Genomic DNA, 70,287 nt, shown 5'->3' on the forward strand with positions numbered 1-70,287 from the left:
TACACCATTGTTTCCAATTGGGTACAAGCATCGTGAGTAGAGCCACAAACTCTCTCTTTGCTTGTTGCTTGGGCATGTCACCTAGCGTTTTCCAAGCTGCCTCCTTCCCTGAGAGATCGGGATCGTCATAAGTGGATTCATTCAGTTGCAGAGAAGGGTATGGGCCCTGTAGGACTTGGGCTTTGTAGGCGAAGAGGAGGGATTTGGGTTTTTTAGAGAGGAATTGGAGGGAGGCAGATGGGCCTTTGGCTACAAAATGAATTGCCTTTTGCCATTCTTCTTCTATGTCTGTAACTTCTATGCTCCTGCTCCTGCTTTCATGGCCACCAGCTGCCATTTTCTTTCTCTTTTTTTTTCTTTTCTCCCTAAATTTCTTAGCAAAAGGATAACAGCAAGAAGATAAAGCCTTAGCTCTTGCACCATGTGGCCAATATTTATCGGATTGTTATTTGTGAATTGTGATACCTCTTAGATATCCTTTTATTTTTTATTTTTCTTTAGGGAAAATCGCTAAAAACCTTCTAAAACATTTTTTTTTTTTTAGACACGCTATCCTCATCCTAAACTTAAATTTTATTTTAAAAAAAATTTATTTTTTATAATTAATACCCCTAACTCAAAGAGTTATATATATATATATATATATATATATATATATATATATATATATATATATATATATATATATATATATATATATATATATATATTTGACGAAAATATCCTCCTTTCATATGACAAATCATTTTCAAATCTCAATAAAAAAAACACTGGACCGCATTTGTACAACGTCGGACTACTCGCGTACTTCAAAACGCCAGAATGCTCTTACAAAATTCCGGACTGCCATATCAAAACACCGAACTACCCCTTCAAAATGTCAAACCACAACTTCAAAATGCCGGACTACTCGCGTAATTCAAAACTCCGGAGTGCCTCTACAAAAATTTCAAACTGCCATATCAAAACATTGAACTACCCCTTCAAAATGCCGGACCGCAACTTCAAAATGCTAGACCGTAACTTCCAAATGCTGGACGGCCTATTCCAACCAAAAAAAATTAATCGTCGAACCGCTCATTCCAGCAAAAAAAAAATAGCCTAACCGCTTGTTCAAAATAATTTGTTATATGAGGGAAAGGTATTTTCGTTCAAATGAATTTTTTGTGTAGGGGTATCAGCTAGAAAACATCATTTTGGGGGGGGGGGGGGGGGGGGGGGGGGGGGGGGGGGGGGGGGGGGGGGAAATGCTAGGAAAAGTTGGGTGGAATGTAAACAGGGTAAAAAGTCTATCTCATGGGGTTTTAGCAATTTTCCCTTTTTTTTTTTTTTTTTTTGTGAAAAAATAGGGACTATTAAAATGGACCATTTATCCTTTGTACTACAAGGTTACAATCATTCCCACTATATCTTTTGTACAATCATTCCCACTCATTAGACATGAAGTTAGATTGCTAACAGACAAACATGATTTTGACCTTTATGCATAAAAGATAAATGTTTTTCGGCAATAAATGGTCTCATTGTATATATTTTCATATGTGCATTAAGTAAGGTTATATTAGGGTATAGACCATTTACTTTTGTTATAAGGTGGTCATAATTATTTTTTATTATTGGATATGAAATTAAGTGACTGCATTTATTTCATTGACCAAACTCAAAGTTCAAAAAAAATTTTATCAACCTTTGTGGTACACCCAAGCCAAATTAGTAATTGTGACCTCTATGTACCAAAACTAAAATGGTATCATTGTACACAATCCCAATTTTTAAGATAATATTTTTGGACACTTGATTCTCTTACTCTAGCATATAGTACCTTTTCATCTCGGGATAGGGCTACTATCAAGCCGGATTTGGGCCGACCCCAGCCCGGGCCCAGAAAAGCTCGAAACCACTTTTGGCCTGGCCTGAACTAGACCAAAAGTCATGGTCGCAGGGCCTGAACCAGGCTGCGCCAGTCCCAAAAGTATCTTTTAGGCTGGACCTGAGCCAACCAAAATAAAAGCTTAGTTGGGTTTAATTAGAAGCTTCTTTTTCTTTTTTTTTTAATATATCTCTCTTCAAATTTTTCTTGTTCGTAGTAAGTAAAAAAAACTCTATAATAAATTAGAAAAGTTGTTTCATGCAGTGGAACTGCATTTCTACATTTGCGATCCGCGAGATATAAAATACCTATATTAAGATGGATGCAAATAGGTGGTCTATCTAAAAACACTTGAAAATGCCCACAAGTTTTCTTAATATAATTATTATTTTTAATTTTCAAAATTTATTTATTTATTCATATTCATGATCTCCATGTTAAATATTAAATGTCCTTAAAAATTAGTTCCAAAAATCTATCTCAAAATAAGATTTTTAAGAGGTGACTCACTCATAGAAACCATATTTAATAAATTATAGAAAAAGTATACAATAAGATCATTTACCTTTAGTACAAGGTGGTTACAACTAATATTGACTATTGGATGTAAAATTAAGTGGATGCATTTATTCTATTGATCAAGCTCAAACTTCAAATGAACTTTTTCAGAATTTTGTGATACACCCAAACTATCAAATTTCACATGTGATAGTTATAAGTAATCGTGGCCTTCGTATATTAAAAATAAAAAAAAAATTTATATAGAACCTAAGCTCTAAACAATCAAATTAGAACCTACCTCAAAACTTTCATTAGAAGAGGTTGTTTTAATGCTCAGATATCATCAAATAAATCATCTCAACATCAAGATGCATGGACATGAGAAAAAAATGGATTTCAAGTTTTGAAAATAGTGCATCTTATAGCTAATTTTTTGACCGTTAATTTTCAAGATTTTTAAGTTTTCATAGATATGCCCGATCTACATTATTTTTAAAGCTTTAAATTTTATAACTAAAGATGATAATATAATTTAAAGCTATCACAAAACATTCCCGTATATTTCTTGACATTATTTTAAAGTGGACTCTAATTCGATTGTTTAGAGCTTCATCCCTATATAAACCACACACTAAAGACAAATAATGGTTTCATTGTATATAATCCTTAAACTATTTTAAAAAAAATTAAAACGCCTTAAAAGATAGTAGAAAATAAAAAACTATTGAGAAGAAAGATAAGTATACGTGGCGATTCACCAATCTCATTCCGTGCGTGCGGCGCTCTCTCTAAAAACCAACAGGCTCTCCCTCTTTAAAGACCTGTGTTCTCCTCTTTCTTTTTCTTTTTCTTTTTTTCTCTAAAAACTCTCTAAAATCTCATATTCTATAACTTTTATCTCTCCAAAACTCTTTTTCACTCTCTAGTTTTCTTGCGACAAAATGAGAATGGACGACTCTCCCCATCCTCCCATCACCCATTACTGATATTTCTTGCACTCTCAGCCCTTGCCAATTTGAAGGAGAAGAAGAAAGCATTTCAAAGTCACCCATTGTTTGTTCACCTGAAATTGATCGTTTGAGAAGTCCAGGAGGTCATCTATGTGAAACGAATCAGGTGAGGGAAGACCATACAAAAATGGGGCTTTCATTTCCATGCAAAATATTGGCTTTCTCTTGAGAGAGAGTGAGTTAGAGAGAGATAAAAGTCTTATAGAAAGAGTTGCCGCTGAAATTCACCGAGATGTCAGATAGAGAGAGACAGACGACTGTGTGTTCAGTAGTAGAGACTAGAGAGATGTTTTTAGTAGTAAGAAATGGCGGATGGGAGAGAAAGAGAGAGAGAGAGAAAGAAGGCTTTCGGGCTGGCGTATAGTCGGGCCAAGAGGGGTTTTGAGCTTTTTGGCCGGAAGCTTACTTCTCATTTTTAAAACAAAACTTCTTTTTGGTACAGCTTTAAAACAAATAAGTATTTATTGGATGAAAGACATCATCCGCATCTAGTGACTAGTCTAGTGACTAGTGATTGTTTCATAAGTCATTAGTTTCTTATGTGAATATCTATCATACCCTTGCTAAGAACAAAAAATACTCTTATTTAAATAAAATTGTATTACAAACAAAAAAAACTCTTAAAAATGCTTATATGCGAAATTAAATAGTGTTTCGCCTCGCCAGAGACATGCTATGTCCATTACCATTTTGTCTTAAAAACCACCACAAATCTAGGAGAGCCGTGGCAGTTTCATATACTTTTTTGAGTAAAAAAATACCGCAACAGGCATACTATGACATAGTAGATCCGTTGCGGTCTTTTAATTCACGCCATCCAAAAAAATTGAACAGCGCCGAGCCTATGGGCAAAAACACTGTTCATTTTTCCCCATAAGCGTTGCGTAGTGGCTTCCATTACAAACAAGGAGCAATGAGTATCCCAAAATACTAATATGTATGAGTACCCTAACATAACCCTTATTCTATTCGAGGAGTGATTTTATGGGACGATTGTATAGTAATATAATGTAAAAAATATTAAAAAATCATGTTAAGATCATTTGTTTGATTCAAATTTTAAAATACACACTCTTTTCATTCTAATGAACAATCACAAAAAATAAAATTTAGAAAAAACAACCTAAAAGTATGTTTTTAGCCCAATTAACATAGGTCATCTATTTTGGTGAGATGATTAGATCTAGGCCTTAGAATGATCTTTTTTGTTTTCAAATTTTTTAGATAACTTTATTATCATTAGGTTAACAATATTAAAAAATAAAAAAATGATTTGAATATATAAAAGCTTAGATCATGAAATTCATCAAATGGACGGTCTAGATTCATTGTTAGAGGGGATTCATTTTAACCAAGAGTGCAAATTAGTTTTTTTTTTTTAGATTGTGTGTGTGTGTAAAATTTTGGATCATACAAATGCCACAAACATGATTTTCTAGAAGTGTAGTTGCATTATATTATGATAGAACCGTTGCATTAGATCATTTCCCTATTCTATATGCAATTATAGTTATACATGCAACGCACCAAGTCATTTGCCTCGTCCCAAAAATAAGGTGCATCAATGATTTTGGTTTATTTTAATTTCTTGAACTCGGGCTCGACTGAGGCGAGTTATTCCATCTCACACAAGTAACTCGCCTCATCCAAGGCCAAAGAGAGACGCCCATAGCCGAGTCGAGTCCCATTACCTTGGTTCATGTTATTTTGGTCCATTTTAGTTATTGATGCTTAGGGTTCTTTCTTTTCTCCTTGGCATGTTCTTTCCTTCCCACTGTAAAAAGAGAAATGCTAAAAGTAACCTGATCTTAATGTAATAAAGTGTGCACAACCACCTTTTCCTTTTAGCAAATCCTTTGCTTCAAATCTAGGCCAACCTTACAATATAAAACTAATATATGAGAATAAAATTCTATCAAAAACACATCGAAATTGGGTGTCTAACTATTAGATATGCCTGACTCCCTTTACGCTTTACCTCATTCTTTGCTTCCCAAATAAAAAAGAGAAGATGGTGATCATTGATGACCTCTGATGGAACGAAATGTGCATCGCCATCCTCATTTTAAGCACATTCTCTTCTTCCCAGACATTAAAACTGGACAAACCAAACATATAGAGCTAATAGCAGAGAGAAATCCTTCCCATTGCAAACACACACAAGTTAGGCACGAGCACTTCTCAAGGTCTGGTTTTTGAGGAACACTGCAATGGCAGAATCTGCTGTTACATTTCTCTGGGAGAAATCAAACGATTTTATCATAAAGGAAGTGCAGCTCCGTAGTGGAGTGCGTGAAGATGCCATCTGGATTAGAGATGTGCTCCAGGAAATGAAAAGGTTCCTACGGAGCGCTGATTAAAGAAACGAGACAGATGAGGGACTGAGAGGTTGGGTGGGAGATGTGATAGAGGTGGCCTATGTTGCGGATGATGCCCTCGACGAGTTCATCACTCAGATGAATAATTTAAAGCTCCACAGAGGACGAAAGTGTGAATTAAATTTAGTCAAGAAGCTCACTGTCTATAATAAGTTTGCGACTGAGGTCGAAAGAATTAGGAGGAGGGTTCAGAAAGTTAAAGATAGGAGCTCAGGGTACCATTTGGAGGTGGCAAGAGATGGAGGGGTGCCCTCAAATGATTCCTTCATACATTGGAAAGATCCACGCCTTGCTTTTTCTCCAATGGAGAAAGCTGATATCGTGGGGATCGACAATCCTGTAAGTGAATTAAGTTCTTGGTTATTCAGTATGGGGTCGAAAAGTACAGTGCTTTCATTGGTGGGAATGGGTGGGGTGGGTAAGACCAGAGTAGCAAAGAGAGTTTACAATTCCAACAGCAACAATTTTGCAAGTTGTGTACGGGTCACTGTATCACAATCCTTTAAGATTGTAGACATACTTGAATCTAACATCAATGAATTTGGCATTGCAAGAAGTCTGGAGGGGAGTTCAAATGAATCTGAGAAGGAGCTCCAATCCAAGCTATTGAACTATCTCAATGATCATGTAAGGAAGAAAAGTTTCTTAGTGGTTTTTTATGGTGTATGGCAAGGCGAGGTATGGAATCTCATAAATTCCGCATTACTAGAGTATGAAAATGGAAGTAGGATCATCATCACAATACGCGAAAAAGGAGTAGCTAACATGGTGAACATAGAGAGCTGCAATTACGATATTGAACCAATGAAAGAGAGTGAAGATTTTGATACTTCTGTAAGAAGGCATTTGTAAAAAGGCATGAAAGAACAAGTGCCAATGAGCATAGAGGTTTGGCAACACGCCTCGTGGTGAGATGCCATGGATTGTCCCTAGCAAATGTTGTCATTGGAGGCATCCTGTCAAGGAAGCCATTGACCCCTCTGGAATGGAGGAATATACTTCATGAGCGTCAATGGAAGGTCCATGAAGGTGGTAGTCAATTTTCTCGTGTTCTCTCTCATTTAGCTACAATGATCTTCCTCTACACTCCAAATCATGCTTTTCATTTTGTAGCGTACTTAATATGGCTATGGATTGTTGAAGAGAAATGACTCTCAGGAAGTCATGGGTGGACACAGCAAATGAGTACTTCAAAGAGCTTCTTGACCCAAATATGCTACTAATTGGTGTGGTAGAGGATGATGGGGATGCCGTCTCTTGCCGACTTCATGATGTTGAACTCGAGTTCGCTATCCCCATTGCCAAGGAGGAGATACTGAGTGAATTCTATGGTGGAGACTGTAATTTTCGAACCCTCATACAAAAAACCTGCCGCCTCTTTATTGCTGGCAATTATAAATAAATTTTGAAGAAAAGAGACATGCCCCGAGTTCGCTCTCTATTAATGTTTCGAGGTGGCAAATCGGATGGCTCTTTTTGAGAATCACTGAGTTGCAAATTCAGGAGGTTGAGAGTATTGCTTGTGGAAAGTAGTGAATTGTCAGAAATTCCTATTAATGTGAGGGATGTAGAAAGAAATGATCCACATAATTTGCAAGAACTTACCCCTGTGAACATAAAACATTGTATGTAACAGGAAAACGATTACTATTTCCTAAAACGAGATCGACATCGAACTAAGGCATGTAGGAGCCCGAAAATAATCTTCATGAATCCCAAAGCAATGAGCCTGGAAAAATTTGCATACCCTTTCTTGTTTATCGGTAATGGAGGTTGGTGTGGTGAAGATGAATTTTGTATGTATGTAGCTCATTGGATGATAACAATTATCATGTCACCCTCTCCAACTTGTGGCTTCATCTTCACTTTCTATCGCCTCCTTGGACTACCGTGGGTGGTTATTGGTGTGCAAGGTGTCCGGTAGGGGTGAGAATTGACTTGATCTGGATCCGAAACTCAGATTTTGGATTTTATTTAGCTGGACCCAAATTTGGATTCGAAATCCAGATCCAGATCCAAAAGTCAGGTCCGAATTGAAATTTAGATCGGATCCAAGTGTAGGTGGATTTGATTCGAATTCAACCCAGATCTAGATCCAGATCCAACCCTTTTTTTTTTTTATAGTAAATTTTTATTTTATATACATAATTTTTTTTAAAATAGTACATATAAAGAGTAATTCGATTTGAACTCGGATCCGATATATACCATTTAGATCCATATCCGGATCTGGTCGGAGGTATTATTAAAAAAAAAAATTTGACACCAAAAGTGCATATACATGTTTCGGAGGTATTATTAAAATGTTACACGTAATGCTATTTGCTGTAACTATTATGAGAGACCATAGTGAATAACAAAATATTACCATACCTCTTTCTTCATGCTATTAGACATTTATTTGGCGAAACAACTTTTTTCATGTAATATTTAATAACAGTGCATAAACATTTGATATAACAAATTCAATAATATAAAAAAGACATTGTTTTAATTATAATTAATTCAATTATGATAATATTTAGTAATGGTAAGATAAATAAATAGTAACTGTAAGATAAATAAATTAACAATACATAATTCATAGTATTACAATAATTGTGTATATAAATATAACTATTGTATTACAAATTATGACGATAATTTCGTTACGATAATATATAATCACTGAATTAGTTATTTGAGTGTAAGCGTCTAAAATAAATAATTATGATTGCAATTATTTGTAAATTAATATAATATTCATTACAATATTATAATTATAATTCTTAGCAATATTTACATTTATGATCATTATGAATATTATAATAATTCAGAATTAAAGACTTCTACTAAGAGAAATCATCTTAGTTCTCAATGACTAATAATACTATAGTTTGATGTAAAGTTATAATAGTAAAAATAATTTCATTATTTAGTAATAAAATTATAAAATTTATTTGAATAATTACAATTGATTAATCAATATTTTAGTTTGATTAAATATTAATACAGTAGAATTATCGTAATTCATATTATTGGAATTGTGAGAATTGTCATAATTCAAATTAATTATGATTTGTGCTTGCTTATTTATAATCACCAATTATAAATTTATTTTAATAAAAATAATCAACTATAATATATGTGTTTTAGGAGCAATAGAATTCTGCTATTATTATTATAATAACAATAATAATTCAGTTTTTATGATATAATGAAAAAAGCAAATATTTATTTGCCATCTAATAATTAATTAAGAATACCATATATTCATTGTAATTTGTAATTATACTTGCTCTAATAAAATAAATTATTCCTATTAATATTTATGTTTCTATAATTATGATTAGATTATAATATTCTATAGTTAATTTATTATATTATATTAATAAGACTAATAATTATCAAAGTGATATATATTTTATGTATTATAGTAACTGACTTGTTTTTTATAAATTTTAAATTTTGTTAATATAGGTAATGATAAGTAGACCAATGAGAGTATTTATTAGATTGTAACATGTCCAAAATATTTAATTATGATTCTTAGAATTAAAGACTTCTACTAATAGAAACTTTAATTCATAATCATTTTAATTCTCAATGACAAATAATAATATGATTTTAATATAAAATTATATAGGTAACATTAATTTTATTATTTAGTAATAAACTTATAAATTTTATTTAAATAATTCCATCTGATTAGTAATACAAATTAATGGAATTAAGACTATTTATGATTTATGCTTAGTTATTTAGTAAATGCAACTCTGAGAAGCCTCTTCAGCAATTCATCATCAACTCGAATCCTCGACACCACTTCTTTGCTCATGAAATATCTAAATTACCTCTCCTTTCAAAACTGTTAAAACAAAATGAAAAAAGAAAAGAACAAAAAGAAGCCTAATCAAAGTACAACAGCATCTTCTAACAGTAAAATGTTTCCAGGCCCCTTTCATTCCCACCCATGCCTTTCAACTCCACATCCTCCTTCACCAGGCATCTGACCTCATCTTAATGCATATGAATAACGACAATAAAAAAGAAACAACACCTCTAGTTTTCTCTCACTTGGACTTCTTTCCTGGCTTTTTCTTAACAACCTCGTCAAGATACAATATTCCCTTTCCCTTATACACTTCTGGGGGCTTACAACTCCGCACTGAAGCCGCAAACTGAGCAACCCTCTGCAAGTGTATACCTGTGCAACAGACAATGTTGGGTTTAAAGCAGAAGACACGAACTGCAGGTGGCACTGTCAGCTCGACCTCGTGGCTATAGCCCAACTTCAAAAACAACATTCTCCCTCCTGCCTCTGCCCTTGCCTTGAAACCCACTCCAACAATCTTCAAGAACCGAAAGTATTTCGCTTCAATAGACATATCCTCCAATCCAGAATCCTATCCTATATTATATGTTTGTGCTCAATCATTAGATAGGAAACCAAAGATGAATAGAGAAAGCACAGAATATCTCAACTTTGTAAATGGAACTTGAGAGTAAGCTTTACAAAACCATTGAGAGACTTTAGAAGAAAAGGAAATAGATTATCAGTCTATAAACAATGTATCCAACTTTTGACACCAAGAAATAATGTACTCATATTTCCTACCCAAACAAAAGAACAAATATTATCCTTTACAGATCAGTTCACTATCCCTCGTCAAATTAAACAGCAAGGAAGCAAACAAGATATTCATATTGTCCACCCATCCTGAAAAAGGACTTGCATGTTTTCTCAGAACTCAGATCACTTTGTCAAGTAAAGTGCTAAGCACTGTTAGGACAGTGCTTCATTGCTTGTTTCAACTAAAGGTAACATGACATGAAGTAGAAATTCCATGCGATGGTGAAACAAGGTCGAGCAAACAATTGTCAGATTCTTCAAGAACTTCTTCTACTTCAGAACTATGCTGAATGGATTCCTCAACAAGCAGTAGTCAGCTGCTTCAAGGACATATTTACTTCAGATTTCAGAAAGATAAGAAGGCTTAAGTTCAATGATTTTAGTAAATGGTGTGGGAATCCTATGCATAATCCTTCTTATCTCTTCCCATTCTAAGAGGATTTCAACAAGTAGATGGTGTGCGAATCAATAGGATTTTAGTAAATGCAACTCTAATAAGAGTGTTTCAATCCTCATCAATGACAAACCTTATGGTTTTTTACCATCCTAACGAGATATTTGACAAGGAGTTCCCTTAACCCTTCTGTTTGAAATAGTTGCAAAAATCTTTAGTAAAACTTCAAGCAATGTATAGAAACAGAATATACTACAAGGGTTTCAAGGAGCTCCTCGTGGGCCTATTATTTCCCACCTTCAGTATGTTGATGGTGATCCTGTGAGCTGACTATTCAAAAAGCAGATACATCATGATTGGATCTGAAATATTTTGAATTGGAAGCAGGGCTTCAAGTTAATATGCACAAAACAACATCATCCAGCAAAGGGGTAGAGATATGTGAACTTAAGACACTTCAGAGAATTTGCAGGGGTATGGTGTCCTGCCAAACAAATATCTTGAGTTGCCATTATGCATTGGCAAGCCCCAAAAATATTTATGTGACAGAGTGATCGAGAGACTAGCGGAAATTTTCAACATTGAATACCTGTCTCTTGGAGAAAGATCACAATAATTAAATCTACTCTCCAACCTCCCCGTGTACTATAAGCTGCCTTTCAAAATGCCAACGTCCATTCTTCACAAGATTGAGCAGCTTCAAAGAGAATTCCCATGAAGAGGTTCCTCCAAACATCACAAGTTCCACCTGGTGAGATGGGAATCAATGCGCAGCAAAGAAGGCAGGTAAACTCGGAATAAGAAAAATGAAAGAATTTAATATGGCCCTCCTTGGGATAGGACTGTCGAATTTCACACAGAGAACTAGTCATGGAAGTCAACTATTGAGCATAAGTATGGATCCAACAGAAATGGAAGGTATGCTAAAAATCTGCAAGATGGAAATCAACTGTTAAAAGGGCCTAAAAATGCATTAATACAGCTCATGATGCATCTGCGAAGTCTTTAGTACACTATCCGCTCTTGGAAAGATTTACAGACTGGTACAGATACTTTGGGTGATCGTTTACTGTCTTGGCTGCCATTGTGGATGACTCTAACTCCCTGTTTCCGAATGCTTCACTGCAAGCTAAAACCAGACATTGTGGTGCCCTATGTTTAGATGAAATCCGAGATCTCATCATATAGAGGAATTTTGTATGTCGATAAACCACTCACAATCAGTCTACATACCCAAAGATATGGAAGATAACCTTCTGTGGAGTCGAGATAGTAAGCATATCAAGATCCTTTTACAGAATACCATCCTGATGATCAAACAACTAGGGAAGTCTCAAGGATCTAGTCGACTAAAGACCCGCCTTGTGCTCAGCTCTTCCTATGGCTGTTGACCCCTGCAGCATAGGAATCCAAATCCCACATCAATGCATTATGTGCATTAGACAAGAAGAAATGTTAGGCAGTTACTAATGGATTGTGATAAGGCAACAGATTTTTGGTCCTTCTTCAAACCCTTTGGTTCTCTTGGACTAAGCTAGCATCAGTAGAGGCTTGCTGCTGTAGTGGTTATCCCACAAAAGCCACTAAAAGGAAAAAGGATTGATCTTATGGACACTTCTCATTTCAGCAATTCCATGGTCTTTGAGAAAGGAACAAAACAGTAGAATTTTAAAATCTAAGATATGGAAAAGTCGCAAGTATGTCTGCTTCATGGGCATTAACCAAAAACCAAACAGATATTAATATACAATGGTATAAAATTGTCTGGTGCATAACATCAAGAGATATTAGAGCACCAAAATGGCAGCCACGCACCAAAATGGCAAGCACCACAAAATGGAGTCCTAAAGATGATATCTTATGGAAGTTTAGTGGACAATCCAGGCCCTGCTCGACTTGGGGCATCTTTCGATCACAGCTGGATCATATCAACTTAAGCTAGTAGGGCCCTGCTCATCACTGTGATTCAAATAAAGAAAAGACCAAAAGGGACTACATGAACCCCATTGCTTGGTCTACAAAGGAAGCCAAAAACCATGGAGATTCATAAACACCTTCAATGAAGCATTCAAGAGATGTACTGAGAGGAATAGGCCATTTACACACACTTGGCAGGAAATGAATTTGGCTGATTCCCTTGCCAGACAAGGGTGTTCAAAGAACTTCCATTCTCAGTCGCAAACACAAATAAATAACGCTGATCTTCAGTGAATGTAGCCATTTTGTTTACTATCAAAACAAGAAAGCAATAAGAAGCAAGTTATCGATCATTACTCATGATATGTGTCTCCAGAACTAATTAGCCAAGAGAAATTTCCGCTAAGACAATGTTGTTAATGTCTCTGAATTATAAGTGTTATGAAGTTTATCAGATTTTATAGTTACCTTAGCATAAGTTGGATGTTAATCTGAAGTTAAAGCCGGACACATGCAGTAGGTCTACATCTGATATGCATTGTTCACAATTTGAATTAATGGACATTTTTTAACCATATGACTATTCTTGATGCAGTAGAAGCCACAAGGGATTGGTTCTTGCATCCTTCTACCACTCATGATGACCAATTATAAGGGAAACAAGTACAAGCATACCCTTAAGGTTTTATTTGAAGCAAACATGATAATGTAATGTATCTCACTTCAAATTCATAACAGTCCAGTGCCAAACTAATTAAAAACCACAATAAGGTAACACAAAGCTGAGGTTTTTCTGGTAATTTGCAACTGAAACTAACTCCATATTCACTTTTTTCATATTCTTCTTCATTTGAATAAGTGGGATTCAGCCCTCAGATACTAAAACAGCAGTCCTTACTCTGAAATTACTAAGTCAAGTTACCAAAGCTCAGCATTCTACCATCTTAACTTGAAGCATTACTCACTGAAACCTTTTTGGAATTATAGCTGGAAACAACTTCCATCAAATCCAATGTATATGTATTTTTCACGATAGCTGCTGTCAAATCCAATATGAAAGGCAATGTCGCAATTATAAGTAGGACACCACCTTATACTGGATTATAAGACACCAAGAGCAGAATCAGGTATTTCTTAGAGAAAAGACAAAACACAGAAAGGGAAAAGAAAGGCATCTCATTGAGATTAAGTAATAATGGCGCCTAAAGTACCCACATAATGGCACCAAAGATGTCTTCTATAGGTTACAATGGTACAAGAAACTAGAGACTCTCTCTCTCATCCCCCCTCCCTTTAGTACAAGAAACCAGACTCTCTCTCTCTCTCTCTCTCTCTCTCTCTCTCTCTCTCTCTCTCTCTCTCTCTCTCTCTCTCATGCATTTGCACCCAATCGCAGCAAGATAAAAATGACACTCAGACAACCTAGAAGATGTTCCAAGACACTACAGCAATACAGCTATTTGGAAAGCAATATTTCATGGTCATAAGAACAAATCCAACACATGACTACATCAAAACACGAACTCAACATGACATACATAGTACTTAACAAACTAAAAATCCAATATTAAAACAACAGTTGACTAACAAGAAGAAAACTAAGCAATGCCAAGATGATCCCTCCACATTTTCATTGCCATTTCATCTCGAAATTTCGCCCAATCACCCATCTCCCTCTGACTCCTCCTAAATGTCTCTGATTGAGGAAGTCTCGTCCTCATCACTTCACCATCAACTTCCATGTTGAAATTATGCAACATAAACAGCAATGACTATGCTCACTTGGGTCCTAATTGGATAATTGGTGGCAACCTTCAAGGGAACCATGCTTCGAGGACACCAAAGGCACGTTCAATGGCATTTCGAAGTGAAGCATGTGTTTTGTTGAAAAATTCCTTATTAGTCTTGAGGATTCTGACTACCATGATTGAAATCATTCCTATGGTAATGTGTATGGCGGTACGAAGAGAGAAATTCTTGAATATTTGGGTAGCCAGAATCGACTAAGTAATATTTTCCTATAAAACAATTAGCCTATGTTAATCATCTCAAGTATATGTAGCGTTGAATATATATAAAAGAGTATAATGTTTACCAGGGGGCACAGGAAGAGGGTACGCACATGTGAGTGAATATTGAAGAATAAGAATTCGATGCCGAACCTTCCTAGCCCTCAAGGACATATTGGAATTTTCCATTGAAGGAACAAACACCCATAACATTTTGTGATGTGATGCCCTTGTGATTCCGATATTTACCTTGAAGATAATGACTAATAAGAGCGGGGATGTGGGTGCCGTCAATGGCCCCAATACAGTCCTACATAGACCAAAATTTCAATCAATGACCAAATAAGAAACTAACTAACAATTGAAAATTTGGAATGAAATGAGTAGAACTTTGGAATCGCAAAGTGCAAACTACCTTGAAGTATTCTCAAAACCTCTCATCTCAACTTATTTCTGATTGTGTAGCCAATTGTGGGCAGTGGATGTAATCACGGTGGAGTCTTAGAATTGCATTCAGCACGCGATTGAAGTGTCGGCTGACAGTCTCCCCTGAGCACCCAAATTCATGACCTATCTTCCCATTCTTCAAGTTGTGACTAATTGTGTGCAAGAATGTAACCAATTGTTCATCTAGAGATAACCAATAGCATCCCTAAGTTGCAAGTAGGTAGCTCGACTCATTCTTATTTGGTTACGACAACTCACTTCATCCGTATGGATTATGGAGAAATGGAAGTTAGCGCCTAATGCTTTTCGATTGCAACCCCTGTTTCTATGAAAAGCAGTAGCTAGAACTGTGGCAACTGCACTTAAACTGGCCACATATACAGCATAAATTACCACCATCCTCTTAATTCTTTCGAGGTCAGTTGTGTCTCTCCGTTGGTTAGTCATTGTAGATATGAACTTGATGGATCTAAGTCAACGACCAAACATTGCTATAGTTGAGATTAAAGTTATGTAAAAAGTAATTTTATGTTCATTCTTGGTAATTGTATCACAAATCAGCACAAGAACAATTTAACGCTATAGGCCTATAGCTAAGGAAGACAAGAACAGACGAACGACTCTATTGTCCCACTCCATTAAACAGATATAAAGCAACTGACAACCTCTTAAACGAGAAAACTCAACCAACCTATAACACTTGTATAACAACACATGCTAGTAAAGTGGTAATATGCAAGTCAGTGGCAGCCAATCGATCACATCCTCACGTTGATAAAAGGAGCATGTGGGGTGCATGCATTAATTATGCAAATCTAGGCTATACTCTCTTTATCCTAAGCAAGCTTAAACCGTCAAAAACGTTTAAACTTTTACTCAGAGAACTTGATTATGAAGTTATGCCAAAAGAGCTATAATTAAATCAGAACTAAACCTTAAGAAATATAACTTGATAAATTTTTGCAACTTAGATATACTTGAATTGTTTAATATCTGCATTTTTATATATTTCTTCGGTACTAAGTACTGAAAAATGCACATAAATGCAAGAAATAGATCTTCCCCACCAAGAAATACTCAAAGCTAATAATGCTACCACAATTATTTCGAACCCAAACTATATGACCCTCACAAACTTAGCTTGAGGACTGAAGACAAGCAAAAGTCCCACACAAGAAACCTAAACATTGACACTATTCACCTCAGGTTCTCAATACAAATGTAATGGATAACAAATGTACCGAAATGAAGTACCATGATTTTTATGCCAAACACAAAAGTTTGGATGTTTCAGAAGTTGTAAATTGTTGGTTCATAGTGTTGTAGAAAAATCTCAACCACCACTGTGCTCTAGTAATAAAAGAAGAAAAACACAACCAAAGGAAATGGAAATGGAAATGGATGATTGAGGGTATTGTCCCTAAGTCCACATCATATTCATTTCTCTGTCGAAGCATACATGCAGATTAGGCTGGCTTCCCAATGGACGGAAATCTGACCGCAGGGCATTGCGTCATGATTGGAGTTAACTCACACGGAAGGGCAAGAAACAATTCGTGTCCCGATATCAAAGTGCCATGGCTCATGTATAGAGCAACGGCCTTAATCACAAGTAAATAGGTGTGCCTCAAGCGTGTATGGCAATAAATAGTCATCCATCTAATTTTATCTAGTCAACTTTGCCATGAATGAATAAAAATGAATTTTTATTTGTCAAGAAAAGGTAATAATGAAGGTTTTATGGAGACATTATATCAAGATTAAGTTTCAGATCAGAACATCCTATGCTCCATTTCACTGTTAACACTTACAAGTTAAAAAAGTATAAGGTATCATATTAGTTTACATAGATCTTGATGAGGGTCATGGCAAATAAGGTCTGAGGTCTTCTGGGCGTATAAAGTATAATTAATATTAAAACTGAAAACAAAATCTGTCAAGAACGCACAAGCACTACCACTATGGGAAAAAACCATGAAGGGACAAGGGACAAAAAAAAGCACTACCACTATGGGAAAAAAACATGAAGGGACAAAGGGGAAAAAAAAACCCAAAAATGTGATGTAACAAGGAGATAGAAACTAACACATTTAACATTTAGGAGGTTAAATATTTAACCTAACACTAGCAAAGAATTTAAAGAAAAAACTAGAGATATGCAAAGAGGAAAGAACACAGTATCTTTACATGTATATGCTCAAGGTTCCGTCAGGTTTGGCCAAGACCTTAGTATTGGATCCAAAATCAGCAACATCTCACTGACATTTGAACCTCAACACATAATTGCACCTTATTCATCTTAATGTATCATTTTCAGAGTGTATGTGCACTGAATTTCATAAATTTTTCTGATGAAAACAGCCCCACAATTGAAATTGGAAGTTGAAGAGAAGGGCATTACTCTAGAAATTTGAATTTGCTCTCAGAGAAATTGAAAAAACCCCAAAGAAATTGACGGTGTGATTTAGGGAGAGAATGAAGAATGATGGATAGAGTGCGTGAGAGAGGAAAATAGAGAGAGATGAATCTACCTCTATAGGAGGAGGTGTGGGCTAGCTTGGAGGGCGACCAGGAGGTTTCACACAGGGGAACTGCGAGCCTGTTGCGGACTTGTTCAAAACAACTTACCCCAAAAGTTTAAATTCCATCGTTTAAATTCCAGCTAAATTTTAACATTTCCACTTATCTAGCTTAAAAAGCATAAATGTGAATGAATCCCAATGTCAGAGTGCATCTTTTTTTTTCGTTTTTTTTTTTTAAATGTAACTCATTGAAAATCTGAATCCGGAGAACCAAAAGTAAGATTTAAGAACCCCATTGTTGGAGGAAATAAAATAGGCCAGTACAAACCCTACTGGAACAAATAAAATATAAATGGACACGGCTTCTATACGACCAACCCCGATATTATAGAAACTAGGAATATGTACGTGTGTTATACGTGATATTTAATATTAATTTTTAAAACATGTTTATCATTAAAAAATATTTTAAATAAAATATGATCTTATATATTCTTGATTTTATCTTCATAATTAAATATTTTTGTTAAATAATTATAATTTTTAAAAATTATGAAAGAAATAAATAATTTAAATATACTATTTGTGACAAAATAAGATTGCAGGTAGACTAAAAAATAAATTTATCTTTAAAATTGAATATTCTATCAAATAATTATAAATTTGATACAGTATTTTGAAAGTATTTAACTAATTCATATCCATTTGGCATAAATTAAAAAAATTAAATAATTCAAATTGCATTAATAAAAGTGATAGAGAATTAAGTTATATAAATAATAGTCGGAGAAAAATTAATATAGGGTCTTTTAAATGCCAATATCAAATATAATAGTTCTTTAAAACATAAGGTATTGCTAATATCTATATCCAATGTATTAGGCTATTAAGGCATACTTCAAAAGCATTAGCCTTGTTATAAAAAAAAAAAAAATGATATGAACCTATATACATTGGTAAATACCGAATTTCAAAAAGAAAATTTTTAAATCCTTATACTTAAAGTATTAATAATATTTAATCATCTATGTTGCGAAATATAATTCTTATTAAATATTAAATAGAATAATTTGTTTGCTAATTCTTCTATATATAATATTATGTTGCCTATTAAATAATGGGAAAAGTTTATATAAGGTTGCAACCTTAAAATGTAGAATTACATATGCACCTCAAAAATCTATCGGAAATGTTGTTTTAATGCTGGAAAACCCTCTATTTGATCATCTCGACATCGAGATGTATGAATATAAAAAAAAAAAAAAAAATTAAGTCTCAAAAATAGTGCATCTTGCAACACATTATCTAGACTGTTCATATTCAAGCTTTTCATATGTTTATAGATCTCCTTGATTTTAAGCATTTTTCGAGTTTAAAATTTTCTAATTAGATATGAAAATAGATTTTTAGATAATCTTAAGATTTTTTACAACAAAATTACATGTTATGATAAAATTTGGAGGTGAGCCTTAATTGGATTGTTTAAGGTTGCAACCTTATAGAAACCGCACCCTTAAATAATTTTTATTATTGCTTACTGATATATTCTATTTATGTTATCAAATATAATTCTTATTCAATAGTATAAAATAGGCCATTAAGAAAATGTCAATTTAAAAATTTTAAAAATGAAAGAAATAAGAAAAAATAAAAATAGTACTATGGCGTGTGCAACTTTTTTTTCCAATTTCATGGCGGATATCAGAAGTTGCAAAAAAAATATAGAAAATACAAAAAAAAATTGAAAAATAAAATGTAATATGTAATATATAACTGACAATAGATAAAAAATTATGTAAGATTGCATATATTACCCAAAATTCAATTTTCACATTAGATCCATAAATCGTGTCCATGGAATCAGTATTTGAAAATAAAAATCCTAATCTCAAAGTCAGACATGAAAATATTTAATATATAGTACTAACTCAATAATATATATTTTTATAATTACCTAAAATCATAGCTTATTTGAATAGTTTGAAAAATCTACAATGAAGGCAAAATGCACATTTACGAAGAAATTTAAAAAAGCAGCTTTAATAACTGAATTAATGCAAATGTTATATGTGTTAATGCTAATATTTAATGTATAGTACTAATTCAAGAATATAATTTTTTTTAATTACCTAATGAATACTCATATTATAATATTCTTTATTTATTAGAATTCGATTCAATTATTTCATAAAAAAGAGGTGTCTTCACATCCAATGAAATGAGAACCAAAATGATATTACGTAGAGCTCCAATCAAGAAATGCAATTAGGATTTCATTAGATCTGAGATTTATTTACAAATGAGACACATCGAAAGAAATGACTGAGAATAGATAAAAAAATCAGCAATATTGCAAATATTACTCAAATCATCTCAAACAATATGAACTACAAAGCCTCAATCAACAAATCATGTTAGGACTTCTGTAGATCACTCAAAGATCAACAAAAACAAACAAAAATAACTCAATTTCACATAATATTTAAAAAAAAATAAAAATTAATTCTACATAAAAACAAAGGAGAACATGATGAAAAAGACCGAAATGTTGGCAAAAGCAATGAAAAAATTCATAAAAATGCAAAAAAAAAACGGAATGTTATTTACCTTGTAGACCACTAAAAGAACTACAACATCAATAAAAAATAACTCAATTCTACATAATATTAAACAAAGCAAAACAAAAAACTCAACTCCACATTGAAACTAAGGATAACACAATAGAAATGAACGAAAATGTAGGCAAAAGCAATGAAAGTATGCATAAAAATATAGAGAAAATTGAATATTACTTACCTTGAAAGCTTAAAATTATATTTTCACAGTAGATCCGTTGAGAACATCTCGAAGTACTTAATTTGCAGAGCTTCAATCAATGAATCATGCTAGAGCTTCTATAGATCACTTAAAGATCTACAAAAATAAAAATCAATTCCACATAGAAACTAAGGAGAACATGATGGAAATGATCGAAAATGTAGCCAAAAACAATGAAGAAATGCATAAAAATGCAAAAATCATAAATACACAACTAAATATTTATACGAAATTAAACACTACTTTCATTAAAAAAAAATCATAAACCATAAATATACAATCCTATAGCAAGTATGAAATTCCCTAAGAATTGATTAGATAATGCTTTATAGAATTGATTAGCAAATATGAAATTCCCTAATAAAATGATGAATGAGTCTATTACTTCCTTTAATAGAGTCAATGTGGTTTGTATCTGCAGCATTTGATTTAGTCTTTGCTTGATAGATTTAAGGGAAAAAAAAAGATTTGATTATAGGGAAAAGATTTAAGGAAAGAAGAGAGGGAGATAAATATGACGTTGGGAGAGAGAGAAAGAGGATGGGGGAGAGATATTTAAGGAAATTGATTTTTAGGAAACAGGAGAGAGAAACATGAGAGGTAAATATATGCATGGGCATAAGATATAGATATTAGAGAGTTATTAATATAGTGGGACATTTGGCGCAGGAATAGGGAGGGTGTGTCTCTCGCTTAATATATAATAGATAGATATGGGTTTGGCAATAAATATATTTTTTATATGTAATTTGATCCTAATTTTTAGTTAATATATAATTTTTAACATGGAGATCATGAATATGTGAAAAAAATAAAAAATTAAAAACTAAAAATAATAATTATATTAAGAAAACATTTGGACCTTTAATTACACTTGTTTTTAGACAGACCATCTATTTGCATCTATCTTTAAGATGGATGCTTTATACCTCTAGACTGTATATTGTACAAATACGGTCCAGCCCGTATGAAACAATTTTCCCATATAAATTATATATGCCATAAAAATAAATGGTATATATGTATACTTTTCTAAAATACAAAGATTCACCTAGTTTATCTAAAGGATTACAATCATGGACAAGACAAACTGAATTTCATTATATATATATATTAAAGTTGCATCACATATTTTGGGCCATAGAATGATATTTCTAACACTCGGTAAAACCTGGTTGAGCAACTGTTGTATACCAGCTATCCTAACTGATATCACCTGTCGATTCCCCATATATACTCTATAGCTAAAGTACTATTTAGGACAAGAACCTTGAGAGCAACAGATAATTTATCTCACTGAAATGGAGAATCAACCAAAATCTTCATAGAAATTGCTTCTCTGTAATAAACTATCATATCACACTAAAAGAGTCACTCTTGTAGTGTTTCTCTCTAAAGAAAGCTCACTTCTCTCCATGTAGAGGCCTTGCCTCTCACACATAAAAGTCTCTGCCTCTTTCTCTAGAGGAATCCATCTTTCCTATATAGTTATAAAATAGGTCATACTCGGTATATCCTCTCTTATTCCCTATACATATATTTATGAATCTCACACCAAATAGAAATCCCATAGATATCACATGCCTCTCAAACTTAAGATATAACGAAGAGCCTTCAATTAGTTGGACTTCAATAGATATCCCAACTAACATAGAAAACTTATCAACATCAATGTTAGTATCAATAGCATATAACATGAAATTTCCCTTAGTGGATGATTTTAGATATGACCATATCCCACACTTGTATTTAGTAAAAAGATAATTTTACTCTCACGCAAATGTTATTATGAATGATTTTTTTTGAACCTTTTGTTTATAGGCATTTTTTCTCTCTTTTTTTTTTTTTTTTAGGAAACACCCCCCTTCCTCCCCCCCCTGTCCTGGCTTCAAACCTTGTAGAGTGACGCATTCAAGTTTCGAAAAAAAATTATTTTATCATAATTTTGGACCTTCACTGTTTGAAGTCAAAGTTATATTATAATTTCATAGTCCCAAGTCATGTCGAAATGACTTCGGGTCTTTAAGAACTGAAGAAATTTCAACAAATTCTGATTTCAGATCTTAAAAATTTGAAATAAGCACTTTTTCACAAAGAAAAAATTAAAAGTCAAGTGACTTAAGAGCTTCAAGATCTAAAGTCATTTTGACAAATTTTAACTTTGAGCCCTAAAAGTCGAAATCAACACTTTCTCAATTTTTTTTGAACTCGAGTAGCTTTGGAGATTGAATATTCGAAGTCATTATTTCGAGTCTTAACTATGATCATCAAGATCCGAGCCTATGAATTGTCTTACCATATTAGACCTTAAAGGTCCAAAGCGTGAGAATTTGGGAAAAAAGAAAGATGTATTAACATAAAAATAAAAAATTAGGGAAATTTTTACAACATGGATTGTCTACAAAGAGACTATTTATCTTTTGTATATGGAAATCACAATCATTCTTGTCTCTTAAATTTTAAAAAAGGTGATTGTAAGAGTATCATTGAATAGACACAAACTCTTGAAAACAAATTTCTTGGACTTTGTGACTCACCCCAAGCCATCCAATTGACATCTAAAGAGTAGGAATGATTGTGACATCCATGTACGCTAACATTAGATTTAGGGCACATAAGCGTAAATATCCATAGTAAAAACTTAAATTGCATTTGAAATGCTTTCAAAGAGTTTCGCCGCACCCATTTGTTCATCTACATCTTGTGTGTTCTCTTAAACTGAAATTTGGGCATTAGTTACAAATCAGGGTGAAATTCAAATTACAAGTTACAAAATTAGGGTCAGAAGATCACAAATTACATTTGAAGGTTTAATTTTAAATCTCTATTTCAATAAAGTACTTCTTAAAAAACATTAACATTATTAGATTGCCTTGTTTGGTGTTGTTGGGAAGTCCAAACAATTAAGAGTACTTTGTTAATCTGACAATATCAGTTACCATTAGCCTTTCTTAATCCCCAGGTCACCGTAAGCCCGGTGTTGTTAACTGATATTGTCATATTTTAGTACTATTTTCCTCACATTTAGGAACATTTCCCTCTAGCCACTTGTTTCATGCACATTTTATACATTGCTTGTTCTATTTTAGGAACCTTGAAATCATATTGTAGTACAAAAAACATTTCCTACATTTGGAATCCTCAATAATTTTGGGTATTATCATTTTAATATGAAGAACATGTTCCATATTTAAAGCTAGAACAATAAAGAATGTTCTTTCTATTTGTCTCAATCAACTTAAATGAGTTATCAAAACACCCCCTATTTATTTAAGGTTCCTATTCCTCAAAGGGATTCTTTGGTCATTTTTTAAATATATTTTTGGAAAATGAACTAAAACAGAATGAAACTAAAAAAGTAAAATAAAACAACTATCTTATGATGTCATTAAAGTCCTAAAAAGATCTCCTTTTTCATTGCATGTTATACTTTTTAATTTTAATTTCATAAAAGTGGCTCCTCAAACGATTTGTTCAAAATTCCCATAGTGTCTGTATCCAAGGTTTGGAATCCTAACCAATCAAGAGTATTTTAGTAATTCGATTTACTTATGTGAGGCTAAGTCACACGAATACTGTGGTTGTTTAGGGTCGGGAATACTAAAGTATTTAATGACCTAAATACTCCTAATTGTTCAAGATTAACAATATGGAACTAGGGGTTTTTATCATCATTTGGTAGTATCGTATTCTTAACTTTGACCAACTATGGTTATTTTTGTAGTTTAGCATGACAATGAAGTAGGTCAAACTACCACACCCCTAGTTCTTTAGGTTTCCAATCCCTACAAGGTTTTGAGAATTTTGAAACAAATATTTTAGGAAAGTATTTTAATTTAGAAACAAATAGTTTAGGAAAGTATTTTAATGAAATTGAATGTTAAAGACCAAATCTTGCCGTGAAAAATGGGATCTTCTAAACCTTTTAAATATATTGTAAAATAATTAAGCAAGTGATTTCCCTAGGGATGGAAATAGGCTGGGCTAGCCTTGGCCCTTCCTGGCCTGCCCTAGATTGGGCTAAAGAGGGGCTTGGGCCGAGCTGAATACAATAGAGATGAAAAAAAGAAAAAGAAAAATCATGTATAAAACATATTTAGTTTGTTATATTACGATATGCTCTACATTTTTGTAGAAATTACATGGAGACAGCCCCCACCCGACACCTTTTTTTTTGAAATCGCTTAAACATTTTCAACATCGTACATGTGGAAATTCCCTAATTTTTTAATTTTCGTTTATTCAACTTATTTTTGATATCCAAAATAACGAACAACCTTATATATTGGGTTGTTTAATGCTTACAATATTGGATAACCCTAAACTAAATTCATTGGGTGTTCGATATTAGCAATATCGAGCAGCATGAACATGTTGTTCGATGTTGCCAATGACGCACAATGCAAGTACATCTTTTTCTAGGTTTTATCTGTTGTGTTGTTCAATATTCACTACGTCGAACAGCATACGGGCTTGATTGTTTGGGATATCCGATATAGTGAATATTGAACAACCCAATAAATAGGGATATTCACTATTTTGGAGATCGAAATAGTGAATATTAAACAACCTAATAGATAGGGATGTTCGCTATTTTGGAAAGCAAACATGTATTGAATCAATGTTAAAAAAAGAAGAAGATGATTACTTCCAAATGTTCAATGCGAAGTCCCTCCTCTTGACATAATATTAGAAGAATAAGTAGAAGAACAACAGTCCAAATGCTCAACATCTTTATCTCACAAACACAAATCCACATGTTGTATCCCTCTTGCATCTCATAAAAGATAAGAAGAAAAGAATGATGATCTTTAAGTATTTTATGAGAGGCCTCACACCCACACGCACGAGCATATGGGCCCATGAGAGAGAGAGATGCCTTAGTTTTTTTTAATGTTGATATGTTTTAAAAGGATTGGCTACTATGCCACTTAATTTTTTCTACCATGCCTAAAATAAATAAAAAAATATAAAAATAATAAATTTCCATCTATCCGATGTTGAAAATGTAGTTTAAGGGGAACAATTCATAAATAAATAAATAAATAAATGAATAAATAAAAAGAAAGTTATCACTAATATACCCCATATTTTTAGAAAATTGTAAAAAAAAACCCAACTTCCTAAAACCTCACCCACACCCTTTTTCCGTGAAATTTTGGATGAAACGACCTTTTACAGTAGTCTTTGTACCGTAATAAGAATTATGGTACTAAAAACACCGCAATTTTAATTTACGGTATTATGAGTACTGTATTGTTCTTGCAATATATTATGGTACTATTAGTACCGTAATTCTTCAAAAGCTTTTTACGGTACTACGGGTACCGCAGGACACCTTATAGAAACTTTTAAAATGTATTACAGTACTCGTAGTATTATAATACTTCCCTTGTTCAGCCGTATAAACTCTAACCTAAAAGAACTAAAGATTACAGTCTTCATCCAAAACAACCCAAGATTACGATCTTCATTATGCCACTAGAATGTTGCTGCGGTGTTCTCCATATTCATCAATCTCTCCCTTGTTATTTCAGGTAAGAAATAGTTGTTGTTGAATTTATAAACCCCAATCGTACAATATTAATTTCAGAGCACGTAGAATTACAACATCTTTGTTCTCTCTTTTCATTTCAACAGATCGGTGATTTGTTCCAATATCTGTGATTTGTTCCATTATCTGTGATTTCCAATATCTGTGATTAATTTCTTGGATCGAAATGGTGTAGTATTTAGGTTTTTGATAATTTCCACCATTCTTTCAATAATTTCTTCACCCCCTAATGTTTCTTGAAGAAATTTGGTGGGTTTGAAAGATAATCGAAGTAGTTATAAAATTCATGTTTCAATTTGTTCAAAAAATAAAATATTATGGGTTGATATTCACCCAAAAGGCTGCTGCTCAAAAAACCTGTGCTCGATTCGAAAACAAAGATTTTTAAACTAAATATTGTTTCAGCTTGTGTGATGGCATCTTCTGATATTTGATTTGAAAGTAAATATTGTTCAAGATTGTGTGATGATATCTTGTATTTTGGATGAAAAATGAGTTCATTACCTTATTTGATAATCCATCCTTGCATTTTGTGCAACCTAACCTAGCATATGTCAATGACAATAAGAAGAAATAAAATTAAAAATCAATCATATATATCTTTCTTGAAATGTTTAGAAATCATTGCCGACTTATATTTGTAAGGAGTGAAAACATCAATATCTATATCTCAATGTAGTAGGGTTTCTAATATTAATTATATTTGGAGAATCAGCTCTCAACACATACCTAGGCTTTATTATCAAGAAAAGTATAACATTTGATTTGAAATTAAATATTGTTCAAGCTTTTGTGATGACATCATCTGATATTTGATTTGATACTAAATATTGTTCAAGCTTTTGTGATGGTATCATAGGCGTTGGATGAAAAATGACTTCATTCCCTTATTGGCTAATCCTTCCCCGCATTTTGTGCAACTTAAGCTAGCATATGTCAATGACACCAAGTTAGGCATTTTTTAAGTAGAATTGACATAAATGTATACCAAGTTAAGCATGTTTTTTTTAGTAGAATTTACATCATATGCTATTATGTCATTATGTTGTCATTGAAATTTGTCCATATTGTTGAGTATGTGAAATATGTAAGTTGTAGACATTAACCACTAATGCATCTTGCTGGTCATCTTTGAATAATTTGTTTCCTTTTGCTTGTGATATCAATGTACACCAAGTTAAGCTTTTTTAAGTAGAATTGGCATAAATGTACACCAAGTTAGACATGTTTTTAAATAAAATTAGCTTATGCATGTTTCGAATGGAGTGTAAGTTTCGGATATAGTGGTTTTAAATATAAATATCAAATTCATCATGGACTTAAGAAATACTTGTTAGGACATTTAAATATCATATTATTGTGTCATTTACTATGAAAATGTTTATTAATGAATAGTTTTTCCTTTTTGATTTACAAAGGTTTTTTATGTATGATTGCTTTTTGAATAGCGATCATGGCAAAAGATGCACCTTTCCCTGGACGTCCTGAGATTCCTTCATTGCTCACTAGACAAAGAGAACATATATCAAATATTAGTTAATCAATATTTTCTTTTTTTAAGTATCGAAAATGATAAATTCTATTTCAGCATCGAAAAAATACCCTCATGATTGATGAGAAGCCTAATGCAAATGTTGTATAGCCGTTAACAAACAACGACCAAATTGATTTGGTCAGGAGATCGGGATTGTATCCTCTGACTATATTATCAATGAATAGACATGACCGCGGCACATTATCTACAATCGTCGAGATGTGACGTGTTGAGATGAACACGGGGCACTTCAATGTAGACATCGAAGAGATGATGCCTACACTTGAAGATACATGGAAAGTTTTTCAGTTAAAGGTGATCGGTGTACCTGTAACCGTGAGGAGAGTGGAGAACTACGAGGAACACATAGTCCGCATGATAGGACAATTGCCACCTAATTATAGCCATTCCTTTATCCGACTGACATGGTTGAGGAACACGATTAGGCAGATACCACATAACTATAATCGTATTACTCTTCTATGATACACTCGTGCCTACCTCTTATATCTAGTCAGGTATACAATATTTACGAATTCCACAAATGGTACAGTTCCTACAATCTACTTACAACTTTTTGAGGATATCGACGTAGCTAGTCAGTATGCATGGGATGCAGCTGCGTTAGCATTTTTGTTTCGAGCCTTGTCAAAGGTTGTTCATGCTTATCATCAACACTTAAGTGGCTCAGCCACCCTTTTGCTGATAATTGTAGTATATTAGTGTTTTAATACTTTTATAAAGTTCGATAGATACATCCTGTTGTGATTCTTATTTTTTTATACATGTATTTCAGTGTTGGGCTTACGAGCATTTCAAATTGTTGGGCCCAATTCCAAAAAAAATTAGGGCAGGGCAACCTAGATCCCTCAAGTGGGCCCCTCTGATAACACTAACAAATTTGGTCTGGTGGGGCGACAGGAGTTTGATAATGCGCGGATAAATGATGTTAGGATAGTATAGTTATAATTTGTTTTGATTATTTATAATGTATTTAATTTTAGGAGATGTTAGTATAGATAAATTTGTGATGTGATAATTTGTGATGTCAGTATAGATAAATTTGTTATATTATATGGACCCCATACGACGATTTGTTATAATTTGTGATGTTTATAATTAAATTTGTTTATTTATGTCATAGATCATATGGACACCATACGACGATTATCCTGACATAGGAGAGGAAAGTGCAGATGATAGAGATTATGGGCTTTGTGTCGCACATACCTTATATGTGGACACATTTGTGAGGGGTATATGCTGGATCGTACGCTTCGGCAATTTGGACGTCACCAAGGGATAACATCATATCCCTTGCAATAGGAGAGGAGGGAGAGGAGGGGCCAGAAGTTTGACAACTGAAGAGATGAGCTTAGAGATAAAATCGATATGTGGAGGAACCGCTTAGATTATTTTTGTCAGGCAGATGAAGATATGTACAATGGGAAGCCGACACGAGAATACGTCGAATGGTACAAACTAAGGACTAGGCCCCTGATCCATAATCCATTTAGAAAACGTCCTTCCAAATATGCACAACGATGTTATAACGATGAATATAGAATGATAATAATTTATTTTCATATTTCATATAACTTAATACAATTAAGAAGTCTCAACAATCTAATTTCATATTTGATACGACTTGATGCAGCCTATGGACGTCAACCATGCAACTAAACTTCTACATGAAGGTTGCAATTCAAGAAATTGGGACTTAGCTGAGGAAGTATTACAAATACTTAAAATATATGACCCAAAAATTGCAGGGGAAGAAGTATTTGAAGAATTGTAGCTAGATGATAAAATGGATGATAACGTGCTAGTATGACATCCTTTTCGACCAGATGAGGGGCCAAGTAATACACAACCCATCCCCATACCGATTCAACCAGAGGAGCCCAGGTGGCAATTGCGCCCTCATGTTGTAAGACAGGAGAAGAGTAGCTCACAACAGCAGAACAGCTTAATACAGAGTTGCAATTACCATTGTGGACCGAGAAGCTGCCAATACGACGAAAATGTTCATGATGTGTACATGGCTGGATGTATGGTTTTATTTGTTGTAATGAGGCCAATAGTGCTTAATCTGTGTAAAGATGTCATTAGTGCCTATACTGTTTCATATGAGAAGTTTTGTATGAAAAGTTTTATTTGTATGTGAATTGCTTTGTATGTCAATTGCTATGTGTATATCAATTTCAGGGTCCATTGGTCATAAAAGGTATAACTCAGGGTACAAATGGTCTATAAGTATTAATACAACACAAGGTACAAATATTGATTAGGTACATAACATTTTGGAGTTATGAGAAAAGTTACTTACAACCTACAATTCACATTTTGTAACTATGATTAGAGGAGCAGAAATTGAGTAAAATAGATAGGGAAAAGGTGAGTAATTAAAACTCTAGGAGAAGACAAATGTTGTCTAATGGTGAGGTGGAAGAAGCAATATTGTTGGTGATGTTGGCTTGCATTTTAAAATATATATATATTATTACGATCTTTTTAAGACCGTAATATCTGTTCAAGGATTACGATACTAACAGTACCGCGATGAATATTACGATACTCTTAGTACCGTAGTGCCCTTTGTGAGCATTACGGTCATACAAAGACCGTAATGGTCCATAGCTTACTGGAATTATCGCAATAGTCATTACGGTACTCTTAGTAACGTAGCGCCCTTTGTGAGCATTACGGTCATACAAAGACCGTAATGGTCTAAATTCCAATAAGCTATGCACCATTACGGCCTTTGTATGACCGTAATGCTCACAGAGGTCACTACGATACTAAGAGTACCGTAATAGTTCATTACGATATTTGTATGACCGTAATGGTCACAAAGGCCATTATGGTACTAAGAGTACCGTAATAGTCATTACGGTACGCAGTACCGTAATAGTCATTACCGTACTTAGTACCGTAATACAAAAGTATCGTAATGCCATTTGTAATCATTACAGTCATACAAAGACTTTAATGGTCCATAACTTATAAGAATTATCACAGAGGGCACCACGGTACTAAGAGTACCTTAATATTTTTTTATTTTATTTTTTTAATAATATTGGTTATAAAAAATGCAAGCTAAGGTCACCCAACATTGCTTCTTCCATATCACCATTGAGCGACAATTGGACCATTACCAGTTCTTTTTCTTATTGTTAGACTTCCATAAATTAAGATGAATTAAGTAAGGGTGTGGTTTGTAATGGCTGAAACACTAAACAATCAACGTAAGACCACTAATTATTTAAATAAAATGAGACCATTTAGATCTAAATTGGATAGCTTGAAACTTCTCAATAGGCATTAGCCTCTTTACAAAATGACATATCAAAAAAAGATCAACTGATACTAATGGCCTACTTATGTCATTTTATATACTCGATTTACATGTCTTTCGGTTATGGCCCACAATCCCACATCAACTACACTTAAGAGGCCTAATACCTTCGTACTCTATTTGCTTGCGACATTTATTTGGCCGACCTGCGGTTCGCCTTACAGCTGGCGGCATTACAGTTGTATAGATAATCTCTGACAACTCTAGTACATCATGCATTGGGTTGAAGGGAAGGGAATATGTCATACGATACATTTGAACTGTGAAATAAGCGCCGCAATAATTTGTAACATCCTCATGACTATAATCTATAGCGACGATTGCATGACTACATGGCAACCCACTAACCTGCCACGCCCTACAATTACATGTGTGAGTTGTCAGATTAACACTATAATTCTTATCCGCATGATCTCAAACATACCATCATGGGCCTATGTGACTATATGAAGAAATTTGCACTTATCCCTCATCAGGTCTATTACCTTTTGGGCCTTTGGTGTAAGCACACCGCTTTATTCTAGGGACATGGGCATCTTTTTTGGAAATTCTCTCATGAGCATAACTCTTAGGTATTCAAGGAGTTTAGTTAGGGGCTTCTCCCGAGCCTGTAATATCCACCTATTAAATGATTCAGAGCTATTCGTTGTCAGATGATTGTATCTAGACCCCTTAAAATGTGCGTTTACCCAATATTTCGGATGTTGTAACATGATTCAGTCATAGGCGTTAACATTTGCACTCTTAATCTTTACCATGTACTCATCGAAGTCTGATATATATACAATGTACATGCAGCTTTCCAATAAAGCTTTGTGAGCGTCGAATTTTTATAGGCCTTTTCGAAGTTATCGGCAAGGTGTTTTGTACAATAGCCCTGTTCACTAGTTGGAAATACTGTTTCAATTGCGGCTTGCAACCCTTTCTGGCGATCTGAGACAATAGTCAATGCTGGCAAATCAAGCCTCTCACAAAACTGTTCATTCAGAAGCTCTAGGAACCAAGTCCAACTTAGTGTATTTTCACTCTCAATTACTGCATATGTTATAGGAAAAATATTTTCATTCTCATCTACCCCAACTACAACCAATAATATCCCTTTGTATCTTCCTTTTAAAAATGTCTCATCTAGTTCTATTAGCGGCCTACAACCAAAAAAAAATACATACAAATATGAACGATTGCCTGTTAATACACGCTCAAACCTATCACAAACATCTGTTTGAATAATGGTTAAGGTTCCAGGGTTATTGACTCGAATCTTATGAAGATATTTAGCAAGATCCTCGTATGAGTTCACATGGGAGCCCTCATTTATCTATTGTGCAACTTCTTTGCCCCGTCATGCTTACGTGATCACATTGTATATCATTAACCACATCCTTAGGTGTAAGATTGTGCATATCACTCAACTAGTGTTCGATCTTGCTTGCCACCCAGTCGCTCCGAGCAAGTGGCTAATGAATCCTACCTATTCCCCAGCACATGAGTGCACGTTTATCAATTTCTTCACCCTAAAGAAGTTTGTTGTATTAACCCTTCAATAACGCACTTGCCATGAACAACCATCTACAGTACACTTTGCCCATATACGTCTCCCCTCGATTTTATGAACTTCGTATTAAAGTTTTGTGATATAGCATAATTAATAAGATGATTACGACATACATGTACGCCATCAAAATCCTGACCATCTTGAAGTACAACTTCGTAACGGTTAACCCTCATAGGGCTTTCTATCGGATCAATGTCATCCATATGCCGCTCGATTTTTTATTCATGCTCATTTTGTACGCCTATACCAACAACACATTCACTGTGACCTACTTGCTCTAGTTGGGATGTGCTGTAGAAAAAAAAAACAAGACAATTCCGAATTATCTTAACTCATAACAAAAAATTGACAAATAAGAAAATTTATGATTTTCATTGCAAACTTCTCACATGACCAATCTTGATAGATCATTATCGGGCACTGTTGGTAGTCGATATTCAGTGCAGTCAGACGGACCAATATCGGGCATTGTTGGTGGTTGACATTCAGTATAGTCATACTCAATAGATCTATTTGATACGTACATATCAATGAGAGAAGCCCCTTCCATCACATTGGCAATATCGTAAGCATCATCAATATGTATCATATTACTTCATAACCCTAGGTCAATATACCTAATAGCCATGGTACTTGAAGTATAATTTGATACTTTTGACAAGTGATCCTTGACTTGTTCAGCTGATAGGATCCCCTTAAAAAATATAACATTTACGTCCCCACCGTCATAAAAAATACTTCCATTAGGTTTCCTTCTGAAAAATCCATCAAAGTGTAAAACGATTTTCACTTTGTTCTCACCCATTATTGATGCTTTCAAGTTGAATCAATGCATAGAAATTTCAAGTGGAAACATAAAAAAAATACTTATAAAAACTTCAAAATACTTACACAAAGTGAGGAGGTTGCATGGAGGACATTAGATTGTAATACAATTGTCATAATATAAAAAAAAAATACAATGGCCATCCAAACTACATCAAGTATTTTTTTGACGGCCAAGCTACAATTGTAATAATATAAAAATACAATTGGAAGACATTATTTTGATGGCCAATCATTAAATAAAGCTAAAATTTATTTATGCAACAATATAAATAAATCTCAAACTTATTTATGCAACATAATATTTTTTTTTATGCTAAAAACAACATAATATTTTGATGACATATCAAAAAATCAGTTGGTCTGCAAATTTGATCCTCTAATGGACCTCCTTCAAAGATTGATAAAGAGTGATGATGTGATAGAAAATAGATGAGAGAATGGATGAGAGAGATAAAAAAAGGTTTGAAAGTGCTTAACAATTCGTCAAAATAGGTTTTATGAAAAATTTAGGAAAAAAAAAAGCAGGAAACAATTACGATACTAAGAGTATCGTAATTTCTTAAGTAAAATACCCTACACTTATTACGGTACCCGTAGAACCGTAAAAAGCTTTTGAAGAATTACAGTACTAGTAGTACTGTAATATATTATAAGAACAATACGGTACTCATAGTATCATAAATTAAACATTACTGTGTTTTTAATACCGTAATTCTTATTACGATACAAAGATTACTGTAAATGGTAGTTTCATCCAAAAATTCACAAAAATAGAAAAAAGAGTGTGGGCGAGGTTTTGCGGAGTTGAGACTTTTTTTCTAATTTCTTAAAAATATGGGTATATTAGCGATTATTTTCCAAAAAAAAAAAAAAGAGTAAGCAAGGAATAGGGATGGTCTTGACGTGATTTCAAGAAAAATATAGCTCATCTCCTAACAAAGGCGGGGAATCATAACCCCTACATAATTTTTTTAAAAAGAAAAAAGAAAAAAAAGAGAAAAAAAGAAAGAACCTGGTTTCCATACATATGTAGAAATGCGGGCTTATAGATGAATCTATTTTTGAGATAGATTTTTGGGCTTAATGTTTGAAGACATTTCATTTCTAACATGCGGGCAAATTATGAATATGAAAAATAAATAAATTTTAAAAATTAAAAATAATAATTCTAGGACGAAAACATTTGAACGCCATATGTACTCATGCGTTCAAGGAGGCATGGGACAATTTTCGAAAAAAAAAAAAAAAAAAACCTCGGCAAGGGCGAACCTTTGACGGCTCTGCCCTGACCAGGGCAAACAAAGAGGAAAGGGTTGGTGACTTCGAGGCTGGGTACCGGACCCCTAGAGAGAGAGAGAGAGAGACGCACAGTAGCGAAGTGAAAGAGACGTGAGAGAGAGAGAGAGAGAGAGAGCCGCACAGTAGCGAAGGGAAAGAGACGTGAGAGAGAGAGAGAGAGAGAGAGAGAGAGAGCCGCACAGTAGCGAAGGGAAAGAGACGTGAAGCCTGTACCCCCCCAACTCTATCCTTTCACGTTAACTTCCGACAATCAAATGGGACATGCATATCCACATTTCTGACTTCAAACACAAAAACCAATTTCATGGTTACAAATTCCCCTGGCCCCCTGTCCATACTTCAAACATTATCCAAACCCATTATCCTTTTCTCTTCCTCTCTCTTGAACCCTAAAGCCATTCGCCATCATTGAATTAAACACTCTTTCCCTTTCAATTCATGCCATTATTGTTTCTCTCTCTCTTCTTCTCCTTTTGCAAAAATTTGCAGGCGCATTCTATACTCATGATAGAGACATAAATTTGCAGGGAGGTTCTACCCTGATGATAGACAAACACCATCAAAGTTTTCTTCCCCCTGTGCAAATTTTTACTGGGACATTTTTCATTGATGATAGGAAAGCGCAATTGGTTTTTGCTGCCATTTAAGTGCTGGTTCTCACCGGAATTTGGAGAGGCTTGAGGCTTGACAAACCGATTAACCCAATGCTTTCGTGTCCGCTTTGTCCTTCTCCTTTCTCTTTCTCCCTATTTCAGAGAAACCCCCGAATTCTTTGCGGTGGCTGTCGACGGATTACACGTGTATTGAGTGTTGGAAGGAGAGAGAAATGGGTTCGACCCAATTCAGCTGTAGAAGTTGCGGGTTTATTGGGCTTAGAATCCTCGCAATTGGTTCTTGACAAACTCGCTCAGGTCCACATCTCTGCAATTCTTAGCATTTTGTTTTTGTGTTTTCTTGGAATATATGGTCTCGTTGTCACTGGCCTGAACCTAAAACACGGGTTTTATTGGAAATTGGTTTGTTTGTCTTATCTTAATGGAATTTTTGTGTTATTCTTTGCTTTCTAACACTTTTGCAGGTATATCATGTGGTAATGATGGTCATGTAGCATTTCCCATGTGAGGACCAAGATTTTTGGTTGTCGAAATGGTGCAACTTCTTTGTTTGTTACGATGTTGCTTCGCAAGTGCACTTGAATGCATTGGAGCTATTTTGAATTGAAAGCAGTTAAGGTTCTCATTCATTATAAAAAAGGAATTAAGGTTCTAATTTTGTTTTTCTGAAATTGGAGAAGAGCTTTCTGTGGTTATTGGCCATATTTATGTAATGGATGCGAGGAGTACTCCTCAACGTTAGGCAATGGATTGGTTCCTAATCCTATATTGGATCACCTGGATCTTAATGATTATGAGTTCAGGAAGTCTTCTTCCTTTAGATGCAAACCCATGTAGTTTGAGCACCAATGATTCAAGGAATGGTTAAAGGGTGGTGGTTTTGTTGAGGTTTCATTGGTTTGAGAGAACTTGAAGAATACCCATTGGTTTTGGGTGGAGCTCTTGAAAATAGTTCCCTGTCACTTGTGGAGACAATCCTGGAAATGCCTTGTAGTTTGTGATCTTATACAAGGGACTTGTCAACTAGGAGTCTTCCCTTACCCCTCATTAGCCAGCACAACTTTGTGTATTTCTATCTTTGCTGGTAGAAAGCCTGTCAATGTTTTTCCTTCAAAGAACTAAGAAAGCCTGTCAATATTAGTTGCATGCTTCTACTCTCTGAGGTTAGAAAACCCTATGGATATGGCATTACATATAGGGACTCTTCCACTCTTGTGATCACCTTTGGAACACCCATTTGGCTTTCTGTCAGCCAGAGATGCTACAAATTTTATTAGTATAATTACATTTAAGTTCACACTGCAAGAGTCTTCTTGACATTGGAGGTTTTTTGGATGCTTGGTTCAGTTGTATATGTCATAGATGTTAATATGAACTTCTTGCACATGTTTCTTGGCCTTGGCATTTTGCATTGTATCTTTAGTTTCTTAAGAAATTTAATACAAATGCTATTTATGTGAAGCTTAGATTTATTTGCATGTTTAATTTCCCATTATTCAGTCTTTAGGTTCATGACTTCAATATTTGTTTGACATTGCTTTAATTGAATAGCCAGTATCTTACTTAGAGTTTATTACATTTTTTGCCAAAGACATGTAATTTTTTTGACTGGTTCATAATTCTTCTTAATACCCACGAGTTTACTGACACATTTCTTCCTTGGTTTGGGTTGAAATATCTTTCAGTCTCATGACTTATCCCAACTGTTCTGGGTTGGTCCTATTCCTGGGGATCTTGCAGAAATTGAGGCATACTGTAGAATATTTAGAACTGCAGAACAGCTTCATATGGCAGTTATGGATAGTCTATGCAATCCAGAAACTGGAGAATGTGTTGTTTCATATGAGTCTACCCCAGAGGAGTTATCAATCAATGAAGAGAAAGTCGTTGCAGTACTAGGTTGCATGAATGCTCTGCTTAACAGAGGAAGGGAAGAGGTTCTAAGCGGGCGATCATCTGTCAGAAATTCATTTCAAACTGGAGATTTGCATGATTGGGATGGTTCTAACGTTCCACCCCTCGCCATATTTAGGGATGAGATGAAAAATTGTTGTAGAAATTTCCAGAGTGCTCTTGAGCATTATTTGGCACCTTTTGACAATCGAAGGACCAATATCTGGAGAAGGTTGCAGAGGCTTAAGAATGTTTGTTATGATGCTGGCTTCCCACGTGCAGATGGCGACCCATGCCAAACCATATTCGCAAATTGGGCTCCTGTGTATTTATCTACTGGAAGAGAAGAAGGATCATCATCCAAAGATGGTGAAATTGCTTTCTGGCGAGGTGGACAGGTAACAGATGAAGGTTTGGCATGGCTTATAGACAAGGGATACAAGACAATTGTAGACCTTCGAGCTGAAGAAATCAAGGATGAATGTTATGAAACTGCTATTGAGCATGCTGTTTCTACTGGGAAAATTAATCTGGTTAAGCTGCCTGTGCAAGTTGGGACTGCCCCATCAAGAGAGCAGGTTGAGATGCTTGCATCATTACTATCAGATAATGAGAAACAACCACTTTATCTCCATAGCCAGGAAGGAGTTTGGAGAACTTCTGCAATGGTATCAAGATGGAGGCAATACACAGTCCGTTGTGTTTCACAGTTAAACTCAACTCATGCAAAAAATATGTCTGAAAGGCCATTTGCTGTTACTCAAAAATGGGAGAAGGATCAAATAGGCGAACAAAACCTTTTTCCTACTCAGGAACAGAGTGCAAAACTTGAAAATGGTTCAAAGACCAAAGACCAAGGTTGTCGAGGTGATGTCTCTATAAATGAACACCTTGGAAAAGAGGGGGATAATGGCATATCTGATGATAATGAAGGGTCTGTAAATTCTGGAGATCGTGATGAAGTCAAATTAGATGCTGATGTCTCTTGGGATGTTGATCCCTTCAAGACCCAGTTTCCTACTTGTAATATTTTCTCAAGGAAAGAAATGTCTAATTTCTTTCGAAGTAGGAAAATCTCACCCGAGTCCTTTTTCCTTTCTCATTGTCATAGTAACAATTATGACATTTTCACGAATTTGAGCAAAACATCTGCATCAATGGACTATTGTAGAGACCTTCCCACACATGTTATTAACTTGAATACTGAGGAGCCTGGAGTGTCAGGTAGGGAGAATGGTATTTCAGATGATAATTTGAAGTCTCCTGGTGTGATTACCAGCACAGAAAGAAGGCATGCTGGTGAACATAATTCTAGACCTCTTGGTTTGTCAGTGAATGGCTCCACTCAAGAGGGAAATCATGTAAACAATGGGTCGTTGTTCTCCATCTCTAGGTCAGCAAAGACAATGCATCCTAAACCAGGAGAACAGATTCAGCAGAATAAGAATAATGCTGTTCAATCTGTTCATTCAATTGATGAAGATACAGCTGTTGTCAAGGGGAATATGTGTGCTTCTGCTACTGGCGTTGTAAGAGTGCAATCGAGGAAGAAGGCTGAGATGTATTTGGTACGCACTGATGGATTTTCTTGTACTCGGGAAAAGGTGACAGAGTCGTCTTTGGCTTTCACCCATCCAAGCACCCAGCAGCAAATGTTAATGTGGAAATCTTCCCCGAAAACAGTTCTGCTTTTAAAGAAGTTAGGTCAAGAACTTATGGAAGAGGCAAAGGAGGTATGATGTGAACCTACTGTAATTAAATAACATCTAACTCGTATCCATTGATATATTCATTTCTTTTCAGTTGTCTTTGTAACGTATTGTGAGGAATTACTACTTCCATGGCAATGCTCACGAATCTAGAATTGTAATCTTGTACACTTCTCTTAATGTTTGAAATATCTTAGCACCTTGTGATGGCAATAATCAATTACTTGGGGTTTTTTTGTTATGCAATTCTCTAATTACCTATACATTCTATTTAGGGAGAATATAAAAAGGCATTGATGATCTCAGCATTGAATTGATTGAACTTGCTGACAATTTCCTTAAAACTATCATTCAGATGTCCCTAATTAAACATGGCTATCTGTATGTTAGCATCTTATTGAAACAAACCTCTGCAAATGTCATGCATGATTAAGATTCTCTGCTTTTAGAATTTCAGAATTGATGCTTTTTGTTGGAACTGGTTATTCTCATCAGCTTGTGCCTTTGTGAAATCAAAGATGAAAAGGTGCTTTCCTTTGGAAGCTTGGCTAGGGTTTATATAGTCCATTTCATGTGTTAGTTTTTCTTTAAAATCTATTTTTACTTCTTTCATTGGGGCTGTCAGTTCTAGAAGTATATCTTTGTATCTGTGTAACAGATTTTCTTGTTCACTCTTTTTTTTTTTTTAATCTTCATAATCATTTTGCTTGGTTTCTCTTTTATGTGAGAGATCCATGCTGCCAGCTGGCCTCTCTCACTCCATGAGGCATGTTTTCTGTGTCATGAAATGATGGGCTTCTCTTTTCTATGGATCCAGCTGTGTGTATATTATCCTCAGAACGATTTCTCTCCATACCAGTTCTTCTTTTTCCATTTACGTGGGCATTTAAATTTGTTTGTGGAGTTAAATAATGCAAATTTCTTTTATATGTTGTTCTTTTGGGGTCAGATTTATGTTTTTCCCCACATTTCAAAGAGAGGTTCATGAAATTGGGTTTCTTATGTTGTTTTAGGTCATGTACTGTTTCAATAAGTTTTAGAATGGAACTTTGGGGGTTATTAGTGGTGAGGGTGCTTCTTGTGAATTGGATGCATTCTCATTCCATTGTAGTCTACGAGATAGCATTAGTTATTCAGTTTTACTGAATGAAATGATCCGAAACAAATGACAACTGGGAGTACATTCAGAGTACAAATGAGATGGGGGAGTCTCTTGCAATAACGATTCACATGTCATCAATATTTTAGAAATGGGTTCAGAGGCAGTATTGTTGGGTTTTTGTGGCTATTTAAAGACTTTATGAGAGGATCTAATGAATTTCATAATAGTGGAATAATGAACTCCTGTGGGAGTATGGTCCAAAGGGACCTAAGTTGGCAATATTGACGATCACCCTTCATAGGTCAAGATAAAATTAGAGGTTACTTTATAAGATAAAGATTGATGCATAGTTTAATATAAAATTGAAATCTACTTAAAATAATAAAATTTACAAGAAACTATATGATTTAGTTGATTGAATTCAAAGCAAACATTAAGGGACTCAGAAGAATTTCAATAATGGTCATAAGTTGCTGCCATAACAGTATGAATGCCATGATTGCCTGCATCCCAAATGGAAAAAGGCCTTCTACATTCTTAAGTCTAAAAAATACACAGATGACTTAGTATAACTATTGACAATCTTGAGACTGTAGAATGAGCTAGGCTTCAACATGCTATTCCCTTCAACATTAAGAAGCTTGGGGAGCTTGCCAACTTCTTTCATCTCGAGGTTCAGAAGGCTACAAAGGACTGATACTTGTGCAGTGGCACTGCACTTCAAATGTTTTTTGGAGGTTTGGAATCAATTAAATACTGTTGCATATATATTTTATGTAATGATTTGGGCACATAGGAGTAAGACGTGTTCTTTAGGCAGCGTGCTCAATGAAAATATTTGATCGTCCACAATTTGGTATACATTGAACTTACTATTTTGTGCTGTGCGGTGTTATAGCAACATGCCATCTATCATGCCAACTTCTGCTCTGAATTGCATGGCAGGTATAGCAATTTAGTAGTGGTTGAGTTGGTCAACTATAGAAAAATGAAGTAATGAGCACCTTATGTTTCCATTTACGTAGTAAATGTTACTATTTGAAGGCTCTTCCATAGTCGAACTAGTTCCCACTAGTATATTTCTTAAGGAATAGAAAATGTTAGTAGGGGCATTTTGCTTTGTTTTAATTTCTTCCTTGATTGTGATGCATATCTATTTCTAAATATATGTTGATCTTGCTTATATGAAACTTATTTGTGTTGCTAAACTTCTAAAGAATATTTCTCTTCCCCTAAATTTATTGCTCAGTTGTGCTAAACGTTTGTCCATGCTGTCTGTCTTACCTGTGCAATATATGTTGCTGTAAATATGTGCAGTTACAGATTTCTAATCGTATGCCATATTCTAAATATATCTCCAATCTCCTTGCTATATGTTCCAGATGCATAGTTTTGAGCAATTGCATATTTTAACTATATCTTACACATTCATAGGTGGCCTCATTCTTGTATTACCAAGAGAAAATGAATGTTCTTGTGGAACCTGACGTGCATGATATTTTTGCAAGAATCCCTGGTTTTGGATTTGTGCAAACATTCTATAATCAGGATACAAGGTAAAAAATAGCACAGACCTGGAATCACCTTTATTATCTCATGGATTGGGTTTTACATTCGCCAGATCATGGCTCACCTTGAAAATTTTTTACCCAATATGCAGTGATCTTCATGAGAGAGTTGATTTTGTTGCATGTTTAGGAGGTGATGGGGTTATTCTACATGCATCAAATTTATTTAGGGGAGCAGTTCCTCCTGTGGTCTCATTTAATCTTGGTTCTCTTGGATTTCTCACTTCCCATACGGTATATGACTTTTTTCCACATTGTTTATGACATATAACTTGGTTATTAGGTTATTCTTGGAATTTTCAAACAAGTTTTAAAGATTCCATGTCTTTATATGTTTGTTGCAGTTTGAAGATTTCAGACAGGATTTAAGGGCTGTTATCCATGGGAATAATTCTCTTGATGGTGTTTATATAACTCTCAGAATGCGCCTACACTGTGAAATCTACAAAAATGGCAAAGCTATACCGGGCAAAGTATTCGATGTTTTGAATGAGGTCGTTGTAGATCGTGGTTCTAATCCATACCTTTCCAAAATTGAATGCTATGAACATAATCGACTCATAACCAAAGTAAGACCCTTAGTTTTCTAACTAAGTATTACATGTTGCTCTTTTCTTGGTTTTCTTTTGATGATTAATCTTATGTTATGGTTCGTGATCATTTATTCTTTCATTATTTTGCAAAAGTTTATTTTCACATGAAAAAGAAACCAGAAGATATTCTTTTAATTTCTTGTCTTCCTCACTTTCTTGGTTAGCTGAACTCGTTTTGTAATTGGCATTTGTAGACTATCTTCTTTGTATGAACATGTTTCTTATTCTTTTTACTTCCTTTTACTTTGTTATCAGGTTCAAGGTGATGGAGTCATAGTGGCCACACCTACTGGAAGTACGGCATATTCCACTGCTGCTGGAGGTTCCATGGTTGGGCCCTCTTTTACTTTTGACCTCTACTTATTTTCTTTCGTCTTTAGTTAGGTTGCATGTACAATCATGTTGTATCTTACTTTTTGTTGGTTTTATGAGTCTTCTTGCAAGCATTCAGCTGTATGAATATTAGGGCTGAGAATTTACCCCATTTCGGATCCTATTCAGATGTGGGAATGGATCCAAGATTTGGATCTAAAATTCAAATCCGGATCCAAAATTTATATCCGAAGTGTAATTCGGATCAGATCCGATCTTGATACGACCCAATTTTTGAAATAGTATATACTATATAACATTATATATATAGATATAGGGAAAATGTCGAGAATAGCCCACTAGCTCATATCTACATATGAGCCCAACGGCCCAAATGGTCCAGATTGAATCTGGGCCGATCTAACTATCACAGCCTCATTTTGTATTTGAATTTTATTTTATTTCTACAAATCCAAATACCTTGAAATTTTAGGTGTGTATTCTTAAAAATTGGAGAATCTAATAAAAATATCAAAAAAATAATTTTCAAGAAATAAATTTACCAAAATACCCCTGAAACTTTTTGGGGGTATTTTGATCAATTTATTTTTTACAAATTATTTTTAAATATTTTAAAATTAAAATACGAAATGAGGTTGTGACCATCAGATCGGCCGGATTCAATTTGGGCCATTGAACTCATATGTAGCTGTGAGTTAATGGGCGAACCTCAACATTTTCCTTAGATATAAATATATATTTATTAATATATAATATAATACCCTTTAAACTTTTAGAAGACCTAATCCAGATCGTATGTATTGTTTTTGGATCCGGATCCCATGTATAGTTTTCGAATGCCGATTTGGATCCCATGTATACTTTTCAGATCCGGATCTGGATTTGGGTGGATCCAGACCCGATCTGAAAAATTTCTCATCCCTAATGAATATGAAGCAAGTGGGAAACTCGAAATCTCTCGGATCAAATTTAAACCATGTATTCTAAGCATGTTGTAGACTTACAATATCAGATGGTGCAATAATAATTCTTTAGTTTCATTGGTGTTTGCTTTTAAGATGTTCCAAAATTTGGATTTGAGGAATGTTTTTTTTCCGGAACATGTTAATTGTTGTATCAAGTAGAAAAAAAGAAGAAAGTTACAAGAGTTTAGGCTACCCAGAGACAGGGTGCCCTGTACAAAAACCCTCAATGGCTCCAAAAAGGGGGGAGCCACGTCTTAACAATGGTAGCTGGGGGCATGGCAGGGACAGTTGGGAGCAATTGATGTTTGCAGTAAAAGGAGGATACCTAGAAAACCTCTGAGGTGGTGGGTGACCAAACGATCTTATCAGTCCCTTAGAGTGGGAGAAAGATGGCCTGAAGAAGGGAATACAGTTAGGAAGTCTGGCATTTTGTGATCCACCAAAGGCCTCTTAAAATTTGGGTTCCACACCCTGGCTATGCCCAGAGTTTCGAAATGGTTGGCCACTGTCTCCTAGGTTCTCTAGCAAGAAGGAACAAATTGTGGAACCGATCTCTCGGCAGAGAATGACCTATCCAAAGGTCAGACTAGAAAAGGACTTTGTTTTCATTCTGAGTTTGGAAGCGTATATTGGCTTTGAAAGGGTTATAGCTGCGGAGCAGAGATCTCCATAATCCGGAATAGTTGCTGTTGGACCTGCCGCTAGGGAGCCAAGCTGATTCCTTATAGCGGTACTTGTGTCTAAGGACCTCTTGCCATAGGTGGTTCTCTTGGGTGGCAAAGCACCACCAATATTGGCCTAGGAGGGCAAGGTTATTAGATTTAAAGTTGCGGATACCCAGTTCCCCTTGGGACTTAGGCAAACAGACTTAGGCCTAAGAGATTAAGTAGTGTTTTCTCCCTCCCTCTTCGGACCAGAGAAAATTTCTCCTAGGTTGTTCAAGGCGGGCGGCTACAGAGGAAGGCATGTGGAAAAGCGATATCTGTGAATGGGGATATTGGAGAGGGTTGCCTTCATGACGGTTATTCAACCCGCAGATGAGAGGAACCTTCCCTTCCATCCGGCGAACCTCCAATCAAACTTGTCAATTATGTGGCTCCATTACCTCTGTTTAGGCTTACCAATGCACGAGTGCAAGTCCAAACAGGATGATGACACGTTGTCAACTTTGTAGCCCCATCTACTGACAATAACTGACAACATGGGCTTGGACTGACACGTCGATCATTTTGGATTTTGCCATATTCACTCTAAAATGGTGGCCATTCCTAAACATTTGAGGAATAGGAGCAGGGAGGCAACCTGTTGGGTGGTAGCATTGCCAAAGAGGATGGTGTCATCAGCATATTGGAGATGTGAGATTTCGAGCCCATGGCTCCCAATTTTGAAGCTTTTAAGGAGACCTTTTTGGTACATCCAAGAGATGGGTCTGCGAAAGACCTCGGTGACTACCGCAAACAGTAATGGCGAAAGGGGGTCATCCTGCCTAAAACCTCTAAAAGAGGGGAAGAATCCTGTAGGATAACCATTGATGAATGTAGAGAATGAAGTGTTGGAAATGCATCCGCGGATCCAGGGCCCCCAGCAGGGCCCAAAATCCATCCTTTGAATGGTCTCGTTGAGGATAGCGTAGTCAACATGGCCATAGGCTTTCTTCCAGTCCCAGTCCAGTATAGCTGGGATCTTGGCAAGGTATCTAGAGTGAATGCATTCGTGAGCCACTTAGGCTCCATCAAGGATTTGGTGGTCCTTGACAATAGACCCTTGGGTCGGGGAAATGACCCAGCTGAGGACCTCTTTTGGCTTGGAGGCAAGGACCTTAGAGAGTATCTTATAAGAGGTTTTGATCAAACTGAGCAGCTTGAGGTTTTTGAGCTCTTTTGTCCCCTCAACTTCGGAATAAGTGCGATGAATGTAGCATTCATTGCCTTATGGATTATCCCTCTAGAGTGATATTCGTCGAAGAAGGCAAGAAGATCAGATTTGAGACAATTCCAGAAGGTTTCGAACAATGCCCAGAATATCAGTCTGGTCTAGGGGCGCAGTCGTGGCCAAGATCTTTCATCGCCTTGAGAATCTCTTCTAAAAAGGGGCATTCTAGCCAAGCTGCCTTGTCCAATGCGATGGTTTGGAAGGACAAATTGGCCATCAACAGACTAGGACTTGAGGGAGCCACGAAGAGATTTTTGAAGAAGTCAATGATGGCTTGTTCAACAAGAGGAGCTTGGTCTAAAACAAGGTCACTAACTTTGATTTGGGAGATGGTATTGTCTCACCTTCTACAGTAAGCAATCTTATGAAAAGGTGGTATTGAGATCACCGTCTTTAAGCCATTTGACCTTGGAATGTTGGGACCAAAAAATCTCCTCCTTGCGGAGGAGTTGATAGCTAATATTGGATTGGGCTTTTGGAATCTCAGAGATTCTAATACTGCGCTGTTGTCCAAATGGTGGTGGCGCCTCTTCACCGTAGAGGGCACCTTTGGCAGGACGTCCTTCGCCGAAAATACCATATTGACCCCTCTAGCTGGCTGCCTCTTGCCATGCCAACAGCCTAACCTCTGGGTTTTTACGATCAATACTACGCTGCTATGAACTATTCAAAGCTAATGCTCGTTTCCTCTTGGTAGATCTGGCAGTGGGATGCTTTACTGGTCCAACCTTTGGATTGGACATACTCCTCTAAGGGAGAGATTCCCCGATCTCTTCCTCCTCACTTCCAACAAATCTGCCACTGTTTTTTAGTATATACCCTCATCCAGCCAGTGCAGAACTTGGACGCCCATCTTCAGGCGTCCCCTTCGAGATTACGAGCTGGATTCTTTCCTCCAACTTGAAGCTCTCATGCATTCTGTTACCTCCCACTTGTGGGTGGTAGTAGACTCATTTGGGACCCCAACCATTCGACATTTTCATGGTATCTTCATGCTACTTGGTTTCCATGTCATCCCACAACCCCCCTCAGCCTTTCTCTGCCCTGGCCAAGGCATGGCTATCTGTTCAATTGGCTAACCTTATACCAGAGGTGACAGTGGACCAATTACAAAAGTGAGGCATGTCCATACCCAATCAATGCTCTATGTGCCTCTGCAAGGAGGAGATAAATGCACACCTTTTCCTTCATTGCTCAGTGGCAAAGAAGCTCTGGGGGGAGATCTTACAACTCTTCGGGTGGGTGTGGGTCACTCCACCGTCAGTCCTAGCCCTCTTTAACTTATCCCATTTCCACCCATGGAAACCAGGGGCTTTGCTTTGGAAGGCTGTTGTCTCTGCGACCTTATGGGCAATTTGGACTGAGCGCAACCGGAGGTCATTAGAGGAGAGAGTACATCGCTGGAGGGCCTCAAGAAGCGCATCAAAATGTTGGTCATTTTTTGGGTCAGAACTACAGACACTTCCAAGCCTATTCCTCCTCAGATTTCTTGCTACATTGGCAATTGTTGAGCCAAGTTACTGTTCCACGGGTCTCCCGTGCTTCCCTCTGGAGACCCCCAGATATGGGTTGGATCAAATTGAACTCCGATGGCTGCTCCTTGGGCAATCCAGGACCAGCTGGGGTTGGGGGTCTTTATGGGGACCATTCTGGCTACATTATCTTTTCAGTCTCTAAATCTATTGGAGTTGCCTATAGCATGCCAAAGCTTGTGCATTGCTTGATGGCCTAAGAGCTTTCAGGCCTAAGTGGGGTGATCGACTTGCCATTGAAGGTGTCTCCAAATCTATCATATCTTGGGCCTTGGGTTTTGTTGGTCATCCGTGGAGGCTTGCTCACATTTTTGATGAAATTTTCGATATTACTAGACGCCTTCACATCTCTTTGACACACGCTTGGTGAGAAGCTAACTCTCTCACTGACACCCTCGCGAAGGAGGGGGCAGCATCATTGTCTGGGGGTGGAACCCGCTGACATTCTTGCAGACAATGGCTTCCTCGATTCTTTTGTTATAGTGGATGTATAGCATTTTTTTGTATCTAATTCACCATCTTGGTGACATACTGCCCCTTTGAGGGCCTATTTAACGTTTTCCTTTCCTTAATACAAGTCAACGTTTCTCAAAAAAAAAATTGCTATCGTATACATAGGGAAGATTTTTTGAGTAGGTTAGCTGAATTAGGGCCTTGAATGCTGTGTTGTGGCCACACAATCAAGTCAAGGGCTGAACCCCTGAATTTTGGAAATCGTGTACCTATTCAAACTTAATGAAGCTTTCCTGGTTCCGGAGGAAATGTATTCTGCAGATGCATCTATTTTACTTTTTTAGTTTGATAAATGCATTTGTTTTGCTCTATGTATTCTATTTGAGCCCATTAGCTCACTCTATTGATGACCAAGTTTTGCATCTCATAGAATTCTTGGTATGATTGCTGGTGCTTATTATCACCATGTACTTGGTTCATGTGTTCCCATAAGTAAATAGTTGCTGCTAGAAGAATGTTGGTATATAGCATGGGCTATAGGAGTTGACTCTGTATGTGTACATGTGCGTGTGTTCTTTCTTGGACCCTCTAATGGTGAACTCAGAAGTGTGCTCCACAATTTCAACAGGAGAAGCTAATGGGGTTGCAAGATATTTTCATATAGGGGTGTTTGTCATTGTTTTTCAAGGGCAATGGCAAGATCTGTACTTTGCAGCCTGATATTCATCTTATAAAGATGTGTGTGTTCAACTATTATGACCCTCTTAGATGCCAAAACAATAACCCGAAATACCAGGATTCCATCTAGGATTGTGTTCTTAACTGGCCAGAAATGAAACAGGCGAATACAACCATAAATCAAGCAAGAAGCAAAAAGATGGAACACAACTCAAGAGCACAATATTCACATGGTTCACCGCAAAGGGGTTGCACTACTGGGTACGGCAAAGTGAAAATCCACGCTTCTATTGATATTACAGATTCCTTGATTTTGGGACACAAAAGTTACCTCTCTGACGCTTGACAATACTCTGTTGATTATCCTTGTTAAGTATACTTCTCCTAACCAGCAATGCCTGCTGATCGCCCATATTTTTCCAACTGCTGAAGCTGCCTCTGGGTCTGGGATGAGGACTTTGAGAGCATGGGAGACTTTCATCCACTAATAGGGGATACTGCCCAATCTTTCCATGGGAACTGTTTTTTTGTAGAGGACCTGCTTCTCTCTACAAGAGGCGAGTTATCTCTGTGTAGGGGCCTCACCTCTCTGCCTGTAGGCCTGGCTCTTTCTCTCTCTAGAAGCCTACATTTCCATGAGCAGTGACCTCAACTAGGGTGACTGCTATTATCTATTTCTCACTCTCTAAATACAGCACATGAGGCACACCTCTCACTCTCTCTTCTCTCTCTCTCTCTCTCTCTCTCTCTCTCTCTCTTTCTCTCTCTCTCTCTCTCTCAAACGGATTATTTGCTTCAAGCCTTCAAAAATCCTAAACTTACTAAAGCTTCTGCAATTGCATCCCATTTAATAAGGGGTTTCTATGGATGATAACAAAGTTCAACAGTTCCTTGCTTTCAAAGATTGTCTTTGTGATCACCCCTGGCAAATGATACGAATGATATGCGCATCTTGTTTTCTGTATTTTGAATATCATGTGGTTTCCTTTGTTTATTGATTGTTAGAATATGGTTGTTCACATTTCAGTTGTGTATTTGAAATTCAGGTGCATCCAAATGTTCCTTGTATGCTATTCACTCCTATCTGCCCACACTCACTGTCATTTCGACCAGTGATACTTCCGGATTCTGCTCGACTAGAATTGAAGGTGACTTTAATCATCCATCTTCAAAGCATAGTTGTAGACGTCCTTCCTTTGCACTTTGTTATACTAATTATTCTTACAAATGATTGCCCTAAATAATGGGGAAGATATTAACTAGGAAGCTATTGTCTATTTATATATGCTGATATCATTCTAAAGTTGCTTATCCTGCCTTTAGTATTGTGGCTTTTGCAATTATTGGCATCCTTTGTTTTCATAGGCCAAATACTTTAGGCCATTTTGAACTGTTACATGATACTCAATGCTTGCCCTTGCCTTATTTTCATGCTTGTGCCTTGATGGCATCTATTTCCTAATTTCTCAGTTTCCAGAGCTTATGGTTCACTTTTGCTTTGAGTACATCTTAGTACTTCAAATGAGACTGTTTTCTTCATGCTGGTGGGTTTACCATGACATTAATATAAAAAAGTCAAATAGAAGATAGAAGATAATGTTTACTACTAAAATGTTATAAAATAAACCTATTATAGGAATGTAGTTATGGCTCGTGTGTATCTTGGAACAATAGATGTGCTCCAATTTGCTATGATCGACGCATGGATCTAACTCTGAAAGTGTGAACTAATGTTTACTACTAAAATGTTATAAAATAAACCTATTATAAGAATGTAGTTATGGCTCGTGTGTATCTTAGAAGAATAGATGTGCTCCAATTTGCTAAGATCGACGCATGGATCTAACTCTGGAAGTGTGAACCATGATTACCATACGTTCTCACTATTATGGAAATGAAACTGTTTGCAAACTATGAACAACATGCGAGGAAGTGTATTTGAGTAATGATTTTCAGTATATACATTATTAGCTTAAGAAAATCATATTCTCGTCAGTGAAAAAGGGGACTAAATCCATTAGAGACATGTACATTTAATAACTAAGGTACCGTTTTTGGATAATATATGGACACAAACACAACCCCCATTCTAACATAATCTGAATGTAACCTAAGACATTGCATTCCCGTCCTATCTGGTGCATCAATATATTTAGGGAAACTATCAAAATGCACCCAACTTATCAATTATTTGGCATTTTACCCAGTTTCATCTTATTCCAACTCATGATCATGTGTATTTTGATGGGGCTTTTTGAAATTAAATTAAAGAAATGGGTAAAGTGTTAAATAGTTTGTCACTTAGTTGCATTTTGATAAATTTCCCATGTATTTGAGTACAATTTTTCATGATGTAATTGTGCGTATGTCCAGGTAATAGTGAAGAAATCTGCAACTTTTTTATAGTAAATATATGGGAAATGGTCAATCAAAAAGACCATCTTTTAAGTAATGATGACATCAGCAACAATGACTTGTTACAATAAGTGAGATCTAAACAGGCCTGAATGCCAGTGAAATCTCTTACAGGGAAACTTTTAGATTGTTTGATGAAGTTTGTATGTTTTTGAATGAAGACATATAGCAACAGGTACCTGTTATGCCATGAAACTCATTTCAGATGATACCACCCACTTCCAAATTATGCTGCTTCTAATATTGTTGCAACATGACTGACCCTAGAAATTTACCTTTCATGATGAAAGTTTAGTAAAATTTACTTCTAGAAATCATATTTTTAATCTGCCATAGTACCATGATGCTCACCAATTGTTAAAATTCTATTCTTCTTGTCCTTGGTCAGATCAATTTAGTTTCTGCTTGTCTGTGAGCCAAACAAAATGCTCAGTTGGTTACTTAAAAGATCAGCATGGACTGTGTGTATAGCCACTCAACCAGATGCAAAAGCTGTCCTTACTTTATTTAAAAGAGACCGCTGCCCTTAATCAAATACTGATCCGTTTGTGGTCTCTGTATCTTTATCAAAGAAGATTCTCGAAAAGTTCTATCAGAACTTAGATTTTATAAGCTCTTCAAATGACCAGTCTCATTATCATCATCGTCATCATTACTTTTTTTTTTGATACTGATCATCATTACTTCCTAGTATCAAGCATAAAAGCCTTTAAATAAAGTCCAGATCATGATTCTATTTTTCTTTTTTTCGGCTGCGTAGATCATGATTTCTAATCTTAAGAGGAAGAGTATGCCATACACCACTGGTGGTCTGATACTGGTGCATGGTGTTTGGTAAACCACGGGGCTATCCACACTCTGTTTGTGATGAGAAATGGTGAAGGCTAACTGTATCTTTGAGAGCTGTGGTTATTGTTTATCATCATTCTTGAGGAACGAATGGTGGATCCCCGTGGTGTGCCATACAGTTTACAACAGAACTGCAGGACCATTCAGACCACATGGGGCATGCGGCAAGCCTCAATGTGCATGAAAGACCCACACAAACTATTTGTTCTCATTCAACTTCATGCTCTCTATTAGATTCCTTGTGTAAATGTGTTGTGGAAGATTTGTTCAGGCTTTTTGGATCAAAAGATATGGCATAGTCCAATGGACTATGTGATATGATAATCCAAGCTACATCCACCATCCCATTTCCTCTGATGGATGGTTGGCAATTCACTCTACCTGTTGAATGCCCTTTTGGGGCCCAATCAGTTGATCCCAATTATCCATCAGTGAGAACAGATCATGGATGTGGACTTGGAGTACCACATTCCGCAGGCAAATGGACTGTGATTTTGTTTTTTGGGTGAGTCACTGGGGGGGCCCTACCCTTGGTAGGAATTAAGCCTAGGACAGCGTTGCAAATCGTCAAGCGCTAACCATTAAGCCTGGGCTCTTTTCCTAAATGGAGTGTGATTTACCTTGCCCTTTTTTAATTGCCAATGTTTTAGCTTTACTCTCAAGCTAGTGGTTCTTGCTTTTTGTGTTCCAATAGATCCCTGATGATACAAGAAGCAATGCATGGGTTTCCTTTGATGGAAAAAGGAGGCAGCAGTTGTCAAGGGGTGACTCCATTCAAATCCAAATGAGCGAACATCCTCTCCCCACCGTCAACAAATTCGATCAAACAGGGGACTGGTTCCTAAGCTTAATCCGATGCCTTAATTGGAATGAGCGCCTTGATCAGAAGGCCTTGTAAGCTTTGCAATAAGACTAGGCCCACCTTAGGTACTGTATATATAGTCTTGTACACTGTCATTTTTAAAGTGGATGAGCTAGATGGATGGCCAGATACTTCTGATGGGCAGTCGGCCTTTAAATCTGTATCATCCATCATACGATAAAATACTCCAATGAAGAAAGAGAAAAATGAGAAGCAGGAAGGCAACGGTCCTAGTGTAAAGGAAGAAACAGAAAGAAAGGCAGGAATACTAGGGGATCATTCCAGGATGCATCAGAATATAGTTAATATTGTACACATTTATTTGTTATAATAGATATTCATTTGAGCAGCGTCGTGCTGAATGCTGAAATAAGATTTTGAGGCTATTTACATGTGAGACCTTGAGTCGTCCATTTCCTTTAATTAGAAAAACGTGGCATTTGAACATACTGGAAGTTCGTATATGTGGTAGTTATTTTACTTGTTCTTTGGCATTTTCTTACAGATTTCATTTGAATTTCCTGGAAGTTGTACCCCTGCTAGTTACGTATAAAACTGTTTCTGAGTTTAGTCTCAGGTTCCTTGCATTCTTGAAGTGGAAGTCTTGAAATTTACAGGAGGGGGGTATTCTAGGAGTTCCATAAAGTTGTCTGCATGTTGAAGAATCTCTTTTCCAGAAAGGAAATTTATACCTAGGGTCACATTTCGACTATTCTTATACTCGGTTTCAACTTTTAACAATTCATCTACAATCTTTTTTTGTTCTAGTTTGTGAAAAATATGTTTTTGGTACTTTTTTATTGAAAGATTTCTTCTTTTTTTTTCTTTGCCTTCGTTTTCTTTGCTAGTGCTTGCTCTCTCTCTATGAGGTTGTTGGCCATCATCAACAGCTGTAATCTCTCTCTCTTTCGCTCTACCATCGCCTTGCATTTCTAAATTCTCAGAAGAATTTCTCTCATGGGACATACCCCACCGGCCAATTTCTCTGTAAAATCTCTCACTCTATCAACAATCTGCTTCTCTTTTTTTCCATCAATGGACGTATACACCCCATCAGCCAATTTCCTCAAAACGTTTTACCCCTCAAAACACATTTAACTTCTGGACAATCGATCCCTCTCTCTCTAAAATCTCTCTCTCCCTATGGTTAAGATTTCTCTTCCTACTCACCACCAGCCTTAGGGCCTCAACAATGCTCGCCGTTGCTCAGAGAGAAGAATCCGAGTTTGTGGGTTAGAGAGAGACAGGGATGGGAGCTTAAAGTGGATGTGGATAGTAGATTCATTGGAGAAAGAATTTAGAGAGAGAAAGATGGAGTGTGAGTTTGGGTGGGTATGGCCATGAGAGGGAGAAGTTCTAACTGTGAAATGCTCTTCACCCTTATGTTTCTCTCTATTATATGCCCTCTCTCTCTCTAAAAATTTCCCTGTTTCTCGTTGCTGTCTGAAATTCTCCCTGTTTTTTCGTTGGTGTGTAGGAGGTCTTCTGCCCATCTTCACCTGCTTCATTTGGTCCACCGCCATGGTTGGAGGGGTGAGGCAGGGGCAGAGATACTTAGAGAGAGAAAGAGTCGACAGAGAGAACGGGGCACGGAAGCCCTAATTTAAATTTGCAAAATCTGCACCGTCCAAATAAATGGACGGGCAGCACCCTTTTAGAAAAAGAAAATGGTTTGATAGGGCTGCAGCTTTATCAAAATAAGTGAAGCCTCACGTCATAACTCATCAAAAATTGCAATTCAACCACTAGAAAACATTTACACCGATATACCGGCTTGAACATTATGTTTGTGAAAAAAATTTAAATTTCAAGTTCTAAAAATAATGTATATTGTAACAAATTATTAAACCGTCTATTTCTCCTTAAAAATAAGCATTCAAAGCCAATTTCTAAGTTTTAAATTTTGTTGTCGGTGTTGGAAATTAAATTTAAAGCTATCATAGAGATTTTTTTTGCCAAAAGTGTTCTGCAAATAATAATTTGACGTGAGGCTTTATTTTGTTTGCATAAACCCCAGGTCTTATAGAAACTTCATCACGTAGAGCGTCCTAATCTTTCTTGAATGGTTTCTCGACCTAATCTTTCTCCGATAGTTGAGAGGATATGTATATCTCTAAATTCTACTTTTTGGATGGTGGAGAGTGTATCTCCCTATCTAAATTATATTCCTTGTTTTTTAAAATTATATTGGTTTCAATTTTGATTCATTTGGGTGCACCTAAAAAAATTATAAGAATGACTTAAATACCCTTCTAAAATTTTTAGGGCCATTTTAATCATTTTAAATTTTTCGATTTATTATTTCTAATTTTTTTGGGTGTGTAATGATAATAAATACATATCACAATTTCAGTCCGGAAAAAAATTTATATAAAATTGACATTTATATTGTAGAATTAAAGTGTACATTGTAGAATTAAGGTGTGCATAAAAAATACATCGAGAAGGCTATTTTGATGTTGTTAAACCATCAAATCGATCATCTCGATATCATCGAGATATATGGATATAAAAAAAAAAGATTTCAAATCTACAAAATGTTACATCTTACAACACATTATGTGGACCGTCCATTTTCAAAATTCTTATGTGTTTATAAATATGCTTGATTAGATAGCCTTGGAGAAGGTTAAGGGTGTAAATGGGTCGGGTCAAAGTCGACCCCAACCCAAACTTAACCCAACTAGGGAGGTTTTTTATACTGTTAGAATTTTGCAAGTGATCTACACCGTCCATTTATAAATGACAGTTGAGCAATCTACATTTCTATTTATATGAATAATAAAGATATCAATTGAAACACCTCATCCATTGAGTCGAGATATTGGCGAAGAAAATCAATTCAAGATGATTGACACTCAATGCCAAACATGCCGAAAGCGAGTCAGCATACATAATAGCCTGCTAATTTTCCAAATGAAAAAGTTCAATGAGGCACATAACGTTCAGATATATTCAAATTTCCTTTTTACAAAAATATGCAAAAGCATGAAAAAAGAGAAATTTTTTCTTTTTTTTGGATAATTCAGTGGAGAATACAAGCCCCTACCCGTTTCAAATAGTCTACTGCTAATTTTCCAAATGAAAAAGTTCAACATTCGGATATATTCAGATTTCCTTTTTACAAAAATATTCAAAAGCATGAAAATGGAGAGAAATTCTTTTTTCTCTTTTTTTTTTTTTGGGTAATTTAAGTGGAGAATTCAAGCCCCTACCCAATAATCCAAGGGTTAATTTTATGAAAGGGTTAGTAAATTGGTTTTAGTAGGAAATGAAAACTACAATGTGTTGACTAAGGTGTGGGGGTGTTACCACCGTGACCGCATGCCCTTTCACGGAGAGAAAATTTGGAGTATACATGTTTGAGTTAGACAAGTCTTTCCTCCCATTTTGAATATCTCAAGAACAAAACCGTAAAAACATACCCTCAAAAATCAAAAATAAAGAGAAACCATAATGACAAAAGCATCACATATTATACAAGATGTACAAAGAAGGGCCATTGTGACTAATTCATTAATATATCAACAATGACTTAAGAGAGAGGGGAAAAGATCATGATTCGCCAATGAGGAGCTGTTGAATTGCCACTCTCTGATCAGGACTCAAAGAGGAAGGAAATTCTACATGGAACTTAATTCTCAAGTCCCCTCTCTTTCCATTTTCTTTGAGGATGGGCATGCCTTGGCCCTTGATCACCTTCTCATATCCTGGAAATATTATCTCATTGCAATACAAACTTATCTTCTCTCCACCCAAGAGGGGCACAGATAGGGTGCACCCAGTCAAGGCCTTCACTAAGGGGATGTCCCTAGCCAAGACCAGATCATTGCCTTCTCTCTTGAAGAAGGGGTGCGGCTTCTCTGCAATCAAGAACACCACATCAGTTGGTAGTGCACCGGGGCGCTCATCACCCATGCCCTCAAAGGTGATCTCGGTGCCCTTCTTCCATCCTGGCTTCACTTTTATTTTCAATATCTCCTCTTCTTTCTCTATCCTCCTGCAACCAAATGAGACCCCCCATAAGTTAAACCCCTTTCAATTTTGTGCAGCACCTAGGCCAGAAGCCAATCAATCAAGGGAAATTATTATCAACAACACACATATGTATGTATATATATGTATAGAGTACATCATTAGAGCATCTATGGTCCATTTTAGTGACAAACAGATTTTTGATGATGGGTATTTTCCTAGTTGATTCTCTGATGTCAATAGAGCAGCATGATCTAAAATATACAGGCGGAAGCTTAGCTTGTTTGGCGGTTTCAGATCAAACTTGATTTCTTCCACTCAAACAGTACACACAAGCCGGAATGTTTATCATTACACTGAAGCCCAAGGGGTAGTACACTAATTTATCATATTAGTGCATACCATACATTGCCTGGATAGTGAAGAATACAAATCCCGGCCCACCGTCCATCCTCAACAACAGGCAATAGGGATGAATAGATGCCCCCTTCACGACTTAAAAGTGAACCATAGCTCATCTCCACCATTATTCATGAGGATAGATGGCAGATGTTCAGTTCAGATATCCCACACAGCGTACGCACAAACAGGTATATTACATTTTATTCTAAGCAATCTACATTATGCTTTTTTTTTGGGTAAGTACAATCTACATTACACTTGAGTTATTCATGTGACAGAGGAAGATCTCATGCATGAAAATGTATGGTATATTTTCCCATCAATAAACCTTTTGCAAAAGAGGATTGTTCTACTATATACCACAAATAATAATGTTTGGTATGCTTTCCAATCAATCAAACTTTTCACACGGCTAAACATGTGATAAAATTTCAGGACTGTACCTGCTAGGTTCTAGACAAATTTGACATATCAAGATAGACCCCTTACTTCCTTTTTTTTTTTTCTGTTCCTTAGTGAAGCTAACTCCTTAGTGAAGCTAACCTATGCTATTATTTAAACAGGGACGGTTTGCAAGTCTCTCTCAAGGTTTAATACTTTAATCATATATGGTGATACCTTGATCGAGAACTTTTTGGTTTTCTTTCTCATATAACTTTTTTTTCAATTTCCCTATTTTCCTAAACAAATTTTGACTTCCTATCTTCCGAAGTAAAATCTAAAACAACAGATACATCATCTAATCCCAAATTAAATAATAGAGATGTAAAATGGAAGTTATTAAATTACTCTCTCTCTCTCTCTTACCCTGGGTAGCAGGGCAATACACCAATTCATCTCAATTCTAAAATAAGGATTTCTCTTAAATGGAAGATGGAGAACAATATTAAATGCAGCTACAAATATAAATATAACTTACTAACAAATACAAACGGAACCTCATCCAAAACATCAAGGGATAAATATTAAAATAACGCGCCTGACCAAAACTCTCAATAAGAAAATGGGGAACCAACCTTTTAGATTCTCTCAGTCATTAGGTCACACTCAAGTTGTACGGATTAGTATCCAGTCAAAAGGTTTCTTTGTGATTACATTATTGACATGATCATAAGGATTCATATGCTACTTTGCCAAGAACAATCAAATATTCATGGTATTTTATATGCAGATGCTCCATAGTCCATACATAATCCTGACATTATCCTTGAAGAGAAATGTGCATTATAGTCCATACAACCATAGAAACAGTATGGTCACAAGTGCTTTCACCGTCCAATCTGCACACTAAGCAATGAGTTGATATTATAAACTTTAGGAAGAGAGAAGTATATTGTGACCCATACAACCATAGAAAATCTATGATCCTGAGTGTTATCACAGTCAAATGAATGGATGGATGTCAATTGACAGTACACCCCCACTGGTCATCCATGCCATTGTAGGTTCCATCTCTCTACCCATTATCCTCATTCATCAAAAGGACGGTGATGACGGTTAGGTCGAAACTTTTCTACTACGGTGTGGGTTATGTAAAAGTATATAATAAGGCTACTTATCCTTAGTTGTTGGATGTGAAACAAGGTAGTCAAAGTGTGGTATTATTGGCAATGCTCAAAATAAAAAAAAATTCTTAAACTCTATGACACATCCCTAGCTATCGGATTTCATATGCACCTGGTAGGGGTGAACTTCTTGTAAAAAAACTAAATGATCCTATGAATTAGGACTTATAGATTAAGAATTCATTTAAGGGCCATACCTCGGGAAGGCCATAAATCCTCTTGTCTCCTCTCCCTACTTTCAACTATGTCCTCTTGGGCCTACCCTTAATATAAGGATCATTTAGGTGACCCCTAATATAAGGATCACTAGGTGAGAAAGAGAATACCCATTAGCCCGGACGACATCCCTAGAGATGGGAATCTTCTTCACACATCCACAGAAGAGCTCCTCCAAAGTGCACTCCAGCTTCCTCTCCACAGGAGACGGTTTCCTCCTCAATGCTGAGGGCAAAGTCGTCGCGTGCATTGCCCACCTCACCTGGCCATTTCTCCAGGATGATGATGACAATGAAGCTGATGGCACTCGATCAACTGTACCATACTCACTTTCAGCACTCCGATGCTTCCCATTCATGTTCGAACTCATACTCTTAGGGTACGAGCGGTGGCGATGGTGCCGATAGTCATCATCATCCACAATAGGCTCATCATTGGGGGATGAAATACCTTCTCCACCATCTCCTCCACCAGAGTAGTACATGCTCCTCTTCTCTTTGTCACCCAAAACCTAAACACCATCCATCAAAACAAAAAAATCAAATCCATACAAACCACAACAAAATAAAATTATCCATACGCGTAACAAAATAAAAGAATTAAATCTATGGACCACCCAACAAAATAATGGCACAAGAATCCAAATTCTACAACCTAACCACATATATATAAAATAAAAAAAAAATCATCACCCTATATCCACAGCCTCATAAAATTAACAAAATAAGAGTCAATTGTCCAATAATCTATTAAGATAGAAGGGAGTGTTAAAAAAAACAAAGAAAAAAAAAAAAGAAGAGGGTTTCTAAAGCATGAATTGACTCATGGGGGCGACCTAATCTACCAATTCAAAGCGAATTAAACTCAATTCATTGAAAAAAAGGGTTTCTCTCTCCTTGTAACAAGTGAAATTTTAATTAAACGAAACAATTTCAATGACCCAAATATAAAAGACAAAGAATAAAAACACATGAGAAAGAGAGAGAGAGAAGTAAAAAGGAAAAAAAAAAGAAAAGAAGAGAAAACAGAGAGAAGAAAAAAGAACCTCATATGCTTGAGAAATGGCCTTAAATTTGGCCTCTGCTTCCAATCGGTTTTGGGGATTCTTATCGGGGTGCCATCGCATGACCAGAGACTTGTAAGCTCTGCGTATTTCTTCGTCAGAGGCGTCCTTGGGAAGGAGGAGGATGGAGTAGTAATCGCCCATCAGCACACAACACAATTACAGGCCACAAATGTAGAGAGAGAAAGCAAGAGACAGACAGAGAGAATGAGATCCTAAGAACGAGGGGATGGGAGGGAAGGGAAGGCCGTAGGGCACCATATCACTCCGAATACGCGCTTTTAACTTCTTCTATTAAATCAATAATACCTTTGCCCTCGTCCTTTCTCAAAATGACCAATGTATCGTGCATTAAAATTATTATTATTATTTTTTAAAGAACTGATTATATGTTGCTGCTTCTAGGGACCATTTTGTCCGTTTGTTCCCTCGGGCAAATCTCAGGATACCAGCATTTTTAGAAACCAAGTTTTAAAGTGGTAACCTCTTTAACCTAGTGACACATACGCTTTAAAAAATAAGGAAATGTATACAATGAGATCATTTAATTTTTATGTAAGGTAGTCACAATTAATATTAACTATTGGATGTGAAACTTGGCGGTTATATTTATTCTATTGACGAGGCTCAATGTTCAAAAAAAATATTCTCCAACTTGGTGATACACCGAAAGCTATTAGATTTCATATCACTTGTGACCTTTTTGTACCAAAAGTAAATAATCTCATCATATACAATCCTAAAAGATGATATCCAAATATTATCCAATTTATGGAGGCCAAAATCTAAGTGTTAGATAATTCAAAATTTAAAATGGAACCAATATTTCAAATAGAACAATGCCACATAATTATCTTTTTTACCTGAGGGAGTTAATGCATTCTCTCTCTCTCTCTTTATGGTGTCTTAGCACTACTCTTACTCGTGTGATCAATATTTACCATTTATACTATGCTCTTTCGTGAGCATAGTTTACTTCTACTGCCTCGGTCAATGACCTACTATGGAATATTTTTTCAATCTAAAATTTTCATAACCACATTAGAATCATCATCGTCATAACCTCTTGTCAACTACTTGGATAATCTTTTTTCAACTAATTAGAGTCGGTTTTATGAATTTTGGTTTATGATTATGCTCTATTAAAAATCATACCCTTAATGAAGTTGTAAGTCTCTATATTTTTTCTCACTACTTCCAACTATATCCTATTGGACCTACTTTTTCTCTTTTTTAGCCTATCACTTGAACTAACTCGTACCAGTCTTATAGCTATCCTATAGAATCACTAGATGATTATTCTAAAAAAAAATTTATTTATTTTAATCTTACCTTCCAAAATTGGATGGTCTCTATTCAAGCCTGAGACATTATTTTTTTCAAGTGCTTCAAGGGTGCATCAATAATTCATTTTATTGAGGTTAATCCATATGTTTAAAAGGTTATATCCCCAAATTTTGGGGCCCTAAAGCTAATCCGAGGTGGGGTTTTATCAGAGGGAGTAAATGGATAGTATACCCCCGGGCGAGTAGAATATCCTTAGGGTTCACACTATATCCTTCTAAATAAGCAAACATCCCTTCATTACTTTATTCATAAACAAGAGAAATAGTGGTAGAGTGGGTACTCGTGTATTATTTTAGAAAAATGAGGGAAGAAAGCATTTTATTGAACCCAACTTGCTTGCAAAGAAAGAGACATAACATTAAATAATGAAGCTCTTGAATCCCTTCATATCCCAATTGGAATAGAAAACGGGCCCAAGATTTTGGCCCTTTCTAGGAAGAAAAGGGGCCCAAGATTTTGGCCCTTTCTAGGAAATGTGTAGTCACATGCGTGGCATTTTCTGGCAAGAGATTTGGTGCTCCCATAAGAGCATACTATAGATTTACGCACTCAAGTAAAACACTGCCTAAGTTTAAATCCTGAGCTTAAGAACTAATTTTAAAAGAGAAATTTTCATGATTTGTGCCTAAAAGGACAATATCATAGATTTGGACAAAGACTATCCAAACATCTTTTGTGTTGTCAGATCTAAATATTTAAGAACTAACAATCTATTTTTTCCTAAGTACTCGTAATTCTAAAGTGGATTGGCTAAAGGAGTAACTCTAAAGTGGATTGGCTGAGTAAGGCTGTGATTACATCATCCTCGGGTGCACCCTATTTACACTGTTGTTCTTTATTGTTAATGGCTTTTTGCTCTATTGTTCTTTATTGTTAATGGCTTTTCCATTTGGGGTTGTAATATGGCATGCGGACAATTACATAGGTATTGCATTATTTGATGATGGATATACATATATATCAAAGGCGACGGTTACAATTAGATGAGACAAGAAAAATATGATTCGGTTCGGCAACTGTCGGCAAGTAGGCCCGCATAATAAGTAAACTCGCATTAATTTTTCGACATGTGTCATTCTTTCTATTATCTCTCTATGTAAAAAAACAATTCAACAATTCTCTCTAGGAAAAAGTTCCGAAGTAAAAGGTTCCGAGAAAGGTTTCATACTTCCCTTGCACCCATACTTCCTCTACTATCCAGCCCACCAATTTAGATATGACATTTTAAAATATTTTATTTGTAATTTTTTTATACAAATTATATGAATATGAAATTTGATACGCAGCGTCTATTCATTTGGGCGTACCTATAAAAATTATTAAAAATAATTTTTTAAAAAAATATAATGACCGAAATACCCCTTAAAACTTTTAAAAGTATTTTGGTCATTTTATTTTATTGAAAATATTTTTTTATATTTTTCACTAATACGAGTTTAATAGAGGATGGAGAAAAAATTAAAAATAAAATAATGTAGAGACTTGACATTGTGATTGGAGTAATCTTAGCCCTCCATAGAAAATGGACAGCTGGATAGGAGGAAGTATATGAGTTTTATGTTGTAGGGAAAACATAAAATGCTTGTCCAAAATTCCCCCTCATTAAATCTCTCCAAAAATCTCTCTCAAATAAAATATTTCATTAAATCTCTCCAAAAATCTCTCTTAAAAAAATGTTTCCTGTAGTGTCTTTCCTCTCTCATTTCTTTCCATCACACCTCACTCAAACATTAAAGCATTATTTTTGGTAAGATATATTTGGCGAGATCGTCTATCTCTCTCTTTCTATCAATTTTTTTGTAAGATCTTTTTAATAAGATCTTTTTAATGAGATATTTTTGGACGGTGGGTTTCATCTTTCACCTAATGGTTGTAAGGTGAGATCTTTTTGGATGGTGGATTTCACGTAATGGTAGTACTATTAAAGGTTGATAAAAAGCAGAGCAATATAGAGAAAAAGCAGAGCAATATAGAGAGAGAGGCCATTATTATTATTATTTTACTTTTTATTTATTGTTTTTTGAGAGCATATGAATAGGATATGTATTTGGGTGAGATGGTTTCTTTAAAGATTTGGTCTTTTCTTTTTTATGCTAGTAATTGTTTTGATGACAAACTGATGGATTTTTTAAGGACATTGGTTGACAAAATTATGTAATATTAATTATCAATACTAAATAAATTTATTGTCCTTCATTATTATAAACTTCTTTTTTCTGTTTTTTATCCCCAATAAGGAGGAGACTCTCCTCCCTTTCTCTCTAAAAACTTCTCTATCTTGTTTCACATGTCACATAGATGATTGTTCTCTCTCTTTTATTTCCTTATCTTTTTCAATATCCACAACAACTGGTTAAGAAAATTTTCATCCTAATTCATTTGTTCAAATGCCATCAAAAACTTTAAAAGACATTAAGCAAAGGAGCAACACACCTCAACCATCTATTGTTGGCATCATATGGTTGACAAGATGCGAGTTGGAAGGAAAGTATATATTTTATATCCTATTAATATATAAGGTGTATATTGTAATCAGTAAATATGGGAAGAGTAGGATATTGTATCTTGTATTTTATGGTAAGTTTGTGCATAGTTTAAGTGTCTATGATTTAGTTTTCATTAGCGTCATCTGTAAATTGTCTATAAAAAGCAAGTCTGTATATTCATATCAATCAATGGACACATGGAGTCTCTTCATAGAAATCTGAGACTCTTCACATGGTATCAGAGACAAATTCATCTTAGCTATGTCAAATTCCTCGTCTCTAAAGCATTATTGTTAATTTTCAAGTCAAGCATTTTGCTCACCTAGTCTGTGCAACTTCTGTCGAGATATGTTTCGACTCTCTGTTGAGTTGTGTTTCGACTCTCTGATCTGTCATCTCTGCCCTGTTGTGTTTCAACTCTCTGATCTGTCTCTATGCCGAGTCATGTTTCGACTCTCTGATGTATTTGATCTTTTCCAAGAGTTCCTGAAGCCATTTGTTCTTGAGACTTGTTGATTTGCCGCTGCTTTCTATGCTTGTTGATCAAGCAATCTGAACATTCACCTGAAGATCGAACGGCTCATTTCCATGACTTGGTGTTCAAATTCTAGCTGCTCTCTTTCATAGCATATTGAGTTTGAGGGGGAGTGTGAAATGAAAGTATATATCCAGTTAATATGGAAGGTGTATATTGTAATCAATAAATATGAAAATGGTAAGATATTGTGTCATGTATTCTATGATAAGTATGTGCATAGTTAGGTGTCTATGATTTAGTTTCTATTAGTGTCATCTATAATTGGTCTATAAAATACAAGTATGTATATTCATATTAATCAATGGACACAAGGAGTCGCTTTAGAGAAATCTGATACTCTTCACAGCAAGAAGGCTCCTTTAACCCAAATGCTAGTGTTAGTAAACAAACAAGCATCAAGCAAAAAGCCCTATTTAGTTTATCAAACAAATATTATGAGCTGCATATAATACATAACATCGTCCGTTCTTAAAAGGGAAACTTTTATATAGAGCCAAGGTTCTAAACAATCAAATTAGAGCACACCTCAAATTTTTCACTAGAAGAGGTTGTTTTGATACCCAAATGTCTTCAAATTGATCATCTCGATATTAAGATGCATGGACATGAGAAAAAAATAGATTCCAAGTTTTGGAATGGTGCATCTTATAACGTATTTTTAGATCTCAATTTTCGAGATTTTCAAGTTTTCATAGATCTTTTCAATCTACACTATTTTTTAAGCTTTACATTTTATAATTACAGATGAAACTATATTTTAAGACTATCACAAAGATTTTCAGTATTGAAACCACATTTCTCGACACTATTTGAAGGTGCACTTTCTTTTGATTGTTTAGAGCCTCGGCTCTATAAACCGCACCCTTCTTATAATAATAGGGATTCCATGATAACTATGCATCATTAGAAAAAGTGAATTTTCTACTTGTCCGATGTTAGAGATGTTATATAGGGGAGAAAAAGAAAAAAAGCGGGGAGGGGGGGAAGTGGGGGTGGGGTAGGGGGAGCGTGTCTTGCATAATTTTGGGGAAGTATAGAGGAGATATAACAACACGGGGAAAAACCAGTCCAGATATAATATTGCCCTTGATTTGTGGGAGTGGTTTTGAGAAGGTAATCTTTCAACACAAGTTTGAGAAGTCAATTTATATGGAGAATAGTGCAATATATCATTGAAGATAAATAACTACCAAAAAGGGGAAATTGAAAGTAAAAAAAATAAAACATGTACTCCAATTGGAAAAAAGATAAAATGGAAGTGTTAATAGTATATTGTTATTAACAATAGTGTAAGCCTATGGGTTGATCCTATGGGTTGATGGAATAGTGTAAGCCCAACAGCCCATATTGAATCTGGGCGGATCAGATAGTCACAATTGCATTTCGTTTTTGAATTTTAAGTTTTTTTTCTACAAATCCAAATCCCCGTAAATTTAGAGTGTTCACTCTTCTAATCGATGTGCACCTAATAAAAATATTAAAATAATTATTCGCAAAAAACAAATTGATTCGTAACTATTTGTTTATACATTACTATATATGCTAGTATGCGGTCTTTGTGATTTCCTTAATCCTCTTGTCACATAAATTTTGGTTTCAATTTTAACCGATACAAGTGTTTTTTTTTTCCTTTCCATTTTTACTGTGTTGTTCAAGTGGATTTATAACACACAACACATTCCTTGGATTCACACACATACACATATATGTAGTATTAACTTTTTCCATTTTTCATTAGTGGCAAGAGATATAGTATTACTGAATTTTGGGTTTTATTGGTGTTTTTCATGTATTTTAGTTAGTGGGAGTTATAGGATTTCATCAATTTATTGGCTTATGGGTTTTTTTTTTTCTTTCTAAGTTACCTTCAAGTAAGATTACTCAAATTAAGCATAGTGTTTGGATTAATTAGTTAGATTGGTAGAATGTTTTATATGCATTTTTTACGCATTTTGTTATTGATAATTACCAATTGACATGTGCACAACCATCAAGAGCTCTTCATCTTGTATTGACCAAGAAATAGATGGATGATTGCATTTGGTGTGATTATTTATAGTTCTTACTTTTTATTTATGTAATTATTTACTCTTCCCATTTGAAAACTCTTCCCATTTTTTCAAGTTGTTATCGGTTCTAAAATCACTTCAATTACTATTTATTTGATGACTTTTTCTTTTTTTTCATTGATAGTTTTCACTACTAGTATTTACTAACAAGAAAGGAATTGAGTTTTGGAAGTCTTTTCTGATGGGTTTGACAAGCTTCAAGTGTTCGCTGATTGGACAAAAAAAGTTAGTCATCTGAACATGGTTTTCTAGTTTTAACTATCATATGGTAGTTTTGATATGTAAATGCTAAATCTATCAGAATTTGATTTTATGTTCATTTTGGTAAGGATTTGTAATGAGAAAAGGATAAGAATTATCCAGCTTTATGATAGTCTAGATGGCTTCTTAGTGCAATGCTAGTTATGAGAAAAACCGTGTATTTCAAAGCCCAACACATTTTTATATAGGGGTTACAAATATGGGCATACAATGAACCACTTTCCTAATATGAGCAATAAAAGATGACAGAAATTATTGTATAAAAAAAAAGAAAAAATTTGTATAAGGTTGCAATCTTAAAATGTAGAATTACATATGCACATCAAAAATCCATCGAAAAAGGTTGTTTTAATATTGAAAAAACCTTTAATTGGTCATCTCGACCTCGAGATGTATAAGTATAGAAAAAAAAAAAGATTTTGAGTCTCAAAAATAGTGCATCTTACAATACATTATCTAGACCGTCAATTTTCAAGATTTTTATATATTTATAGATCTAGTTGATTTTAACCATTTTTGGAGTTTAAATTTTATAATTAGATATAAAAATAGACTTTGAGGGAATCCTAATAATTTTTTTCACTAAAAAATGTATACATAAAAAAAAAAAATTATATATATATATATATATATATATATATATATATATTGGGTAATTCGGCAGGGAAGCCCTACTTGGTTTTTTATATAGATTAAGGAGTCAGCTTTTCTAAACCTGATAATTAGGTATAGGGATGCTACTACGACCCAACTGTTGGAATTCGCATAAGCTTTGATGGTAAAATTTGTTTGAAAAATAGCAAAAAATCAAAAAAAAAAAATGAAAAAAAGAAAAAGGTAAAGAGGAAGCTATACTGAATCACAATAACTTCACTATTTATTGAAATGATACAAATAACTGTGATACAAGCAATGACAAATGGTCTTTAGGGATCACTTTCTTTCGAGGTTTTCTGCACCTTTTTTACATCCCTTTCTTTCATGGGTTTTTTCACCACACGCCTTTTTATAGACCCATGGTACCACTATTGATCATTCAAGATCGATGGCTACCGGCCTTAGTTAATTTAAGTTTGAAGTCTACGACTCATGGCTTCTCAGTGTTGCATCAAACATTGAGAGCATTTAGAGAAAGATAAAGAAATCGATGAGATAGAGGTTTCTAGAGAGAGAGAGACAGTTCTAGTTGATCTTATGATATATGAGGACCTCAGTGATGAGGTATGAGTTTTTGTGATGACGAAAAGAGATAACGTCATAAGTGACAAATTCTTTTTGACATGCCATTTTTTTTAAAAAAATTACAAATATATATATATATATATATATATATAAATTCAATGGGAATGACAAACCCTTACCTATTTTTTTCATAGGTGTCTTGTAAACCACAATGCAGTAACTTGGTATGAGGGTGCTACCCTCCTTTCCTATAAAAATTAAAACTTACCGGTTAGTGGACCAATGATGACCTCATGCCCCTCTATCTATCTTACTATCTATTTATTTATATATACTTAATTATTTCAAATCTTCAATTGTCCCTCACTTCTCTTTCTTTATCATAATCCCCACTCTTTTCTACCTTCATTTCTACATTTTTATTTGATGGTTGATGGCAAAGATACAAAACGTTGGACATCCTTCCATAAATCTAAATATCCCTCGAGGTTTCGCGGCGATTCTTATAGGATGGCTGCTAAAATTGGGCAAGGGTTATTTTTTAACTTTGTGTTTATTTAATGGCACTCTTACAATTGTCCATTTTGAAATTTAAGAGACAAGAATGATTGTGACTTCTATGTATAAAAGATAAATAATCTCTTTGTAAATACTCCCGACACTGATATCTATTAAAAGCTTCAAAATGAAAGAGTTTTTGGACCAGGCCAAACTGGATCTTGCTTGAAAATATTTTCGGCTTTTCTTAGGTTGGCCCTAGCCTGGCCCAATGGTTACCCTACCCGCAAGCATACCAAGTTGTGAGGTAAGTTTAGTCTTTTTTTAGGATACCTTGTAGTAAAGCCTCGACCCCTAGCAACATGCAGTAGATCTTCTAAACCTTTTTGTATGACATGACTACGATGCCTTTCAATCTGTTTTTTTTTTTTTTTTTTTTGGTGATTCAGTGAGGAAGGCAGGCCCCTATCTATTTTCTCTAAATAGATAATGGAGTTGTTTTTTTTTTTTTTTTTTTTTTTTTTAAAAAAGTGTCAGCAACCTTGAAAACCACAACGCGGTAATTAGGTATAGCTACCATCATGCCGTTCAATCTTACTAAATTTGGCGAACTCCGTTCATAATCAATGGCATGATGAAGGTCACATTCCAAAGTATCATCCACTTTTTTTCACCTATCCACGGAGGATTCTTTTAAAGGGATTATGTCCCATCGTATAGTGTATGAGATGAAGGGTAAAAGGGCAAAAGATTCGTTAATTAGTTATTGACCTGTTTTTTTAGATAAGATAGGATATAAGATAGACTGTCTAAAGTCTTCGTACACAACACAAATACTATGTGTATTAAAATATGGGTGTCGTTTGCGTACGGATGCATGTGGAAGTAGGGTGCACCTTCAAATTTTATCATGGTATATGATTTTGATATAAAATATTTTTAAGATTATCTCAAAATCTATTTTTATATCTAATTATAATATTTTAAATTTAAAAAATATTTAAAATCAGGTAGATTTATAAACATATGAAAATTTTAAAAATGGACGGTGTAGATAATATGTTGTAAAATACACTATTTTTTAGATCTAAAATCTTTTTATTTTTCATAGCCATTCATCTTGATGTCGAGATGATCAATTAAAAGGTTTTTCAACATTAAAACTATTTTTTCTGATGGATTTTTTAGGGGCATCCGTAGTTCTACATTATAAGGTAGCAACATCCTTATATAAACGTTTTCCTTAAAATATACAAGATTATTCCTTTTCCTGGTAGGAAAAAGTTTATGTAACTACGAGGTAACTACGAGGCTCTAAACAATCAAATTAGGCTATACTTCCAAAATTTCACTAGAAGAGGTTCTTTTGACGCTCAGATATCTTCAAATTGATCATCTCCACCTCAACATGTATGGACATAAGAAAAAAATGGATTTCAAGTTTTGGAAATAGTGCATCTTATAATGTATTTTTGGGCCGTGAATTTTTCAAATTTTTAAGTTTTCATGGATCTGCTTGATCTACACTATTTTTTAAGTTTTAAATTTTATAATTAAAGATGAAAATATATTTTAAGGCTATCACAAAGATTTTCAGTATTGAAACCATATTTCTTGATACTATTTGAAAGTGCAGTCTACTTTGATTGTTTAGAGCCTCGGCCTTATACAAACCCATCCTTTACTTTAATATGAAGTTTGTGCTAGCTAACTTTCTAAATACCAGAACGAAACCATAGTCAAGGACCCTAAGTTGCCTGTTTGATATTCTTTAGATAACTAATATAAGGTCATTGATCATCAAGTTTACACATCCCAAAAGACCTTAAATAGTCAGGGTATCCAACAAGTTGCAGTTCTCCAAGACTTGGGGATCATGCACTAGTGTGTCACCATTGCATTGTTAGAGCAGACCAAGCTAACCTTGGAAGCTATTGTAACATGTTGTTAAAGAGTCTATCACCATAGTTCAACTAGGTCATAACCTAGCCCAATCAGCACACACTCTTAGATAAATGCCACACAAGTTCTTAGTTACTGTATTAAAAAAAAAAAAGAAAAAAAAGAAAGATCCATATTGAAAGATCCATATTTGAACTTTTATGACTCAATGTGATGACCTCATCATGAAGAGCTTATGATATTTGAGCAATTTATAAATTCTAAATCATAGAAAAGTATATAATATGGCTATTTACTTTTGGTATAAGGTGGTCACATTAATATTGACCATTGGATGTGAATTGGGTGGCATTTATTCTATTTACCAAGTTCAAAGTTCAAAAGGAATTTTCTCGAACTTTATGACACACCCAAGCTATTAGATTTTACATCGGATGACTATAAGTAATTGTGATTTGTGACTTCTTTGTATCAAAGGTAAATTATCTCATTGTATACAATCCCTTAGATCAGTTTGTTCATTATATATATATATATATATATATATATATATATATATATATATGATGATGATGATGATGATGATGATGATGGGATTAGCCCACTAGCTCATATGAACATATGAGCCCAACGTCCCAGATTAAATCTAGGTTGATCTGATGCTCACGGATGTCCGGTAG

General features: G+C 35.2%; 3 protein-coding genes and 1 long non-coding RNA gene across 21 annotated transcripts in view; 1 reads left to right on the forward strand and 3 right to left on the reverse strand.

Moving 5' to 3' along the window:
* LOC148779906 (uncharacterized) overlaps positions 1–409 on the reverse strand; it is a 3,430-nt gene extending 3,021 nt beyond the window's left edge. The window contains exon 1 of the long non-coding RNA XR_016044068.1: positions 1–409. This exon is cut by the window's left edge and continues 1,468 nt beyond it. This is a non-coding gene — a long non-coding RNA (uncharacterized LOC148779906).
* Positions 410–9,567: 9,158 nt separating this feature from the next.
* Positions 9,568–17,771, reverse strand: LOC110007489 (ribosomal protein L6 family protein). Of its 14 annotated transcripts, none has more exons than XR_016044061.1 (5): positions 17,670–17,771; positions 15,107–15,240; positions 14,805–15,001; positions 11,355–11,513; positions 9,568–10,149 (listed from the first exon to the last, which is right to left on the reverse strand). XR_016044061.1 is itself a non-coding variant. In XM_088851488.1 (2 exons), the coding sequence occupies exon 2, from the start codon at positions 10,124–10,126 to the stop codon at positions 9,812–9,814; it is 315 nt and encodes a 104-aa protein (XP_088707614.1). In that variant the 5' UTR covers positions 10,127–10,149; positions 17,670–17,771; the 3' UTR covers positions 9,568–9,811. The 14 variants fall into 14 exon arrangements, 6 of the variants coding, with proteins under 6 accessions (XP_088707614.1, XP_088707616.1, XP_088707618.1 ...); XR_016044062.1 differs by having other exon boundaries at positions 14,778–15,001; positions 15,107–15,607; XR_016044065.1 differs by lacking the exon at positions 15,107–15,240 and having other exon boundaries at positions 14,778–15,001.
* Positions 17,772–34,934: 17,163 nt separating this feature from the next.
* Positions 34,935–52,550, forward strand: NADK2 (NAD kinase 2). Of its 4 annotated transcripts, none has more exons than XR_016044070.1 (8): positions 34,935–35,516; positions 36,905–38,845; positions 41,358–41,479; positions 41,622–41,725; positions 41,836–42,060; positions 42,340–42,414; positions 49,024–49,125; positions 51,936–52,550. XR_016044070.1 is itself a non-coding variant. In XM_011626073.3 (8 exons), exons 1-8 carry the CDS (start codon positions 35,310–35,312, stop codon positions 52,137–52,139), a joined length of 3,018 nt encoding a protein of 1,005 aa, XP_011624375.2. In that variant the 5' UTR covers positions 34,935–35,309; the 3' UTR covers positions 52,140–52,550. The 4 variants fall into 4 exon arrangements, 3 of the variants coding, with proteins under 3 accessions (XP_011624375.2, XP_088707619.1, XP_088707620.1); XM_011626073.3 differs by having other exon boundaries at positions 41,584–41,725; XM_088851493.1 differs by lacking the exon at positions 49,024–49,125 and having other exon boundaries at positions 41,584–41,725.
* A 3,010-nt stretch (positions 52,551–55,560) lies between these two features.
* LOC18436908 (uncharacterized) lies at positions 55,561–59,604 on the reverse strand. 2 transcript variants are annotated; one of them, XM_006847130.4, is made up of 3 exons: positions 59,307–59,604; positions 58,372–58,772; positions 55,561–56,103 (listed from the first exon to the last, which is right to left on the reverse strand). In XM_006847130.4, the coding sequence occupies exons 1-3, from the start codon at positions 59,466–59,468 to the stop codon at positions 55,659–55,661; spliced, it is 1,008 nt and encodes a 335-aa protein (XP_006847193.2). In that variant the 5' UTR covers positions 59,469–59,604; the 3' UTR covers positions 55,561–55,658. The 2 variants fall into 2 exon arrangements, 1 of the variants encoding a protein (XP_006847193.2); XR_016044071.1 differs by having other exon boundaries at positions 55,981–56,103; positions 58,243–58,772; positions 59,307–59,597.
* Between the last annotated feature and the right edge of the window lie 10,683 nt (positions 59,605–70,287).

This window comes from Amborella trichopoda, chromosome 11 (genome assembly GCF_054954075.1).
Source record: "Amborella trichopoda isolate Santa Cruz 75 chromosome 11, AtrichopodaSantaCruz75HAP2 v2.0, whole genome shotgun sequence".
Classification (NCBI taxonomy): Eukaryota; Viridiplantae; Streptophyta; class Magnoliopsida; order Amborellales; family Amborellaceae; genus Amborella; species Amborella trichopoda.

Bases quoted from the DNA above. Each gene is read 5' to 3' on its own strand.
- NADK2 (XM_011626073.3), top strand. From the start codon at position 35,310: ATGCTTTCGTGTCCGCTTTGTCCTTCTCCTTTCTCTTTCTCCCTATTT. The intron at 38,846-41,357 runs GTATGATGTGAA...ACACATTCATAG, and splicing joins TTATGGAAGAGGCAAAGGAG to GTGGCCTCATTCTTGTATTA. The intron at 42,061-42,339 runs GTAAGACCCTTA...CTTTGTTATCAG, and splicing joins ATAATCGACTCATAACCAAA to GTTCAAGGTGATGGAGTCAT.
- LOC18436908 (XM_006847130.4), bottom strand. From the start codon at position 59,468: ATGGGCGATTACTACTCCATCCTCCTCCTTCCCAAGGACGCCTCTGAC. The intron at 58,773-59,306 runs GTTCTTTTTTCT...GATGGTGTTTAG, and splicing joins CCATTTCTCAAGCATATGAG to GTTTTGGGTGACAAAGAGAA. The intron at 56,104-58,371 runs GTATTCTCTTTC...ATTTGGTTGCAG, and splicing joins GATGTCGTCCGGGCTAATGG to GAGGATAGAGAAAGAAGAGG.
- LOC110007489 (XM_088851488.1), bottom strand. From the start codon at position 10,126: ATGTCTATTGAAGCGAAATACTTTCGGTTCTTGAAGATTGTTGGAGTG.